General features: G+C 39.5%; 2 protein-coding genes and 2 pseudogenes across 2 annotated transcripts; 2 read left to right on the top strand and 2 right to left on the bottom strand.

Annotated features, from left to right (window-relative positions):
* The first annotated feature begins 233 nt into the window (after nt 1–233).
* On the top strand, nt 234–331 carry LOC132301861 (small nucleolar RNA R71; annotated as a pseudogene).
* A 23476-nt stretch (nt 332–23807) lies between these two features.
* On the top strand, nt 23808–26333 carry LOC132298731 (protein FLOURY 1-like). The gene has a single exon (XM_059795108.1). It carries the CDS (start codon nt 24367–24369, stop codon nt 25255–25257), a length of 891 nt encoding a protein of 296 aa, XP_059651091.1. The 5' UTR covers nt 23808–24366; the 3' UTR covers nt 25258–26333.
* Nucleotides 26334–28520: 2187 nt separating this feature from the next.
* LOC132301403 (L-type lectin-domain containing receptor kinase IX.1-like) lies at nt 28521–32685 on the bottom strand (annotated as a pseudogene).
* A 934-nt stretch (nt 32686–33619) lies between these two features.
* Nucleotides 33620–35668, bottom strand: LOC132301402 (L-type lectin-domain containing receptor kinase IX.1-like). The gene has a single exon (XM_059798655.1). It carries the CDS (start codon nt 35666–35668, stop codon nt 33620–33622), a length of 2049 nt encoding a protein of 682 aa, XP_059654638.1.
* Between the last annotated feature and the right edge of the window lie 36421 nt (nt 35669–72089).

Raw genomic sequence — 72089 nt, 5'->3', positions numbered from 1 at the left:
TTTCATTGGAGTTGTCGACTTGATGTAAGCCAACACTCTTCCTACCACTAGAATTTCTACCATTCTTCGAAGATAAAGTACGATGCAAAGAATTTTCACTCATGCTCTCATAAAGACGCCACACATCATCCTTATGCCTATCAATGTAAGGGCCACCCATGGAAGCATCAACCATGCCCTTGTAATTATTCGATAAGCTCTCAAAGAAAAATTGAACTAATTGTCATTTGGGCATGTCATGATGTGGACACTTCCTAAGTAATTTATTAAAGCGTTCCCATGCCTCATGAAATGTTTCCCCATCCCTATGTGAAAATTCCCTATTGAAGTTCTCATGGCATTGGTCTTAGAAACCGGATAGTACTTCTTCAAGAACTCTTGTTGCATTTCCGCTCAAGAAGTTATTGAAAAAGGCCTAAGATTGTTAAACCAATATTTTGCCTTGTCTTTAAGGGTGAATGAAAAAAGTTTAAGCCTTAAGACCTCTTCCGGCATGTCCGTATATTTTACGGTGGAACATACTTCAAGAAACTCATTCAAATGCTTGTAAGGTTCTTCACTTGGAAGTCCATGATAGTTAGGAAGCATTTGTATGGTTTGTGGTTTGATTTCATAGTGGTGTGCTCTAAATGGTGGAAATTGAATGCATGTGGGTGCATTATATTCATTAGGAACATAGTGATCTCTTAAAACAAGGGGAGGATTAGCAATTGGAGGTGCAACATAGGCACCTTGGTTGCCTTGAATGATGGGAGGTGGTGGAGCATAGATTGGCCTTGGCATTCCAATGAAACTTGGCTTTGTTGTTGTGGTGGATAAACTAATGGCCTTGGCATGCCTAATGGAACTTGCATGTTATCATGATGCACATTGGGGTGGAGGATACCTTGTTAATCTATGTGACCAAGGTCCTCCACATGGTCCTCATTGTGTCCTTCCATTGATGAAATGGATTGACTAGAACTACCTCTTCCCCTAGGGTTCGAATAATGCATTCAAGATGAAAATTTAAAAGGACAAGAGTGGGTCTCAATGATCTACGACCATGCATGCACAATGTAACACACTAAGTAATAACAACAAACACTTCACCTTCACAATAAATCAACAATCAACAAACTTCCTCCACATACAATGTTCACATACTCCCATGCTTTAACAATATGCAAGAAAAGTAAATTGCCTCCACGTGGGCTCACGATTTATCTAAGAATTGAAAAACAAGCCTCCACGCGGGACGACAATTTAACTAGAGATTGAGTAAGAAAAAGCTCACAAAGGTCTTTTAGCACTTCAACTCCAAATTTTTAGCTTTTAGCTTAGCAATTTTTTTTTATGATTTTAGCCTTTTTCCTTGCTTGCTTAGCTGTTTTGCTTCAATGCTCCTTTGCTTGCTTCCTAGCTCAATACTCCTAGTCAAACAAGAACAAACACAATAAGTAACAAAAATTGAAAACAAAGTAAAGACACAATCAAAAGAGTACTAATTTCAAATTGATTCCACAAATACGACGTTGCCAATCAATTAATCTCCGGCAACGGCACCAAAAAACTATGGTGGCTTCCCGAGGGTGCGCACAAAACAATGCACAACACTTTGAGTTTGGAAATTAGTGTCAAGTGGGCACCATAATTTAAATTTATAAACCGCTTAGCACCTATACTATGTAGTATGAGTGAGAAGGGATCGTCCCAAGGGATTGAGGTATCGTAGTAGGTTGAGGAATCAAAATTAGGGTTAGTAGGTCGAATGATCAAAATAGTGGTTGGTTGGTTGAATTAAACTAGATGCAAATTGAACTAAAGTAAACAATAATGCAACAAGGAGAATAAAAGAGTGAGAAAGAGATCTTGGGGTTTAGAGATCACCACTAAGCATAGCTTTTCTACACCCTTAATAAATGATTAGTGCGGGGAAGAATATGTATTGCAACAAAGTGTGTGTGTGTGTGTGGTTGTTCCAACAAGCATAGATGACAAATTAAGCATATATTGTCTAAACAACATGGTGGATAGCACAACATATCAAACTAAGCCATTAATCCTTTCTTTAAGCTCACAATCCAAACACATCATAAGATTAGAGAAATATGTTACTTGCTTTCTTAAGTATGGAACATCAACAACAAGCATGGATTGTCCTCCCATTTAACAATTACACTACAGCCGAGCTAATGATATGAAATTAAACTAATTAAACTAAGGGAGAGATACAATCCATTAAGAAATGAGTATGAACTATCAAATAAACCACAAGAACATACCATTAAGCACTATGTCTTGACAATCTCTAGATCTATAGCATCAATACACATAGACATGCATCAATAACACAAGAAATAGAGACAAATATATGAACATCTATGCTAGCATACATAGACATATGGATAGAATGAAATGATCAATTGGAATCATTAAACCACATAAATCATCAAATAAACAAGATCTATATATATAAAAGTGTCAAGACATGAATCACAATACAAATCCCCTCAAAAATACATAAATCAAGAAGTAGAAAGCATGCTTTGGGCTAACTCTAGCCCCAAGAGGATGTCTAGCCACTCATGGATGATGTCCTCTAACCCTCAAGGGCAAGCTCCATGGAAGAAATCTGCTCCTTGGTTCCTCACTAAGTACTATATTCTCTATGTATGTGTATATGTGTAAAAGTGGCTCATATTCCTTATATAGGTAGGTCAAAAATCACCCTAAATGAACTGGGCTCGTACACCAATAATCCTCTAATGATTGGATATGAGACAATTTTTAATGAGCTGGAATTCGGATTTTTTTCGAGATTTGGGAAGTTCAATCGATTGAACTTGAGGTGCGATCGATCGAACATGGCTGAGATCTATCGAATTAAAGCTGGATCGATCCTCAATGGCAGCGCCTTTTTGGTTAAAAACAAATCTGAGATATTTTGAAAATATTTTTGGGAAAAGCACAAAAGTGGTTAGTGGGGCGGTACAGCTGGATAAGATCTAGCATGTGGATAAGGATAAGAAAGTTCGATCGATAAGAGAATGATGTTGGATCGATCGAACTTTTGGGATCTCTGAAGATGACATCATAGCCTGGATCTATCTTGGAGTGCTGATATCGATGGAAGTTAGATCGATTGAACTTTTCTTGAGATCGATCGAAGTTGCTAAAATTCCACCTTTAGCTTCCTTTTGCTCTACTTTGCTCATTTCGTTGATTCATCCCAGAATTGTTTTATTTCTGCCCTTGTTTGGATGAGTTAGCTTATTTTGGGAATAAGTACCTGAAAGTAGAAATAACACGAAATCAATACAAAACAAGAAAATAAGATAGATAAAGGTTCTAGAATACTTAAGCTTAAGGGGTTTAAATATGCATTTTTCAGCGCTCATCACAAAGCTAAACATAGAAAGTAGTCCTACATAGTCGGAGGAATGAATGTCTGTATCTGCTCTGCACGACCAAGCTCTAACCCTGGAACTGTTGAGCACCTGAAAAATAAGAGAGTGGGTCAGGCCCACATGCAAGTCCTATCCTACTACGATCCATACAGAAACCCGATACGCAGATACATCCTAGATAGCTCAATAATATCTAGAGTAGTCTATATATGTATAAGTACACACTACAAGACGCTCATTAGTCCAATAGGTCTGTCTCAGCCTGTGTATAGATACCATGCAAATCACACATAATGTGGTCATGTGTACCTAGACCTACCAGGGAACAACACCTATGTCCAGTTATTCATCCTAGGCGATATACGCACCCTAACCATAGTACTGAGACTCAAGCTCATACCATGGCACCATAATAATAAATATATAAAGTCCATATACTCCTAATACAAAATATCATCCATCTGGTATAGTGGCCTAATATATGTATAACAATTCATCCAAAAAAAAAAAAAGCAAGTCATTCAATTCTTTATTGATATGACACAATTATGAGTAGGACTTAACCTTTATGGTTATCCTTTACCTCAATCCAGATTAGGTAGGACTAAATGTTTGAACTAATCCATACCTAGTATGCCACCGTTCCATACCGGTGCATACAATCCTCCAACTAACATAGCTGACAAAACAGCAATAAATACTCATCAATCATACTCCAGACTAAACATAAATATAGTCTAACATTTGTATGACAAATTATGCATCCAATATAAGATTTTGAAATCCTATTCCAGTCCTTCAAATTTATAAAGTAGGACTAAGCATTTAAATCCTCCAAACAGTACCATAATTGATGCAATATACAATAGGTTTAAACATCAGTTAATCCCATCTAAGCATACTTATTTTTCCAGATAAACAACTATATGCTTATAACACAGTTGAGACACGATTATCAACTTTAAATCAATGTAGAGAAACCAATTTACTAAAACTAGTAAGCAATTTAAATCAATTATCCAACCTTTCACATATAGGTTCATTGTTTAACCTTATTTTAATTCAGTCATCAATATCCTAATATAAATATGTTGTTTCCGAGACTTCACTAGGCAATGCTCGAGCACCATGTACAAGGCTCGAGCATCATAACTAATTGCTCGAGCTTTCTATCCCAATTGCTCGAGCATCACCACCAATTGCTCGAGCTTCACTACCAATTGCTCGAGCTTTTCGTCCCAATGCTCGAGCTTCACAACCAAGTGCTCGAGCACTGTAACATTGGTCCGACACTGTTACGTGAAACACAACCCAGAATTTCAATAAAAGATGTGTTTTAGCATTTATTTAATCCCTGGAGCCTATGTAGGCATGCACAGAACACAAGTTTAAGGGAAAGAGTAGAACAAAGACTTGCCTGTATGGTTTTGGAATCAAAACCTTGTCGCCATCTTCCTAACCTTTCTAACGACGTCCGTTTACTGTCAACTCAACCTTCCCTCCTCCTAGGTTCGACCTTTAAGCCACAGTCGAAACCCTCACCGAATATGCTTTGTATTTTCTCAAAAACTCTCTCTGCTTCTCTCTGTATCTCTGATACGTGAATAGGGGTTGTGTACTTTTAAAACCCTAAGCCGACATATAGTGTTCTATATAAAAAAGCTTTAGCCAAAACCTAATTCTACTACCTAAAGAGACAGTATCCTAAAATAACTAAAAACTAAACGGCTATCACTTGCATGAAAACCTAAAAGAATTAAAACCCTAATTTCACATTAAAATTAAAAAAAATATACTAAATTAATCCAATTAAAGAAAATACCAAAAATACAATTAAATCAACAATTCAATTAAATCAAATAAGTAATCAAATAATGCAACTTAAAATTCATAATTAAACAATTAAATTAAGTAAATAATTAAAACAATTAACCAATTAAGCAAATAATCAAATAAACACACAAAAATGCAATAAAACAATAATCAAAATGCCGAGACTATCCTTATAAAATTAGGGGTATTACATTCTTCCCCCCTAACAAAAGGAATTCTGTCATCGGAATTCGCTCTTACCTTCTTATAATATTTCAGGAAACTGCGAGAAAATGACATCCTCCCGTTCCTAAGTAGACTCAGCCTCATTGTGATGATTCCACTGAACACGAACTAAAGGAATAACTTTATTGTGAAGAATTTGATCTCGATGATCGACAATACGACACGGTGGCTCCAAATATGTCGCATCCGGCTGCAAGTCAATCTCCCCAATATCGATATGTTGATACCGATCTTCATTTCTCAGAAATTTCCGCAACATGGAAACATGGAACACATTGTGTACGCGAGCCAAATGATCCGGAAGTGCTAACCGATAAGAAATAGCTCCAACTCAATCCGTAATCATGAATGGACCGACAAATCGTGGTGACAACTTCCCTTTCTTCCCAAAGTGCATTACCCCTTTCATAGGGGACACTTTGAGTAGAACCTGATCCCCAACTTGAAACTCCAATGCACGAGTACGACGATCGACATAACTCTTCTGCCTACTCTGGGTAGTATGCATGTGATCCCTAATAAGAGCGATCTTTTCAGAGGTATCCTTATGAACTCAGGACCCAAAAATCTGCTCTCACCAACCTCCATCCAACAAATAGGAGATCAACACGGTTAGCTATACAATGCCTCAAACGGTGCCATTTCAATAGTCTTTTGGAAACTATTATTATATACGAACTCCACAAGTGGTAAATAATCCTCCCAGTGGCCCTTGAAGTCAAGGACACATGAACGCAGCATATCCTCCATGATCTGATTAACCCTCTCAGTCTGACCATCTGTCTGAGGATGATGAGCAGTACTAAGATGTAGTTCCGTACCCAAAGCCTGCTGAAAACTCTTTCAAAATCAGGACACAAAACTCGAATCCCTGTCTGATATAATAGACAACGGAATCCCATGCAACTTCACAATCTCTGAAATGTAAAGTCGCGCCAACTGCTCTGATGCGAAGTCAGTGCGAATAGGCAAAAAATGAGCTAATTTAGTCAACCTATCCACGATGACCCAAATGGAATTGTGATCCTTGAAAGAATTACGCAATCCCTCCACAAAATCCATAAAAATGCTCTCCTATTTCCACTCCGGTATCGGTAGTGGCTGTAGAACTCCTAGTGGCCGCTGATGATCAATCTTAACCATCTGACAAGTACTACATTGAGAAATAAAAAGAGCAATGTCCCTCTTCATACCTGCCCACCAAAACTGCCCCTTCATATCCTAATACATCTTGTTGCCTCCTGGATGAACAGAAAACTCAGAGTGATAAGTCTCTGTCATCACATTTTTCCTCAAATTATCAGTAGAAGGTACCATTAACCGTCCCTTGTACGTCAAACCTCCATGAGACCCAACATAGTAAAATGGAAACTCCCCGGAAGCTATCTCTGCAATTCTCTCAATGCACTGTTGATCCGTGAGTTGCGCTTTCAACACCTTGTGAATGATAGAAGGTGTAACTACCAAGCAAGCCATGAAAGCTTCCAACAACTCATCCACCATTTTTAAAGCATTCAACTCAGTGGTGAATAGAGCAGAAAGACTAGCAATAGGTTGGTGACTTAGTGCATCTGCCACCATATTCGCTTTTCCTGGATGGTACTGTACAGAGAAGTGATAGTCTTTTACAAATTCCAACCATCTACGTTATCTTATATTCAGCTCCCGCTGAGTGAACAAATATTGTAGACTCGTGTGATCGCTAAATAATCTGAAGGACTCACCTAACAGATAATGCCTCCAAATATGTAAGGCAAAGACCACAGCTGCTAATTCCAAATCATGTGTTGGATAATTAAGCTCATGAGACTTAAGCTTTCGAGATCCATAGGAAATCGGTCGCTCCTCCTGCATCAAAACACATCCAAGACCTTGCAAAGAAACATCTGTGTAGACAAGATACTCTATCCCGCTCTATGGAGTAAATAGAACCGGGGCAGAAGTTAACTTAGTCTTTAGTTCATCAAAAGCTCTCTAACAGTGCTCATCCCACATGAACCGTACACCTTTCTTAGTCAGATGAGTGAGTGGTCCCGCTATCTTCGGGAACCCCTGGATGAACCTATGGTAATATCCAGCCAATCCGAGGAAACTCTGAATCTCGGTAGGTGAGGTGGGCTGTCCCCACTCAACCACCGCTGAAACCTTGGCCGGATCTACTACTATTCCTCTTTCTAACACCACGTGACCCATAAACTTCACTTCCCTCTGCCAAAATTCACACTTCTCAAATTTGGCATATAACTAGTGCTCACGAAGCGTCTGCAAGACTATGTGAAGATGTCTATCATGATCATCCTCTGACTTTGAATAAATCAAAATGTCATCTATGAAGACAATGAAAAATTGATCTAAATAAGCCCCGAAGACTCTGTTCATTAAATCCATGAAAACTGCTGGTGCATTAGTCAGTCCGAACGGCATGACACGGAACTCATAAGAACCATATCTTGTGAGAAACGCTGTCCTAGGAACATCCTGCTCCCTAACCCGAAGTTAATGATATCCAGATTGTAGATTAATTCTTAGAAAAGTATGTAGCTCCCTTCAACTGATCAAAAAGATCATCAATCCTGGGCAAAGGGTACTTGTTACGTATAGTAACCTTGTTCAACTCCCTGTAATCTATACACAAGCGAAGTGAACTATCCTTCTTCTTCACAAACAGAACCGGTACTCCCCAGGGTGAAGTACTCCTACGAATAAAACCCTGGCTGAGTAATTGCTGAATCTGGTCCCTCAGCTCTCGCATCTCCACCGATGCCATCCTGTATGGTGCCCTAGCAATAGGCGTAATGCCTAGAGCTAAGTCAATCATAAAATCAATCTCTCAACTAGGTAGTAACCTTGGAATCTCCTGAAAAACATTCAGGAAGTCCTGCACAATTGGTATGCAATCCAATAACACAGTAACCTCCTCCTCCATTTCCTCCTCCATATAAAACAAATACGTGCTACTGCCCCTATTAGAATGTGGCATAGCGACTATGTACATATCCTGACCAGGTATGGTAAACATAACAGACCTATCATAACAATTAACTTGGGCATGGTAATGAGATAACCAATCCATCCCAAGTATCACGTCATAAGTGTGCATGTCCAGGACCAATAGATTGGCTAGATACCTAAGTCTACCAATATCTAGTGTCACGAGCCCATCACTCTCATGTAAATGGTTGTATTGCCCAACGGTATAGAAATCCCCTGAGGTCTATCACATACCCGCGTGGTCATCCTAGATAATGCAACAAAAGATCTAGCTATAAACGAGTGTGTAGCACCCGTATTAAACAAAACACGTCCTTGTAAACTATGAATAAGAAACTTACCCTCAACAGCCTGAGGTGCCTGCATATCCTGCAGCATGGGGTTATACACCCTTCTATAGTACAACTACTGCGGTGCCTGTCCCTGAGGCTGTGGCAATGCCGGTAAAGGTGGATATTCCTGTCCCTGAATCCGTGGAACCTGTGGAGTAGGTAAAAGTATTGGCGCCCTCTGCCCCTGCTACACATGCTGTCCCTGTCCCTATCCTACTTTAGGACACTGCCTAGAAGTATGACCATACTTTCCACAAGTGTAGCAACTATCCTAGAAAGTACCAAATGGCCTCCTCTGTTGGTTAGCCTGTGGCTAACCCTGTCCTGCCTGTGGTCCCCCATTCTGCTGCCTTCGAATAGGTGTCCCGTTCCTGTGAGCATCTAAACCACCCTTGTGCTTCTTCCAAGGTTGTTGTCCCTGGAATTTGCCCTTGTCATTCTATCGATGCCCATTGCCATTCCCTTTCTCAACTGACTAGTTAGTAGAGTCTCTGTCACCCCGCTTTTCACCTCTAGCCAGTCTTAAGTCCACTGTCAACTGATACTGCTGTAAAGCGGTGTCCACCACTTGTGCATAAGTAATGTAGGCTGGACTCCCCGTAATAGCTTATTTAATAGACCATATGAGTCCCTTAACGAAACTATTGCTCTTCTTTTCCTCTGTATCCACCCCTCCGGAGCAAAAAGAGATAAACGCGTGAACTGCTATTCATACTCTGCCACTGTCATGTTTCCCTAATCCAAATTGAGGAACTCTATCTTCATAGCTGCCTTGACTGCATAAGGAAAATATTTCTCATTAAATCGTGCACTGAACTGCTCATAAGTCAATGACATCCTCTCCTCTGTGGTGGTAACTGACTCCCACCACTGTAGTGCATCTCCAACTAGCTTGAAGGTAGCTAGCATCTGCTTCTGAACTTCCGTACACTGAACCAAGCGAAGATGTCCCTCGATGTCCTGTTTCTACTGGTAAGCTGTTTTCACATCGGTGGAGCCTGAGAACTCGGGTGGGCTCCCCTTTATGAAAGAACTCCTAGCCTTTTCCCAAGAATCAGTCTGAACCATTGGTGTTGGGAAAGGTACTGGCTGTACCTGAGGCTGATTCTGGAGTGCAGTTGTTACCCCTACTCCTATAGCCTGAGTAATAAGGTCATTGAGGTGAGGAAGATACTCTGGATCTCTGACCTGATCCTGAGCCTACTAAATGCCCTCCTGCTCTTCATGAAACTGACCATCATCATCCTGAAACTCATGCATTTGCTATTCTTCCTCCATTCGCTGATGCCATAGGAAATCTTGTTGCCTATGTGCCTCTTCCCTTCGTCGCTGATTGTTCCGTCTAGTTCTAGCGTTAACTATTCCGTTAACATAGAAGACAGACATCAGTACCATCAAAACAGACCGTATAGGAATACAATGAATCCTAAACTTAAGCTCTAATCAAAATAAAATGCTACGCGGAAGTCTTAATACGAAATACCCTAGAGACACTTGAACCTGGAGTGCTCTAATACCAACTACGATACCCCTCGACTCCGAGAAACGGGTTGATCAGGCCCAAGTCCAAACTCGAGGGAATATCAAACAATTAATATTTAAAATGAACATGGAATACAAAACTGAATTTAGAAATAAAAATTAAAGCTGAAAAGAATTCTAATTATAAAATCTTTAAAAGTTCTTGTTGTTAAAACCAATAATCCAAAACCTCTAATCATTTAACAACTCCGGAATCCATCTAGTGGACCCCTAATAAAATCCCAAACAATAAAGAAAATACTGAAATAGAAAACAAAGCTAAACATAGAAATTAGTCCTACGTAGTCAGAGGAACGAATGTCTGTATCTGCTCTGCATGACCAAGCTCTAACCCTGGAACTGTTGAGCACCTGAAAAATAAGAGAGTGGGTCAGACCCATATGCAAGTCCTATCCTACTTTGATCCATACAGAAACCCGATGCGCAGATACATCCTAGATAGCTCAACAATATCTAGAGTAGTCCATATATGTATAAGTACACACTACAGGACGCTCACTGGTCTAATAAGTCTGTCTCAGCCTGAGTAGAGATAACATACAAATCGCACATAATGTGGTCATGTGTACCTAGACCTACCAGGGAATAACACCTATGTCCAGTTATTCATCCTAGGCGATATACGCAACCTAACCATGGTCCTGAGACTCAAGCTCATACCATGCACCATAATAATAAATATATAAAGTCCGTATACTCCTAATACAAAATATCATCCATCTGGTATAGTGGCCTAATATATGTATAACAATCCATCCAAAAAAAAAAAAAAGTAGGTCTTCAATTCTTTATTGATATGACACAATTATGAGTAGGACTTAACCATTATGGTTAATCCTTTACCTTAATCCAGATTAGGTAGGACTAAATGTTTGAACTAATCCATACCTAGTATGTCACCGTCCCAAACCGGTGCATACAATCCTCCAACTAACATAGCTGACAAAACAGCAAAAAATACTTATCAACCATACTCCCGACTAAGCATAAATATAGTTTAACATGTGTATGACAAATTATGCATCCAATATAAGATTTAGAAATCCTATTCCTGTCCTTTAAATTTATAAAGTAGGACTAAGCATTTAACTCCTCCAAACAGTACCATAACTGATGCAATATACAATAGGTTTAAACATCAATTAATCCCATCTAAGCATACTTATTTTTCCAGATAAACACCTATATGCGTATAACACAGCTGAGACACGATTATCAACTTTAAATCAATGCAGAGAAACCAATTTACTAAAACCAGTAAGCAATTTAAATCAATTATCCAACCTTTCATATATAGGTTTATTGTTTAACCTTATGTTAATTCAGTCATCAATGTCATAATATAAACATGCTGTTTCTGAGACTTCACTAGGTAATGCTCGAGCACCGTGTACAAGGCTCGAGCATCACAACCAATTGCTCCAGCATCACAATAAATTGCTCGAGCTTTCCATCCCAATTGTTCGAGCATCACCACCAATTGCTCGAGCTTCACTACCAATTGCTCAAGCTTTTCGTCCCAATGCTCGAGCTTCACAACCAAGTGCTTGAGCATTGTAACATCGGTCCGACACTGTTATGTGAAACACAACCCAGAATTTCAACGGTTTAAACATGTATAAAAGATGTGTTTTAGCATTTATTTAATCCCTGGAGCCTACCTAAGCATGCACAGAACACAGGTTTAAGGGAAAGAGCAGAACAGAGACTTGCCTGTGTGGTTTTGGAATCAAAACCTTGTCGCCGTCTTCCTATGCTTTCCGATGATGTCCATTAACTGTCAACTCAACCTTCCCTCCTCCTAAGTTCGACCTTTAAGCCACAGCCGAAACCCTCACCGAACATGCTCTGTATTTTCTCAAAAACTCTCTCTGCTTCTCTCTGTATCTCTGATACGTGAATAGGGGTTGTGTATTTTTAAAACCCTAAGCTGACATATAGTGTTCTATATAAATAAGTTTAGCCAAAACCTAATTCTACTACCTTAAGAGACAGTATCGTAAAAGAACTAAAAACTAGACGGCTATCACTTACGTGAAAACCTAAAACAAGTAAAACCCTAATTTTAAAATTTTAAAAAAAATATACTAAATTAATCCAATTAAAGAAAATACCAAAAATACAATTAAATCAGCAATTCAATTAAATAAAACAAGTAATCAAATAATGCAACTTAAAATTCATAATTAAACAATTAAATCAAATAAATAATTAAAACAACTAACCAATTAAGCAAATAATCAAATAGTCACACCAAAATGCAATAAAACAATAATTAAAATACCGAGACTATCATTTTAAAATTAGGGGTATTACAGTGGCTCAACCTGTTAAATTTCCTTGTCGGAGCTTAGCTTTAACGTTGTAAACATGCTTTGGTGTTGATAATAGCTCAGGATTGCTGTGTCTCTGTCAGTCAGTCTTTCCAAAATTTGGCGTGGTTTTAAACTAGCATCTGTCATCTCTTTAATTAGCAGAACTTCTGTCTCTGTGTAGCGTCGAGCAAAAGGATGATCCCAAATGCCCCTCAAGGCTTAATGGTTTTGTGAACCATTTTTAACAGTAGTAAGCACACACAACCCATCCTCCTTTACTAGATTACAAAAATTTAAAAGAAAGAAAGAAAAAACATTTTTCTTATCAATTCATATTTAAATCTTTTAATGTTATGACTACATACCAATAGAAGGGCAAAAGAATAAAGAATGAAGAACTCAGCTTGAATCAAAGATGGGCTGTTGGCCATTTATAGATAACCCCATAGTTAAGTGAATGCTCAAATGAGGAATCACATTTTTGCTGTCTGCATAACCAAATGCAGAAACTGCGTGCAATATTTCAATTTTCTTTTACCTTCCGAAAAAAAAATATTTCAATTTTCTTTCTCTATTCTTCTCCTCCTTCATATCCCTGGAAATCAGTCCAGGATTTAAGTTTAAAATATGCAAAAAAGAAATTTAAAATTGTAATACAACCCATGGCTTTAAAGTTAAAGGTCAATACTTAGATTTTTTTTTCCTAGTTGCTACTCACACACACGTCTCCACTGAGACTTGAATCCTGGCCTCCCTTTAGGAAGTAAGAGACTGATACCGCTAGGCCACTAGCCTGTTGGTCGTCAATACTTAAATTAATAATGTAGAATTGATTTTTGCATATAAATGAGGTTTGTTTTTACAATTGCTGGTGAAGCACTTGACATTTTAGAATTTGTTTCTTCTAAAATCTACTCTTCTAGAAAAGAGGATGAAGAAATAAAAATGAATAACTTCATCTACTTGTGATACATGAACAATATAGAAAATCTAGTTTGAGTGATCAACACGGGATTGCAATTCTGGGTTGATAGATTAATGTGCCTAATATATTGTCAATTCCAATGGAGTGAAAAAAAATAGGTCGACTCAAAGTAGTGGGGGAAAAAGAGAACCAACAAATTAATATCAATATGAACATTAACCATGTTTACACCCTTATTTTCTCCCAATGGAAAAGCAGACACGTGGAAGGAATATTTGGTCAAGTCGGGTTCTGACACGTGGAAGGCATATGGGTCAAGCTGATTTTCTGATAGGTAAGAGTTTTGATCAAGGAAATTTCTTAGGAAAATTCAAATTAGAGGTAGTTTGGTTTTATTGAAACAAACTACTCTAATTTAGTTGAAGGCACGTGGGATAAGGTTGGAAGGATCTTTTATATAAAGTCAAATAATTAATTGAAAGAGGCCATGAAAATAGGGACTTTAGCAGTTGAATTAGTATGGAAGCCCACCATAGGAGAAGCCACGTTTAAAGGATATGGCTTGTTCAAAAGAACGTGTCAATTATTGGAGTTTTAGACATAGAGATTAGAGTTCCTAAAAATGTGGAGGTTAACTTTCTTCAAAAGCCACGATATAACAATACTCTAACCGTTTTAACATGGGCTACACTACTACCATACTGAAAAAATGAGTAATGGCCATTTGCTCAGATAAAGAGATATCGTGCAATTTGTTTGGGAGATAATGGCATCAAAGGCATGATTACATGATTGGAACGTGAAGTTCCAAAAGAATTAAAGCACGATTATATGTTTGGAATGTGGAAGTTCTAAGAAGATTTAAAGGCATGATTTCATGGCTTGGACACTTGGAAGTATTTGAAGGCATAAATGGAACTGCTCAGAACTGCTATTATAACTGATTATATTTTCATTCTATAAATAGGTCGTTATTTTGTAATGTAATAGGCGTGCTCAACGCCAAACACAACATTTCAATACAATATTACTTTTCATTGCAATGCACTTTCAATATGATTAGTCTTAGTCCTGCATTTTACTTTTCATTAGATAATTTTATAGTTAATTCCTTTACATTCATAAGTAATATAGTTCTTCCTAGCCAGTTAACTATCCCGAAGTCATTTATCAAAGGCAAAAAGAACCCTGAGGTGTTCATTCCAGACCTCATCACAGTCGCCTAGTCTCGCAATCTTCTTTTTGGAATATTGTTTGGATCTCTCCTTGGAACTACTGCAGTTCCTGGCACACCCATCCGGATCCTTCGGAACCAACCACTTTTACAAGCCAAACAAACCATAAAGAGGTAAATTTCAAATCCATAATCAGCAAACTTGTAAGAATATGTTCATTATATGAAAAATGAAAACAATAGAAGGGCAAATGATAAGACAAACGGTCAAGAAAGAAAATGAAAATGAATGCAGTGACAAAATTATAAAGAAAGCTGTGCATGGAGATGATAAAGCACAATATCCCTCTTGTAATTTAAGGATGAGGGAGCTGATTCTAACTTTTATATGTCATAATTGCAATGAGGGTGATGACTCTTTTGATCACTTGTTTTGATCTTGCACCTTAGCCAGAGGTTTGGTTTTAGGCCTTTAGCTCATTTCATTTTGCAGTTGTGGTGCTCTCCTTCAATTACAAACTTGCAATCTATGGCTGAGGTGATGCAGTGATTTATTGCTTATACTTCTCCCCAATTATACAATAACAATAACCAAGCCTTTTTTCCTATTATTTGGGGTCGTACATGAATCCTATAATATTATTAACTTTGGTCTTTTTTATGGTTTTGATTTCAGTTTGGTTGGTTACACTATTCCCTTCCCAATTTTTCTTTTAGTATTGAGGGGGAGTATTTGAATATGTTTACACCAGATTTTTCTACTTTCCAGAAGAAGATTGTTCTGGGCAATTCCAATGGAAAGGTACTACGACATTCCAGTGAAAAGTCTTGGGACACATGGCGGCCAAGGAAGCAAGCAGTTACAAGTGGTTACATGCAAAGTCATGGGACACATAGCAGCCTAGGAAGTGAGTGGTTATAAGTGGTTACATGTAAAATCATGGGACACATGGCAACCTAGGAAGTGAGTTGTTACAAGCGGTTACATGCAAAGTCATGGGACACATGGTAGCCTAGGAAGTTGGTCGATTCCAATGGAAAGGTATTACGATATTCCAGTGGATAGTCTTGGGACACATGGCAACCAAGGAAGCAAACGGTTACAAGTGGTTACATGCAAAGTCATGGGACACATGGCAACCTAAGAAGCTGGTCGATTCCAATGAAAAGGTACTACGACATTCCAGTGGAAAGTCTTGGGACACATGGCAACCAAAGAAGCAAGTGGTTACATACAAAGTCATGGGACACATGGCAGCTTAGGAAGCAAGCGGTTACATGCAAGCTACCACTACTAAATTCTATAAATAGGGCATGATATTGTAATTCAGAAAGTCTGCTCAATGCCAAACAACTACGCATTTCAATACAATCTTCATTTTCATTGCAATGCACTTTCATATGATTAGTCCTAATCCTGCACTTTACTTTTCATTAGATAATTCCTTTACTTTCATACGTAACATAGTTCTTCCTAGCCAGTTAACTATCCCGGAGTCCTTTATCAAAGGCAAAGTCATTCCAGACCTCTTCACAATCGCCTGGTCTCGCAATTTTTCTTCTGGAATATTGTTTGGATCTCTCTTTGGAACTACTGCACTTCCTGGCACGCCCATCCAGTTCCATCGGAACCGGCCGCTTTTTCAAGGCCAAATATAGTGGCACGCTTGGTGTGACCTTCTGAACGGAGTGTTTCCATGGCGGGAGGAAAACGACACGGCAAATCTGTTCAAGATTCTACAGAAATTGAAATTGAAAAGGCTATTGAACTTTTTAATGAAAGTTCACAAGTCGTTTCAGAAATTAAATTGCAAGATAATACGTTTCAGGCATGCATTAATGAATGCTGTGATGAAATCCACCAAGAGATGGCTAAAGAACATGAAGAGCGCCACCGAACGTACTGAAGGATGGCCGAAGAACGTGAGCAATTTTTTTGAGAATTCGATGGAAACCTCCGAGAATGTATTCGGAATGCAATAATAGAATGGAAGAGGTCCCAACAACATGTACAGACCCTTCCACGAGCTCAGCAACAACCACCACCCGTGGTGTCGATTCCGCCAATAGTGAAGTCGATTCCGCCAGTAGTGAAGTCGATTTCGCTACCACTTCCATCGCAAATGCAGGTTCCACCTAAGGTGCAGAACTCTTCAACAACAGTGAAGTTAATTCCAACAGTAGTAGCTCAACCACTTCCATCGCAGGTACAGGTTCCACTTGAGGTGCAGAACCCTCCACCACCAGCAGTCCAGAAAGTTCAATTTCAGGCCCAACAGAATGTTCCACTTTCGAACATTCAGCAGCCTACAAACACACCACCAAGGCCACTATTGGCATTTCCAATGGTATTCGAAATGCAACGTCCTCCAAGGAAACCTCCTGATCAAAGAGTAAATCCAATCCGCCGGAGGAGTATTCCTTTGGCAAACCCAAACCTAATTCCAGTGGTGTTTGGGGGGCATCCAATGGCCAACCTACCCAAAGGTTGGCCAGAAAATACAAGTCAACTTGCTAACTTCTCCCAGTAAGACTGTGGCTTAGCCATGAGGAACGTCGACAAACCTTTCCATAGGAAGCCATTATCACTTCTTCCATTGGAAGAGGATTTTCCATAGTTAGATTTTCCTTCGAAAACGGCACAAGCTTCTCAATCGTTGTATACTCTTCCGCATGAAGAATATAACGGTCATAGTATTTTTCTTCCAATTTTGGAAAAAAATGCTACTATTTTATTTGTCCCAAATTCACATCATGTGATTTTTGGGAGGCAAAACTTGGTCAATCAACTATGTATTTGGCCAGAAAATGTACAAATTCATCGTCCTCGTAAACCTCCAGACCCCGGGGGGACGTGAGGCTTCAAATCTTCGTCTTCGTTAAATAAGTAAGCCGCTTTAAAGTTTTCGGCCCAATGGCACATTCCGGTTGAAAAGTTTTACTTGTTCAATTCCTTAACAATAGGAATATGACATGGTAAATTCTCACTCACATCTAAAATTTGATATGCCTTATAATTCTTCAAAAAATATCAGTCACATCAAATTTGGGGGGCAATGTTTACACCCTATTTTTTCACTTTCCAAAGGAAGATTGCTTTGGTCAATTCCAATGGAAAGGTACTACGACATTCCAGTTGAAAATCTTAGGGCATATGGCAACCAAAGAAGTAAGTGGTTACATGCAAAGTCATGGGACACATGGCAGCCTAGGAAGTGAGTGATTACAGGTGGTTATGTGCAAAGTCATGGAACACATGGCAGCCTAGGAAGTGAGTGGTTACAGGTGGTTATATGCAAAGCCATGGGACACATGGCAACCTAGGAAGTGAGCGGTTATAAGCGGTTACATGCAAAGTCATGGGACACATGGCAGCCTAGGAAGTTAGTCGATTTCAATGTAAAAGTACTATGACATTCCAATGGAAAGTCTTGGGACACATGGCAGCCAAGGAAACAAGCGGTTACAAGTGGTTATATGCAAATTCATGGGACACATGGCAGCCTAGGAAGTGAGCGGTTACAAGTGGTTACATACAAAGTCATAGGACAAATCCTAGGAAGTGAGTGGTTACAAACAGTTACATGCAAAGTCATGGGACACATCTTAGGAAGTGAGCGGTTACAAACGGTTACATGTAAAGTCATGGGACACATGGCAGCCTAGGAAGTTGATCGATTCCAATTGAAAGGTACTACGACATTCTAATGGAAAGTCTTGAGACACATGGCAACCAAGGAAGCAAGCGGTTATAAGCGCTTACATGCAAAGTTATGGGACACATGGCGGCTTAGGAAGCAAGCGGTTACATGCAAGCTACCATTACTAAATTCTATAAATAGGGCATGATATTGTAACTTAGAAAGTCTGCTCAACGCCAAACAACTACGCATTTCAATACAATCTTCATTTTCATTGTAATGCACTTTCAATATGATTAGTCCTAGTTCTCACTTTACTTTTCATTAGATAATTCTTTTACTTTCATAAGTAATATAGTTCTTCCTAGCCAGTTAACTATCCCGAAGTCCTTTATCAAAGGCAAAAAGAACCTAGAGGTGTTCATTCCATACCTCTTCACAATCGCCTGGTCTCGCATTCTTCCTTCTGGAATATTGTTTGGATCTCTTTTTGGAATTACTACAATTCCTGGCACGCCCATCTGGTTCCATCAGAACCGGCTGCTTTTTCAAGGCCAAACAGAATGTATATATGTTTATTTTTGTATTTTCTTATTACTACAAATTGATCATTTTTTATAACACTATTTTTGTTATATATATACAAGATGAGAGGAGATCATAAAGCACTCTGAAATGTTTCCAAACATAGTCTTCTCGGTTTCTTCTCTTTCAACACTAATTTCAACGCTTAATATGAATGTTTAGGAAATTGCGAATTTGAGATGCTTTCAATATAGGGGTGGCAATTGGGTAGGTTTGGGCGAGTTTGGATTAGGTTGGGTATGAATGGGTCAGTAACAAAGGCTGATGTAGGAATAGGCTCCAAAAAAAAAAAATTATTTTTTAGTATAGGAAATTTTAGCCCCAAAAAAAAAAAAAAAAAAAAATTACTAGTGTTAGCTCATCCAAAAAAATATTAGCTTGCCCCATTAACAATTCCTGGATTCACCCTTGGTCAGTAACCCATTCTCAACCCATCAATAATGGGTCATAAATGGGTAAGGACTAAAATGGGAGGAGCAAAATGGGTTAACCCATTCCAACCCATTTTTTTTTTCAACTTTTGCAAAGTTTTTACTTTCCTACCATCCATGGCTAAAAAAAAATTAATAATTTGTTCTTACATTAATTTTTTGATTTCAAGCATTGCATATTTTTTCTTTTTTCCTTTGGGAAAAGTAACTATGCATCTTAATCAACAATATTAATTATTTTTTTGATTTCAAGAGCTGCAATTTATTTTTTTTAATTTATTTTGAGAAAAGTCACTGTACAACTTCTTCAACAGTATTAATTACATATATTTTAAAAAAAAAAAAAGTAATTTTGAGCAAGAGTTTTAATTAATTGTTGATCATTTATTTTATACAATAAAACAAAATTTGAAGGAAGAATGAAGAGAAAAGGAGAGAAAGTTATCTCGAAAAGAAAAAAAAAATGACAAAAGAAAAGAACCAAGAGGAGAGAGAATGCAAAAAAAAAAAAAAAAAGCAGCCAGGTGAGAGAACGCAGGAAAAAATAATAATCATAATAATAAAGAAAAGAAAAGAAGGAGGGAGGAGAGAGAAAAAAAAGGTGAAAAAAATGAAAAAGATAAAAGAGAAGGATGGAGGTAGAAAACGGAGAAAATGGAAGAGAGAGAAATTGAGGAGAGAGAAAATAGGGTTTTGTTTGAGTGGGTTAAGATGGGTACACACTCTTAACCTATCATTGACCATTGAATTGTATGGGTAACCATTTTTTACCCATTGTTACACAGTCACTTAAATTTGGATACCCAAATAATTTAATTTTAGTTAACAGATCTGGACAGTTTAATGGGTTTGAGCTTAAATTGCCACCCCTAATTTAAAGCAATAAAAATATAGTAGCTAAAATGTTTTACTTGCAGTACTTATAATATTAAGGGCAATATAATGGAAAGGCCTAAATTAACTGTTTGTGGTCACTGGATTGATATGAATTTACATTTTTGTCCTTAGAGTTAAATTATTCGTTTAATGAAGAAATGTAAAAAAATTTGTATATTGTTAAAGTTACGGTTTTGCCCCTAACCCATCACCAAGCATGGATTTTGGGTTTGTGGTCGCCGGCAAAGATGGATTTGCAACGACAGTCGTATCGAACCTCATTGGAGTGAGACGCCAACTGACCGTCGAGATAAACTGAACCACTAAACCTTCAAATCTGACCTTTCATCACCCATTTTCACGCCGGGTTTGAATCAAAACTTGTTATGGGTGGTGCTAGAGATTGCAACATCACTGCAACCACCGGTCTTGATTTGCAGGTAGCGGCCACGGGTTTACCAAATCGTCATCAATAAATTGATTTGCAGCAGTGGTGGCGACGAAATAATTTCATGCCTTCAACATGCACTGGTAACGGCAAATCGTGTGCTCTGCACGCCCCTTACGCCGCGGTAGTCGTCTTCTTCCTCAGATCGCCAATTTTTTCCTCCACATCTTTCCATCAAAACCCCCAATTTTTCAACCCAAGAAGGCCAAGGATGATTCTTGACTTCCATTCGCACCAAGATCAGAGTACAATCCCATCTTTTTCCATCAGCGGCGCGTTGTTGGTGGTGAGAGTTAGGGTTGGGTGATGGATGAGCAGAGGGGCATTGCAGCGTTAGAGAAGAGAGTTAGGGCTGCAACGTTGGTGAGGTGGGATTTGGGTGATGGATGAGCATGACTGATGGATGGAGTTGAGGAGGGGTGAACTGGGGATGATGATGATGATGGTCTGCCATCGTCAAAGCCGGATCCTTCTCGCCGTGCACTGCCGTAGTTCATCTACAACCGTAATTGCCGCGAGTCATCAACGGCGATTCAGTTCTACCGTCGTTCCGAGCCATCACTGCATTTCACTGTTGAAAGTCCTTTTGCTCAGCAGTGTTGTCGTTGTTTGTGGCCGTGTGGTCGACTTGCCTACCACCGCGTATACCTGATAGGGGCATTGAACATGCCAGGGCAACAGAAACACACTAGTCTGATAAGACCCACCTGAACAAGGGGCGAATTGTACCGGAACATGGATGATTTTTCGGCAACTTGGCTCGGTGTCATCCTAACTTCTTCGTCTCCTTGGAAATGCATAATTCGATTGATGTGTTTAGAGAGAGAAAAGAGGAGTGATGTGGTAGGGAAGCGATGATATGGTAGGGAAGCCATGGGGTGTACTCAGGGGCAAAAATGAAACTTCCCAATATACAATATCTTTTATTTTTTATTAAAAATAAATATTTTAATTTTAAGGTCAAAAGTGTAAATTTATATTGATTTTTTGTAGTCAAACGGTCAATATGCACCTTTTTGTAATATTACTATAACTTCTATCTATATGCATAATATAGAAACCTCGTGGGTGGTTTGTGTAATTTGCCCTAATATTAATTGCAGCTGTAACATCACCACCAGCACAAAATGCTTTTCTATTTCCCTGCATTTTGAAATTTGAGATGGAAAGACGCATTTTAGTGAATCAAATCACAATAAACTCAGAAAGCAACTTGAAAAAAAATAAATAAATAAAAAATAAGTTTAAGAGCAGATTGCAGGCATTCACATTTTAAGAAAGCTTCATTTTAAGAAAGCTGCATTGTAAGGCAGCAGGCTCACCAACAAAGCATTGCTTGATATTGCCACCATATTTCAGTTTATTGAAGGTGTAGTGTATTTAGAAAGAAACTTTTTATGTTTGTTTGTCACAGACTCAGTTGAAACCACAACTCCTTAATGCAAATAAATGAAAATTGAACTTCTAAATTCTCTCAATAATAAAAAGTCAAATGGAAATTTTGGAGAAATGCTCTTATTTCTGAAGTATATGCATGATCAGCACACTTGTAATCAATATTGGATAATTTAGATTAATCTAGAACAACCATTATTATTCGAAGGAGTAAAAAAAAAAAAAAAAAAAAAAAAAGGAACAGTCACTATTGTCCCGGACTGCAAGGATGTGCTTCGGAGAGATTTTCTCTAAGGCTTGCAACTTGCAAGCACTAAAATTACATAAAAATAAAATTAAAAAATTGGATGGAAAGGAAGGAAGAGTAGAAGGGATGAAAGACATCCTTAGAGTTTGATCGTGTCATTGTGAATTTCCTTGTTTTTATTCGGTTGGTTAGAAGAGTAAGGTCATAATTTATTGTGTTCATAAAAAGAGAAGGAAATAGAAAGTTTTATTGTTATTACAATTATATCGAATAATATTTATACTATTGCAATTTATAGCGGGTATTAGTGTAATTTAAAATTTGTATAATTTATGATAGTATTTACTTTAAAACTTTTATAATAATCTATTTCTCTTCTATGCTTTCTATAATAATTCATTCTTCTTTCTTTCCTTGTATATCTCTACTTTCTTTCCTAGTATATCTCTATCAAACAATGAAAGTTTATTCCTTCATTTCTATTTTTTCTCCACACATTTTCTTTCTTTCTTTCTTACCGAACATAACTCGATGACCATTGGAAGGGAGGGCGCATTTTGCCCAATTAATATATTAATAGTTTTAAGGAATTTTTTATTTTATTTTTGCAAGTTGTCATATGTATGATCAATTATTTGGTTGATCTCATTTTGAATGATCAATTATTTGTGTACCCCCACATGCAACCAAAGTGAAATCTCGGAGCCAACACAATCTTTCTCGGTGGAGAACAATTGCCTTTTAGGTTAATGACGTCATCACCTGTTAAACAAAAATTAAAAATGGAAGCTACTTGTTTCAAGCAATGCAAATCTTTTCTCTAAGGCCAGATTTAGGATCTAACCTAAAAAGAATCCCTTCTCGTGCTTTATATGGCACTGAATTTCTTGCTTTCTATATTCCAATTGGTCAATTGTTAATATATTCTCCAAAAATTAAAAATAAAAGTAATTAATTGTTGCTAACGCCTGACCATCAATTGGGCTCTCTCATATATAGTTTTGGCTTTGTATTTTCTTTTATTATTATTAAATTTTGTCCCAGGTTTTTTTTGGTAAGTAATGATTAATAACTTTATTTTAATTCATTCTCTTTATTCTTTGCTCTCAAAATTATAGAGAGAGAGTAAAATTTATGGGATATAGAAATTGGCATCGAAAAGAAACTGTACATGGGTAAGCACGTGCTAAATGGAGTTAATGTGTTTGTATGCATTGTGTGTAATTGGGTTGGGATAGGAAGATTGTGTAATTCTATTTATAGTTATTAATTATATTTTTGTATAAAAAAATTAAAATTTCTATTTTTAAAAATTTCTATTTAAGGGTGATTTGCAAATAAAATTACTTATATCTCTATGGTAATTAAGGGTGATTTGCAAATAAAATTACGTATTACCTTTTTAAATTTCAACAAATCATATTAGTATGGATTTTTTAAAACCAAATCTAGAAAAAAAAATCCTTTTTTTTGTCTGTAAATTTTAAAAATAAATCTCTATTATAATCTAATGTATTGTGAAATTGTTTTCTCAATCCAAATTATTACTAAAAAAATAAAAATAAAAAAATTTCCGCAATTAGGGATACAAGTGGCGGTTACTTGCCGCCAGTCCTCAATTCTTTGACACTTGTCCTTAGAGGGGGACATTAAAACGATACAAAATTGAAATTACCAAAATGCCCATGAGATTACATGTAAAAACGTGCCTATCTCAAACGGTATGTTCAGTCCATTTCTGGCTCTTTCGTGCTTACTTCCCTCGGACTCTACGCCTCTTTTTCGCCCCCAATACACCCAAAGTCACTCTCACTGTACTGCTCTCTCTCTCTCTCTCTCTCTCTCTCTCTCTCTCATGCTTGAACAATCGACGTGGTCATTCTCAGTTTTTCCATACTTGTGCGCAGTCCTATCCTTCTATCTCATCCCCGAGATAGTATTTGAGTTTTCGTAATTTTATATGGTATATACAATTACTTTTTGAGTCATTGGAAGGATCTAAATCCACTTGACCCACATGCAGATTTTGGGTAATTTTTGTTTATTATTGATTGCTTGCTCTGTTCATGATTTCTTTAAGAGATTTTTGGAAAATTTTCTGGGGTTCCTCTTGATGGAATATGCTCCTATTTTGAAGTTATTCAATGTGTTGGGTCTCTGTTTGTTGCTTGGTTTTGGGTTCAAGGTCTTGAAATATGGGTTTCACTGCAAGGCTTTGTTTCAGTTCCTATGTGATTTTAGAGGGAAATCAAGGGATCTGAGAAATGGGTTTAGTTCAGAAAATGGTAAGATTTTATGTTGCAAGTGTGGATTATTGAAATTTATAAAGAATTCCGACACACCCCTGATTGAAGAATTGGAGGAAACTAAAGAAATTGTGCACAGTAATAGAGATGTCAAAGCAAAGATTAGTTTGGATGAAAATTTTGATGATGATGAACAAGAGTGTAGTAATGATGAAGATGAAGTAGTTGATGTTATGTCACTGAGAAAATTGGTCAAGATGGAAAGAGGCAGAGCAAATGTTGCTTATTCCGAACTTGTGAAGGAAAGAATGGCAGCTGCCACTGCTGCTGAGGAGGCAATGGCAATGATTTTGCGCCTTCAAAAAGAGAAGAGTTTGATCGAAATGGAAGCTAATCAATACCGTAGATTGACAGAGGAGAAGCAATTCCATGATCAAGAAGTAATTGAGTCATTGAGATGGATTGTATTACAACACGAGTCAGAAAGGAGTCTTTTGGAAGATCAGTTGAGAATGTACAGTCAAAATTTTCAGTTATATATGAAGGGTGATGAAGTGGATGAATCTCATAGGGATGTTGACAATTCTATCTGTTACAACATTGAGGATGGTCTTGGCGATGGGCTAATTAGCTCTCTTGACATGGGTCTCTCACCACTGTAAGTTCTTGAGCATTTCTTGTTTCATAGATTGATATTAGTTGTCTTATCAAAGTGAAGATAGCATTTTGAAAATATACCTAGTGAATTAGAATTTTTGCATTATAATGTACGTATCTCCAAAATTGTGTATTCGTTTTATTATTGTAACATTTGAAATTTGAAACAGAATAATTAATGAGGCGATAGTAATGATGGAATCGAAATATTGCAATGCATTTATTCCCATTTAGAAATATACTATCTGTTTATTTGGCAATTGATTAACTCTTTGAATGGAGTCACTGTAATAAGTTTTTCCTACGTCAAGAACACTCCAAATTATGGCTCTATTTGTTTTCGTAGAAGTTGGAAGGGTGTAAATTGATTGGTTTTTGATAGAAACTGGAAAACTTGGAAATCTAATGTGCTTATAATTGTGATTTTCGGAGGACTGCCTCCCCAAAGAAAGGAAGTTTTTTTTCCCTTCATTTGAGAGCATTAGAGAATTTTGCATTGCTGAACCTCCATTTGGAATTTCAGAGATACCTTTGGAGAGAATTTTTGTTTAGAGACAACTATTGTATTTTAGGTGTGAAATTCCATTTCGGCCAAACTATCAAGTACTTGTGTTGCAAACTCAAGGGCAGAGCGAGGTAGCTGCAAACATCTCTTTGATCTACTTTCTCCCATAGTAGCAGGTTTTTAGATGGAGACATAAAGAAGGACACCCACAACCGATTAGACTATGCCAATAGTGGGGCTTTTAAGCCACGAGAAATCAGTCTATTTTAGAAAAACTTCTATGATCGGCAACAGGAAGGGCAATAAATGATTCGTAATCCTGCTTCGTTGTTACAGAAGATCTTGCTCACTCATCGTAAGACAGAGTCTTGACATGGATTAAGGACCAGTGATGAGATATTTATCCCTAACTACTGTGTAGATGAGTTCAAATATGGCAATTGGAATAACTTATAGCAGTCCTTTTTCATTTGGGTCTCTGAATTAAGAAATGAAAAACCATATTTTATACTTGGGAATGTAAATTATATGAGATACTCTTGCAACGAAGGGGTTTGCTATTTTTTATGCTCATAACTTGAGACGGTAACTCAATTTTTTTCCTTATCACCTCAAGTTATCTCCAAACTGATTGCTTGTTGAGCTGTTGTACGTTGCTGCATTACTCTGCCAAGAATTTGCCATAAGATATTAAAAAAACAATGGAAAACCTTCATTTTATATTTTGTTTGTTTGACAATCTCTTTTTGGCAGCCAAATTATTGCCTTCTTTCAGTTTTTTTCTTGGATTTTACAGTTTCTCGCTTTTCTTAGTACCGATTTCTTTGTCCATGAAGTCAAGCCTTCAATTGCCTGGTTTTCTTTTTACATTTTGGTCAGTAATCATTTATAGATTCTTGTAACATTGAAAAGATGACCTCAGTTCATGGTAGTTTGAGAAAGCTATTTGGTTTAGCATAAGTTTCTCAGTTCAATATGGACAGAGAGCATTTCTTTTTTTTTTTTCTTCTTTGTTATGGATAGAGAGAGCTTGTGTACAGGAAACAACTTAAACACCAATCTATCAAAATATTTTCTGTTAAAGTGGAATGCTTCCCGTTGTGGAGAGTGAAAATGAGTACATCTATTCATAGATGAGAAATGCAATCTACACAATGTTTAAACTTTCTCATAATGAAAAAAACTCTTTATGCTTCAATTGTCTTGGCACATTGTTTCACCCTACTACAGACTTCAAATTGTGCTGTAGTATTAAATTTGTCTGCAATCTATGTTAAATGGTTGGCGGTGCAAATGTGTACCATTCGTTGCCCATATTTGATTTTTCTGTTTTTAGAACTTCTGGAATGTATGTGACTGATCTTTCACCACTGAAAACATGTTCGAAAGAGATGCCTCATCACTAAAAGTTGAGCCTACAAGAATATGGTAGATGAATGAGATGAACAAAAGAAGAGTATTGCTATACATAGGGTTTAATTATACTTTCTTTTTGTTTATGATATTAAATTGTAGAATAATTTCGACCTAAGTCCCATAAATTTATATGAGTTTTGATGTGGGTCCTGATAAGGGCGCAAAAAACCATTATTTTATATACTCAATATATATGTATTATTATTATTTATAGTATATAATTACTATTATATATATGTTTTATATTTTACTTGTAATAATTAGAGAAGGAGAAGAAAGTAAGCAAAAATGAAGAAGTGGAAGATGGCTGCAAGGAAAAGGTTATATAGTTTTTCAGCCAATTACTTAACGCGCATTGGCAAACTCTCTTGTTATGGTGCAAGTGATCCCAAGTTCGAACCAAGTAGCATTACATGTTAATTTCCAAAAAAAAAAAAAATAATAATAATAATTAGAAGAAAGCTGGGAAAAAGAATAAAGAAGATGATGGGAAAATAGGAGAGAGAAAAGTAAAAAAAAAAGTAAAGAATGCAGAAAGGAGGAGAGAGAAAGAGAATAAAGAATAGAAAAGAATGGGAAGCATGCGGATGGGAAAGAGAGAAAGAAAGGCGTGGGAGACCATGCTGCAGAATTGATGGGCACAATGTGTGTGAGAGAGAACACTGAATGTGTGTGTGCTTTGCCAATATAGCGGATGCCATTTGGAGAAGAAAGGGAGCCTGGTTCGAGTGTTAACAGTAGGGATAGGTTGCTCCTCCAGAGAGCTGCTCTGAGGAGCAAGCTGCTCGATGCTTGTGTATTTATTTTTCGCATTCTCTTTCAATTAATGCATTATGTTTTGCCTATATAACGGCACATCGAGAATACGAAAAATAAATACACAATCATTAAGCTAGCTTGTCCCTCAAACACACACCTTCTTCTTTTCTTTTTCTTTTTTTTTTTTTTTCCTTTTTTTTTTTTTTTTTTACTGGTTTAAATATTTGTACTAATTATTTTTAAAATAATGAACTAAAGTTAATTGGCTGATATTGTGGATAGCTGTATCAAATGGAAGAAATTTGTTACTAGAACTTCTTTGGCTGGTAAAATTGTTTCAAATCTTGAATAGTTTTGATTAAGTTTCGTGGTATATTTGCTTGCAAAATGTCATTTCAATAGCTCATGGTAGCAGCGTTGTATTTTTCTTTCTAGTCTTCAGTTATTTGGCAGTCACTATTTACTTACAGAATCAAAGTTACATTTCTTGTGAAATAGGATGTGCAAAGCAAGATTTAATTTGCTTACATAATCAAAATCATTTGGCTGAGCCACAAACACACAATTTGCAAGCATATCCTTGCATAATTAAATTAAATCATCGTAAACACAACTCATTTGGCTGCTCTTAGAAACAATGGTGCCATAGGATAGAAATGGTGAAAATGTAGGAATAGTTCTTCCATATGTTGGCATAGGCATCTTTGATGGAAAAATGGGCAATGGTGCCTCAAAATTTAGGGCATGAATTGCTTGCTTAATTGAAGGCCTGAGATTGCTATCTGGTTGAGTACACCTCAGGCCAACAATCATCAAGCATTCCATTTCTCTCTCATCGAAATCTGAAGATAATTTGGGGTCGGCTGCTTCAAGAAGCTTTCCCATTCTGTAGAGTTCCCAGACCCACTCTATCAAACTTACCTGACTCTCTTCTCGAGCTCCGGGGTCAATGGGTTTTCTTCCACATGCTATTTCTAATGCTACAACTCCAAATCTATAGACATCTGATTCCTTACTGGCCCTGTAATAACACAATCAGGAGCCATGTAGCCAATGGTCCCTGCCAAAACTGTTGTTTGTGATCCTTTTTCGTGGTCAACAAGCTTAGCTAACCCGAAATCCCCAAGTTTGGCATTGAAGTTGGAATCCAACATAATATTGCTTGATTTTATGTCTCTGTGCACAACGCATTGTTCCCCTTCTTCACAAAGATGGAGAGGCCAAGCCTCTGAGTAATTTTGTACCTCACAGCCCAAGTTAACAGGGTTTTCTCTCTGAAGAGATGGGAATCTAAACTGCCACTAGGCATGAACTCATATACAAGGCAAGAGCTCTCTTCTTTCATGGCACCAACCAATGAGTTGCTCTAGGTTTCTATGCCTCAATCGACCAATGATCATCACTTCTGATGCATACTCCTTTAGACCCTGTCTAGAACTCCTTGACACCCTTTTCACAGCAACATAGGACTTCAAGTCCCGCAAGAATCTTTTGTAAACCCCACCCAATCCTCCCTCTCCAAGTTTCTCTTCCTGCACGAACTTATTGGTGGCACGAGTCAATTCCTTGTAAGAAATCTTCCCAGGTCCCGTACCTCTTTCAAATTTGTAATCCATGGACACATCAAAGAGATAGGGTCACCTTTGTTTTGATCCCCGCTCCTCTTTTTCCAAAATATGATTAAAACGAAACTCAATATACCAGCCAAAATGCCTCCACCAACAGCCAATACAACCACCAATTCTCTCTGGCTTTTACTTGGCTTGGAGTCAGGAATGGGGCCTGGTGCGATTATCCCCGGATCTGTTGGATTTGTTGTGTTTTAATCAATTCCTAATGTTGAACTGAAGTTCCATTAGTGTATACTATGTATAGCTGTTGCACTTCCTGTTGCAGCTGAAAAGCCAAATGTAATCCATTCCGGCAAGTAGTCCCTTAAATCAACTTTGTAGTGAAGCCTTTGTTTGAAAGTGTTATTCCTTCTAAAGCCAGTGAAGACAACACTCAGTGTTTTTTGAAACAGAATTGTAACTAATGCAAGCATCATTTACTTTCCCCTCTGAAATACTGTTATTAATCCACCATGACACAGTAGTGGCAGATTTCATAGAGTTGATGTCAATACCTACATGGCTGAATTCCGGGTCCCAGTAGTTCCGAAAAATATCGAACTCAACTGCAACAAATGGATTTTCTGTTGAGTTGAGTGGCTGGATATCATTTGTGAGGCCTATACTGCCACCGTTTGTTGCATTATCAGGGATTTTTGATCCTGCGGGCGTGAGGAAAAATGCAAACCCATCACCATACGGTGTTGTGTAATTCGATTTGATGACAAAACTGAAGTGGGTAGTGAAGCCTGCTAGATTTCTTGTGGCCTTGTCCCAAAGCTGCATCGGCTTGGAATATGTGGCTCGGCCAATGCTTGTACCCATACCTTCGTCACACTGGTTCAAGGTAAGATGGATTACATTGTTTGCTGGATAAGCAGCTCTTTCATAGGTTATGTTTAAATCATTGGGAGCGAAGCCATTGAAGTTAAACGACAATGGAGCTGCAAAGGGGTTGATTAAGAAAAAGAAAAAGTTTATGATCATGAGGAGAGAGTGATTTGGTGTTGGAGATAAGTCTCATAATTTGAAACAACCATGGCTACAAAGATGTTTTTTTTTTTTTTTTTTTTTTTTTTTTTTTTTTTTTTGTGCTATATATGCTTTCAAATTGTTATTTGAATAGCTTATGGTAGCTAGTTTTCACTTGTTATGGATTCATTGTTTACTTCGTCAACTAAAAATTGCTTTTTTTGTTCTCTATCTGTAACTCTCTTTTGCTTGTCATTTTAAAACTTATTTGTGAAGACACTTGATCACAGAAATCCAAACTGACATGTCAACATTATTTTGTACAAATCTACAAAATGGTCGAATTCATTACCGACCAGTTTTGGATCTCTCAATTACATTATTCAATATCAAACTGTCATGCTCTCTTGGCTGTGTTACAAACAATAGATTCCAATGACAATGACCTAATATCCCTCTCTCCATTTTCATCAAAAAACCAGAATTCAATAGAAAATTTGGTCTGGAGGGTTGGCGCCAATTTAGTTACTGACCATGCTATGGTTTTAAGACAAGCGTTTTTTACAAGGCAACTCTGTTCCAGCCTGTGGCGCCTAGTGTGTGTGTGATGATGAGATAGAGAGAGGGACTCTTTGGTATTGAAGAGAGAGTATTGGTTGGGCTACTTTGGGTGGTCTGCTTGGGTTGGAAAGATTAAGAATAGCCACCCAACTAGGTTTTAGTGTGTGATTTCACTGGAGCAAAGGTCCCCACTACAGTACTATTCATGTAAACACTTCACATTCTTATGCTCTTTTATTTATGTTCATATTTTAATGTATGTATGTTAACTATTGTGAATTCCTAAAACCACATCTTTTGCAGTTTTACTTTCACGAATGCAGAATATTGAAAGGACTGGACTATACCAGAGCAAAAAAATCACCAAGGCAATCACGTGTGATGGTAATTGCAAAATGAGGGGGATTTGAGCAGTGTTTTCGCACATTTTTACAATAAATAGAAAGAAAATAATACATTTTTAAAAATAAGTGGACAAAGTGCCATGCGTAGTATATTTTTACGCACCTTACCCTAACTTTCATAATTTTGACAATTTTGCATCTGGAAGTGCTTCTGTATGACTACTTTAGGGGTCATTATCATACTGAGATGGATTGATAGAAGACATATCTCAATTTTGACCTTACAACTGATCATCAATTGGCTAAAAGATGTGCTTATCTTCATGTTCTCCAATTAAAGCTCCTAAGTTCAGGCTTTAGACTCTGCCAAACTTGATTTTAATCGGTTGATGATGATTGAAAAGTGCTTATTATCATTTGAATTAATTCTTTTAGGCCAGGGAGATTTTTCATTTATTTATTTATTATTATTATTATTTTTTATCATTCTTGAATACATACTTGTTTATCAATCCTGTTATTTTCAACAAATCCAAGGTTATTGCACTTGTATTATTGTATTATTAGTAAACGTGTATTTACCTAAGTCTCATAAAGTAGGAGCAGTATAGCGAAAGCGGTAAAATTTAAGCCCGCACAAAATGAAATTGGAGTAAAAGTATAGGCAGAACATGAGATCCGGCATCCAAATTTAAGCCGCGTGAAATGAAATAGGTGCAAAAGCACAAGCTTAGCATTCGGGCTGCATCCGTTTAGAAGATTTCCAGTATGGTGAACAAAAGCGTCAACAAGTGAGATGGTAAAGAATGGGAAAGGCCCAAAGCTCACTTATTACAGGTGAAAATAAAAAGCCCAAAGAAGAAGGCAGCAACCCAAATTTTGTGATTTCGCAAGTCAAATTAACAAGCCCAAAAGAAGTTGCCCATTGTTGGCAGCTACAGTAGTCATTCAGAAAATTCAAATAGTTCAAGCTTAACGGTTATGTTATGAGCAATCCGGTGAAGCATGGTGATAGACAAAAATTGCCTCAGTTTCCACAGAGTCTCTCAGCTGTATGGAGAGTAATTTACCTCTGACTGCATCAAGAATCCAATGCAGGGAACCTGAGATTGAGAGGATACAGTTGCTTGGAAGTTGGAACAGTTGTGAATTATGCCTGTCTGACCAAATATGATATATTGACGCCCTGAGAGGTTTTTGATTTTCAGTGATAGGATGGTCAATTGATATAGGAATTCGTTCATTGGAGAACAATATGGCCCACATCTTGTTTGAATGAATGACCAAATGGGCTGTGAGAATTCACAGGAGAATTACAGAAAGGGCAGTTGTTGTCGTAATGAAGGAAAGCCATATTCTTTTGGTGTGGGTAGCCCGTTATGCACAGCTAGCAATCCGATAATTCTGTGTCTAGGAATAGATGGAGAACTCCATACAAGATGAGCCCAATTAACGGGAGGCGAGGATGCCATGAAGAATGGGATGGTGTGCTTGAGGGAAATTTTACCTGTTGGTGATGGGAACCAGAGTATGAGATCATCGGTAGAAGGATTTGGTGGGTGGCTGTTAGCTAGTGTTGGGATGCGGTTAAGAATGGAAGGAAAAGGATCAAAATGCTCCATCAATAAAAACTGGTCAAGAGTAGCAAATCTGTTAACTTGGGATGAATCAATGATTGCAGACCTAAAGGAATGGTGGTGTCGTCCTGTTTGGCACCAATTATCGTACCAAACGTAAGTTTTCTTGATGATTATGTTTTCTTTGGTAATTTGATGTCTGAAGAACATTCTAGTTTGTCTGATACTTCCTTTGATAGTGAATGTGACAGTGAATTGAACTTGCTAAAGCATGATAATTCTCCTTGTGATGCATCTTGTGATGAATTGGCTAACATATAATCTGATAATGCATGTAATGTTGAATATGATGATGATGATATATTTTTTGTTTGCTTTTGTTGAATTGCATAATGATTTCTTAAGTTTAAAAGCTGAATATTACGAATATTTGAATAAATTAAAAGCAATGGAACTTACAACCAAAAGTCAAATGTTAGTCCATGACTAAACTTAAGATAGAAAAATGGTACATGAAAGCAAAGTAAAGCTTTACAGTCTAAGGAAGATGAACAAAGAATAAGGAACTAGAATGTTAATTGTCGAAAGTAAGTAAAGCTGGGTTCTCCCGACCCTTTGTTTTGTCACCTACCTGCTAAGTAACTCATTTGGCTGCTCTCAGAAACAATGGTGCCATAGGATAGTGCCGCTGAAAACATAGGAATAGTTCCATATGTTGGCATAGGCATCTCCGATGGAAGATTTGGCAATGGAGCCTCAAAATTCAGGACATGAATTGCTTGCTTAATTGAAGGCCTAAGATTGCTATCTAGTTGAGCACACCAAAGGCCGACAATCATCAAGCATTCCATTTCTTTCTTATCAAAATCTGCAGACAGTTTTGGGTCCGCTGCTTCAAGAAGCCTTCCTATTCCATAGAGGTACCGGACCCACTCTATCATAGTTATCTGACACTCTTCTTGAGCACTACAGTCGATCGGTTTTCTTCCACATGCTATTTCTAATGCTACAACTCCGAAGCTATAGACATCTGATTCCTTACTGGCCTTGCCTGTAATGACACAATCGGGAGCCATGTAACCAATGGTCCCTGCCAAAATTGTTGTTCGCGATCCTTTTTCGTGGTCTACAAGCCTAGCTAATCCAAAATCCCCAAGCTTGGCATTGAAACTGGAATCCAACATAATGTTGCTTGATTTTATGTCCCTGTGCAAGACACATTGTTCCCATCCTTCGTGAAGATAGAGCAATGCCGAGGCCAAGCCTTTAGCGATTTTGTATCTCACAATCCAAGTTAAAAAGTTTTTTTCTCTAAAGAGATGAGAATCTAAACTTCCATTAGGCATGAACTCGTAAACAAGCAATAGTTCTCGTCTTTCATGGCACCAACCAATGAGTTGCACAAGGTTCCTATGCCTCAATCGACTAATAATCATAACTTCTGATGCATACTCCTTTAGACCTTGTCTAGAACCCCTTGACACCCTTTTCACAGCAACATAGGAGTTTAAGTCCCTCAAGAAACCTCTGTAAACCTCACCAAACCCTCCCTCTCCGAGTTTCTCTTCCAGCATGAAGTTATTGGTAGCACGAGCCAAGTCCTTGTAAGAAAACTTTCTAGGTCCTGTACCTCTTTCAAAATTGTCAACCACAGACATGACAAAGCCAGGACCAGCTTTGTTTTGACTCCCGTGCTTTTTCTTGCAAAAGAGGAACAAAACCAAACTCGATACACCAACCAAAATGCCTCCAACAACAGCCAATCCACCCACTAATCCTTTCTGGCTTTTACTTGATTTGGGGTCAGGATCAGAACTTGGTGTGATTACTCCTGGATTTGTTGGAGTCGTTATGTTTTCTTCAATTTCCAGTGTTGAACTGAAGTTCCATGAGTATATACTATGCATAGCTGATGCATTTGCTGTTGCAGCTGAAAAGCCAATTGTAACCCATTCTGGCAAGCAGTCCCTTAGATCAACGAAGTAATGAAGGCTTTGTTTGAAAGTGGTTCCCATTCTATTGGTATCAGTGAAGAAAACACTGAGAGTTTTTGAAACTGAATTATAACGAATCCAAACATCATTTATTTCCCCATTCAAAATATTAGTACTGCTCAACCATTTTACAACATTAACAGATGTCATAGAGTTGATGTCAATACCTACATGGTTAAATTCTGGGTCCCAGCTGTTCTGAAAAATATCAAACTCCACTGCAACAAATGATTTTTCTGTACTGAAATCACTTCGGAGGCCAAGATTGCCACCACTTGCTTCGACATCTGGGATTTTTGATCCTGCAGGCGCAAGGAAGAACGCAATCCCATCACCATAAGATTCTCTGTGATGCGAATTGATGACAAAACTGAAGTTGGTAGTGAAGTCTGCCAGATTTCTTGAGGCCCTGTCCCAAAGGTGCATCGGCTTGGAATATGTGGCTCGGCCAATGCTTACATTCATAGGTGAATCACACTTGTTCGGGGTGAGTTGGATAAAACCGTTTGCCGGATTAGCTCTTTCATAGGTTATGTTTAAATCATAGGGAGTGAAGCTGTTGAAGTTAAATGACAACGGAGCTGCAAAAGGGATGATTAAGAAAAAGAAAACGTTTATGATCATGGATAGAGGATGACTTTGTGATTGGAGATAAATCTCATAGTTCCAAACAACCATGGCTATAAAGGAGTTCTCGTGTTATATATGATTGCAAATTCTCATTTGAATAGCTTATGGTAGCATAAGTCTTGCAATGCAAGGTTATATATTTTTCTTTCTTAGTCTTAACTTCTTATGGATTCATTGTTTATTTCGTCAACCAAGTTGTTGGGGAAAAGGTTTTGTTCCTTATTTTTGTTGTTGTTTGTCTCTCTTTTATTGAAAGTATATGTAAAGACACTAGATCAGTAAAATCCAAGTGACATTTCAATATCATTAAAAGGTGTAAAAGAATGCGACCACACCTAGACTACATGATACGTCGATCGGTTTCTATCACTTATGTAATATGTGTTTAGTTTCCCAAAATTACACATTGGCATCCATTTGAAGTTGCACGTAATTATTTTATGACCTAATAAAATGGCATAATTATATTTTAACCCCCGAAAGGATTATATTGCCCCGAACCTTATTTTATCTGCTATGTGATATAAGTTAATGACCGTTGTACCCTTGAGTCTCAATTTATTGAATTGTGACAAATTATCATTTTGCCCTTTTTGGACCTTGTTATTTAAATTTAATGTGAAATTACCGTATTACCCTCAGATGATTTTGGGTCGGGAAAGGACCCGTTTAATGATCCGGATCCATGACGAGTTGGGTCGTTACAGAATGGTATCAAAGCAATGGTTTGAAAACCTTAGGACGACAGGTGGAGGCCTATGTGGGATTGCATGGGAAGTTGTTTGTAATTGCATGTGAGATTATTTGTTACGTGTTTTGATATTTGAAGGAGCATGCTAGATCGTTTACTTGTCTATGTGTTACATGCTAAAGTGTTTAAATGTTTGAACAGCATGTCTACTTGTTTATTTGTTTACCTGTTTAATTGCCCACGTGTAAATTTGCTTGCGTGATCACATGCTTGTATGTTATATGTGTGTAGCACAGATTTAAATGATCCACGTGTAGGTGTTATGTTTTTAGTAGGTAATTGTTTAGCATACGCACTTCTGTGTTGTATTAATTCTATGGGTTATCACATATGATTAGGGTGGGTATCAGCATTGTGAGCAAGGATGATGTGAATAACACAATCTTCTGAGTCCGGTTTGACCTGAATACGTTGTTCCATTGGGAGTCTTCTTCCTAGAGACTAGTAACGGTGAAATGGTTTGATCTTAGGTGTCTTCCTGGACGGAAGTCCTCATTTTCTTGCACGGGTGAGGGTTTGTGTTGTGCTTCTTTGGTGTAGCGAATGGACTCTTGGGATGGATTTTTTTTTAGAAGTTCATTAATGTTTAAGATTGTAAATTTGTCTCTTAGATTATCGTTTTGGGAGTAAAAGTTGAGGTTGATCTTGAGTTGGCGACGGGATGAGGAGGTTGTACCTTTTGTTATGATTCCCAGTGAAGGAGGCAGAAACTAAGTGTGATGTTATTTGGTGACCATAGAGTATTGGTCACAGATTGTGTTGAGCCAGGATGAGGAGTGACCTCTTGGGCTTGGTGGCCTATTCTATTTGATTTATTTGTTTTGTGGCCTTGTGGGCGGGTGTGTGTGAGCGTGTGCAGGTGGCACCAGAAGGCTACCACACTGAGTGAGCTACGGGCACATAAATCAGATGAAATCGACGTGGACATTCCATTGTGTTGGATAGTAATTGTACCGATCGGCTGGGTAATGATAGTGTCGGGGGTGTAACAGTTGTATACCCTTTTGTTTGGTTGGATGGATCAGTTGTAGGTATGACTTGAGTGTCCAGTTAGATACCAATTAGAGAGACCACTGGTTGTAGTTGTTGTAGACTGTAGCTTGTGTGGTTGATTGTTTGGCTTAGCGTTGTTGTCTCTCTTAGGGATTGTTCATATAGCGTTGCCACGTAGGATTTTTAATTTTCTTATTGTGGGTTGCTAACTATGGTGTTGAGTATCATAAGTGAGGTGTGTTTTCATGTCAGGTAATGTCACTTTCGAGGGAGCGGTTGGTAGTGGATGTTTGTTGTTTATAAGGGAGTGGAATTGTGAAGTTATTTTGGGAAGAATGATTATGAGGTATTAGTACTTGAAGTTCCTGTAATTGAAGAGTAAGTCAGTTTTGGAGTGAACCCAGTGTCCAGGAAAACAGTAGCGATTGATCGCATTATTGATGGTTTTAAGGAGATAGTTAGGTGTTGAGCATTTTGGATTCTTATGCTCATTTTTTTTTGAGGATTTGTTGGCATGGTATTGACGCGTGGATGTTCTTTTCTAATGGTAAATGGTGGTTGTTATGGGGAGCAGTAAGCGTTGTGCTTGTTCTTTGGTTACGATAATATTATCTTGAGGATGTCTGGAAAAAAAATCTTTTAGTAGTGACTTGATGGTCTGATGGAATAATAGGTTTGAACGGTTGTTGGAATGAGTGATAATGGAGGTGTTATGATGTCATGGTGTGATGTTTAGTGTTGATGAGCATGATGGTTTCAGGTATAATCTGAGGACGGACTAGGGATTGTGAGTTATTTGTTGTGTGTTGTCAGATAGGTGATGGGTTGTGTATTAGTTGAAAGTAATTGGGAATAGTTTAGTCTCTCGAGCTAGTGAGGGCGGTGTTACCAGGTAGGCACTTTTTCTTTGGTGAGTCGTGGGTTGATGTAATTGGCGTCATGAGTCTTGTTCCTTGTGTCCCTGTGACGTGAGCGTTGGTGCTCTTATTTGATTGGTTTTTGCAAGCATAGGTGTTGCGGGGTAGCGTATGCAAGGTTTCGATGTTGACTGCGTATGACGGTTTGTTTGTGGCGAGGTCGCCTAGAGTTGCGGACGTAGTTCTGTATGTGCTTCCTAGTTGGTCATTCTCCTTGTATATAAGGAGTTCAATTCATCTTAAGTGAGATTGGGTGTCCATGGTTGGACAATAGATGAATAGCGTATGACAGGTGGTTGGGTACATTTAGGTGTGAATCGTTGGTCTCTTGTGAGAGCAGGATTTGTTATCCTTTTCGTTTGTTTTAGTCCTGGTAAGGACGTCATTTGCTAGAAGTCTTGTTCTCCATTTAGAAATTGTGCACGTCCGTGGGCGGTCAGGCTTGTGAGTGAATTGTTGTGCTGTTGGGGTTCATCGGTAGAGGTACTTGTTGAATGGGTCGACTCACTCCTACAGAGGGAGGTGGAGTCTTTAAGTTTTGTAGTGCTTGTTCTGAGAGTGGTTCCGACTGGTGGAATGACAGGCACGGGTTGTCAAGTAAGAGTTGTGTTTTCGATATTTAGTACTATCGGTGATGGTTAGAGAATGTGTCGTGCATCGTGGTTTGAGGATGATTAGGCGATGTGATTTGAGTTGTGCATCTTGATGCTTTTATTGATGTCTGAATTGAACAGTGACTTGAGGACCAATGTGGGTATCGTTTGAATGCTAAGTAGCTAGAGGGAGAATGTGGGATCTTATCGAGGAATAATAGGAATGGTTGACTTTGGTCTTGAGGTTTTCAAAATGAAATGATCGTATTGAGTGTTTTGACGAGGTCAGAATCGAATCGAATAAGGTTATGATGTTAATTATGTGTTGTGGGTGATATGAGATAACTGAAAGGCTTTTAGGTTGATTGATGATTGTGGTATTGGCGATGGGTTACTTTAGCTTGTTATGATCGTGAGATCGAGGAATGATTATCGTGTTGCTTTTAGCATATTATTTTGTGACTATATGGTTATTGAGGTGATAGATTGATTAGGGAGTGAATCTTGTGGTTATTTTATGGACTGTAAAGGGTTGTATTTGAGGCTTAGACCTAAGGACAAGAACGATGTCTGTGTCAAGATCGGATTGAGGATGAGAATGGCCTGGCCAACTATTTCTCCTGAATCAATCTTTCTTTGACACGATGTCGGGTCAAAGGTCAATGATCATTCTGACTTGTTGGTGATAGTAAGAGTATGGTACCGTACGCTGTGTTGGTTTGACAATGTGAATTTGCATAAATTATTTTGGGTGACGAAAGGTGTTAAGTGGTATTGGGTGTTTGATAATGGGTTAGTGGTACAATCGTTGATTATTGAGAATCTCATTTTGAGGATTTGTGTTCAGAATACAAGGTGATACATTTTATTTTTTTGGTGACTCATGATTATATGATTGTTGAGAGATTCATCATTTAGTTATCTTAAGGTTGATTAGTATGATAATTGCCGGTAGGCGTGATTGGTGGTCGTTGTGTGATTATGTAGTTGCATAGCCGTATGTTAGATGATAGGTGTTGATTTGACAGAGATGTATTGATCTGAGTTTGAGTCTGATTCTCGGTGGGGTCTGGTTTGTCCTATCAAGGGACGGGTCGAGAAAGAATGTTGTCATGTTCAGGGGTCTTGTGACAATTTTTCTTTCAAGTTTTGTATAGCGGTGTAAAGAGGACCAGTGTTAGTTTTAAGTTAAAGTATAGAATTTAGAAGGTTTGGTGAACAGTGTTGCGAGTTGATCGGTTGGTCAATCATACATCAACCTTCGCAATAGCACGAATCATTGTAAAATAGGGCTATTGGTCGGGTAAGTCGAACCACTGGGACTGCGCTAGTCTTAAGACAACCTAAGTATCTAGAGTCATTTTAGAATGATAAGGTGTAATAAGGAGTTGTTGATTGGTTTGTCACTAAGCTAGTAATTGAAGTGTGCATAAAACAAGAATGCTAGTAAATGAGAGTTAGAGATAATAAAAGGGGAAACTAGGGAAGTGAATCCACCTACGCCCTAAATACATGCTAAATCAAGACTAAATTGGGGATAAACACTATATAAGTAATGATCAAGAATTATGTAGCAACACATAGTTGCTTCATAACCAATAAAAAGTTCATGAGATTAAAACAAGAATGGTCTATCAAAAGACAACACATTTGGACTACCTAGACTAGGGTGTAGTATCAAATACATTAACTTAAGCAAAAGACCATCAAGCATTCAATCAAATGATGAAGCACATGAAGGTAAGAATCAAGCATAGTCCATCAAAGGAGGTACCTAAGCAATGGAATATCAAGTTTCAAAATCAACATGCCTTGAAAACCATTCATAGTTAATATCTTCATTGTCACTATGAAAATAAAAGCAATAAGACTAATGTAAAAATCATCAAGACAAGCTAAAGAACTCACATCAATCATTTAAACATGAATATTCATTACAAGAAGTAATAAGCTCTTAAACTATGAAAAGACCAAAGTTTATACATTATAATCCCCAAAATAGAACCTAATCTAGAACATGAACAAAAAGGGAGGCTTCATCACCTCCCTAGATGGAGTTTAGTTACCCATGAGTGAGCTAGAAAAAGGAAGAAGCATGGATGGACAAGCCATTTTCGAGCTCCCTTCTTTAGGCTTCAAGAACACCTTTCTTGCTCTCTTCTCTCTCCTCTAATCTTGTAGAATGAAGGATAACATCTATGTGGTCCTCCCTCTCTCTTATCAAGCTCAAGTCAAGGCTCTCTCCCTCCAAGGAACACCTCCAACCACTTCATAAAGAAGGAAGATGGCATTGAGGAAACCAATGTGCAAGTGGCTGAAATTGAGCCATTTCTGAGTGCACTCTGCCAGAATTTCGAGCACTCGAAGGGTGGTCTCGAGCACTCGAAATTAGTGTAATGAGCAACATGCAATTCTTGTCCATCTCTAACCCACTGTGGAAGAATGACCATAACTTTGTGCTCCAAACTCCGAATGATGATCTGTTTGAAGATTTGGAGAGCTGATTCAGAGATTTAAAAACTTCATGTTTTGATGAAGACCCAATTCTCAAGTCTGGTTGGTCGAAAATGGGGAGAAAGGCAGCACTTCAGTGCTGCCAGGCAGTTCTGCGCACCTCTGGTAAGAAGATCATAACTCTCTGCTCCGAACTCCAAATGATGAACTGCTTGAAGATTTGGAAATCTGATTCAGAGTTCTAAATCTTTCATGTTATGATGGAAGTCCAGTTATTAAGTTTGCTAGGTCGAAAATGGCGACAAAAGTCAGGTTCTACTGCTGCCAGAATTTCAGAATTGGCACCCTTTTTGTTCAAAATTTCACAAGGCATCATTTTTGCTTCCTTTTTGCAATTTAACCTAAAAATGTACAAAAACATGCAAATGGAGATAATCTACATAAAATAATCAATTAATGGACTTTGTTAATGTAATTTAGGGCGCTTGAATATACAGTATTCGGCGCTTATCACACCCCCAAACTTACATTTTGCTAGTCCCTTAGCAAAACCAAAATGCAAAGCTCAATGGAATGAAAAACATGGGAATGCTATTACAAAAATATCCACCATGGCAAAAATAAACATAAACATAGCTCAAATACAACTTGAAACAAATAAAGAGCTGGAGACGGGATCATTGGGAAGACTACCTTGCATATATGAAGCATTGATACAAAAATTGGCAAAAACCATTTCAACATGCATGCATCAACATCATAGTCCATATAAATAATTCAATTGTCATCTCTTAAATGGAAATAACTCAAACTCCAGTGAAAGTGAATTGAATTCTCAACATGCGGCTTTTACTTTCTTTTCCAATTCCAAGGCACAAGTTTTCAAATCAATGAATTCCCCTTTACATGAAGTCCCTAAGGCATGATTTTATTTTCAAGACAACTTTTGTTGCCTGTTAACAATTTATTATAACTCAAAAGTGAAACATAAAATGGTTGTGCAGTGTTGAAATCCTTTAAGCTTTCTAACCAACCTATGTAGCGAGCGTTAGGCCAACAACTCCCAAACCAGACGGCTTTAGGGTGCTAAGTGTAAAGACACTCCTAGGGCTTAATAGCTCAAGTTGGAAAGGCTACGAATTCCAACAAACCATGTTTATTACACACATTTTTTTTGAATGACCGTGCAATGTTTAAGTCCTTTAAGCTTTCTAACCAACCCATGTAGCAAGCGTTAGGCCAACAACTCCCAAACCAGACGGCTTTAGGGCGTTAAGTGTAGAGACACTCCATAGGGCTTAATAGCTCGAGTTGGAAAGGCTACGAACTTCAACTGGTCATTATTTTCTTTCTTTCTCATCTTCATTTTTTATTTTTATTATTATTATTATTATTATTTTTTTTTATGATAAATTATATCATGCCAAAGATATTCATCTATCAGGTTCATCAAATCAGATTAACTAGGCCAAGGTCAAGGTCAATCAAGTTGCATGCCTCACAGTTAAGTTTCCAATGTGCATCTGTGCATTGTGAAGCTTATAAGAGTGTAAATCCAGCAAGAATCTAATTGAGGCATTTATACAGACTACATTGTATTTTGCATGATTACTTCAAATTCAAATTTCTTTATTTTCAAAAATTCTCAATTGCTTCTATACACAAGGTATTAAACATATGCTTTGTCTCCGATAAGTTTCAAGCTATACTATCATTGCTTTACAAAATAGTGATACCAAAACTATGCTAAAAATGCAATATTGCACCCCCAAACTTGAAATACACAGTGTCCTCAATGTGGGATATGGAGTAAAATTGATGACAAAAATGACAGAGAATAAAAAGGAACAAAAATACCCAGGGGAGGAAACGGCATGGTGAAACAAAACCCCCAAACTTGAAATGAACTGCGCCACCTGGATAGTATGACGAAGAACAAAAAGAAACAACCACAAAGGGCATTAATAGCACAAGCACATATACAGAAAAAAATAATGAACAAAAAGTTAACAGAAAAGAGGGAATTTGCATTCAAAAGGAAGTTTACATGATTACAAAAGAGCTGTACATAGATCATGTCTACTAGAGCAATCTATACATAGCAAATTCTTACAGTGCAAAAGTAAAACAACAGATACAAGAGAAATATGTACATATGAAACAAAAAGATAAGGTCCAACACTCGCAGCAGCTATGGTCCAGAGGGAAGACGGGCGAGGATGGAATGGAGGAGAGACTGAGTCTTACGCTGGTCGGCCTGAGCCAAACGATGTTCCTCAGCTATGACACGGCGGTCTTTAGCAGCAGGACGACGATCTTCTTCGGCACTGGAAGAAGTCGCACACATAGTCCGAGTGTACGCGGACAAAAAATTTTCAAAATGATCAATCCGCTCATGAATACCGGCAATGCTAGCCCGGATGAAAGCCTTGTCCTGTTGAGAGTCGACCGGAGGCTCTAACCTTGCAGCGGCTACGGCCGTGGAAGCATCCTCCGAAAGAGGATGAGGTGGAGCTTGGAGGGACAGAGGGGCAGCAGGCTGAGAGGTACTAGAATGGCTAAGAACATTGATCCACCGGTGCTTGGTAAAATTTTTAATCTTTTCGCCTTTTGGTTCATGGGGAGGAACAATGAAACCCTTGTGCTTAAGGAGCCGAGTGATGAAAAACGGCAAAGGCAATTTCTGATTTTCAACTCGCGGAACCCGTGCATTATGAGCGTCATGCCAAAACTTCATAAATGTTGTCCAAATGAGCTCCGGGATGGAGAACCATTGGCCTTGGTCCATGGCATATAAGGCTTGCAAAAGGAGGCCCCTACGCTCGGTGCTATGCACCAAAGGGCAGACATTGTGCTTGAAAATAGTGTCAATGAACCAGAGGCGTTCCGGAAGATTGGTTTTGCGGATAAAAGACCGGGGCCTATTAGGATCGTTAACATTGCCAATGACGGCCACTACCTGCTCGACAGTCATATCATCGACCTGCTCATACAACGTATGGCCAGTAGGGTCCAAAAGGTCAGCGGGGCACTCAATGGGGCAACCAGAAACCTGAATGATGTCAGTCATAGTGAAAGCATAGGTGGTGCCATTAATGGATGTAGTGAGATAAATGGGTGGCTCTTCAGGGCATTGGAGATTCTGGTAGAAGAGGCGCACTACACGGGGGTAGGCAACCTTGGCTAGGGGCACGTAAATGTGCTGCAGACGCCGGTTAGTCAATTCGGCTACAACCCACGAATTAGTGGGTAGAATGTCAAAGGTATCCGTGAGCGGAAAGGAAAGCTCGTAGTTGAGTTGTTTGCCAACCCAAGGATCACGTGGTCGCTCACGATTGACAGCACGGGCACCTGCAGAGGGTCTAGGAGGGCGGGAAGGACCGGCATGCGACATCTAGAGAGGTAGAGATGGTTTAATATTTTCAGCGAATACCTGGTGTGCACCACAAAAAGGAGAAGGTGAGAGTGAGTGGGATGGAGGAGCAAACCCAAAAATTTTGGCAAGAAAACAAGCTCTGGCATAGAGCTATCATCAACAACAAGCAACACAAGCATCAACAAAATCGCCAACATGCAATCCCATCCTCCTTATGATGAAAATAAAGACAAGGAAATGAGAATAATAGGAAGCTCACATACCTTGGGAAAGAATGGGAAATGGGGAAATGCAGACATGCATGGGTGGTGGCAATGTTGGTTGGCTGGTGGTGGATGAGAGAGGAAGGTTGGGTTGTGTGAGTGAAAGTTGGATTGGTTTTGTTTGGTTTGGATGGAGAGAAGGTGGGGATGGTGTAGTGCCGAGAGGGAAGTGGTGAGGTGAAGAGGTTGATGGATGGTGAAACTGAGAGGGAGTGAGGGTGATGTCGTTGATGGTGAGAGAAGGTGGTGGGGAATGGGAGAGGTGGTTTGTTGTGGTTGATAGTGAACCGAGAGTGTGAGGATGGTGTGGTTGAGAGAGAGAGAAGGTGGTTGATGAGTTTAAAAGAAAGAGAGGGAGGGAGCTTTGAGTGAGATGGTGTTTTAAAAGAGGGAGGAAGTGGGTGTGGTCGAGTGCTCGAAGTGAGTGTGGTCGAGTGCTCGAAGCTTCACTTCGAGCACTCGAAGTGAAGGCAGTGTGCTTGGCTGTTTGGTGTGTGAGAGCTCGAGTAGTTGCGAGCACTCGAAGCTTGGCTTCGAGTGCTCGAAAATTTGGCAGGGATGAGGGGGTGATGGTGATTTGAGGTTGATGCATGCAGGAAGTTGTTTGTTGGGATGGTGCATGGTTTGTGATATTGAAGAGAGAGATAGATACCGAGAGGCTATGTGTGTGTAATGGTGGGTGATGCTTGGTGGGTTTGGAAGTAGAGGGAAACCGAGAATGGGGTGGTGGTGGAGGAGTTGAGAGAAAGAGAAGGAAGGTTGGTGGATGGAGAGAATGTGCCGAGGGCTCGGCATGGTTGGCATGGTTTGGTGCAGCCGAGAGAGAGGGTGGGGATGATGGGTTGTGTATGTTGTAGGAGGCTCATGCAGGTCATGGAGTGGTAGTTGCGAGCACGCAACATGGAATTGAGATTGCTCGAAAGGGAACCAGTAGCCTCTGCAGCTTTGGGTTTCTGCTTCGAGCATTCGAAATCCAGTCTTTGAGTGCTCGAAATCATGGCAGTAGCTGCGAGATGTTGGGCTGAAAATTTTGAGCAATCCAAATGGGAAGCTAGAGTGCTCTAAATGAAGGCAGTAGGCTCATGGAATCTTGGTTAAAGCCTTGGAGCACTCGGCAGTGAGCATTGAGGTTGAGAGATGAATTTTTGCATGCATTGTAACATTATGTGCTCATTCTTATGCATTGTGAATGTGAACATGATCAACTGAGAGCTGAAGAATTGATAAAACCTTGCAACATGCTTCCAAATCAATGCATGGATAGAATAGTTTCACCTTGCATACATGGATAGAAAGTGAAACTTGGCATGGAAAATTATGAAACTTGGGACATTATTCTAATGCAATGCATGGATGGACTTGTGGAAAAAAAAAAATGTTTGCAAAAACTTTGCAATTGCATGGATGGAAAAATTGCCAAGCTCTAAGCTTCAATGCAATGCATGGAAAATTTTGAAAATTTTTCATGGAAAATTTTGAAAATTTTTCATGGAAAATTTTTTTTTTCATGGAATTTTTTTTTTTTTTTTTTTTTTTTTTATGGAAATTTTTTTTCTTTAAGGATGCATGCATGAATGTCAATTGCATGAAAAAATTTTCAACTGTTACAACATCACACAGAGCATGTAGGAATGAAATTTCTGGAGAAAAATTTTAAACTTTGCAAATTCATTCCATTCCAATGCATGGGAAATTTTGGGAAAATTTTTTAACTTGTTGCAAGAACTGTGCAACAATCACTCCAATGCATGAAAAATTTTCAAACCTTGCAACAATTTGGGAAAATTTCAAACCTTTCACATCACTTCAAGCTTTTGCAACCTCACACGATTCATTGAAAAAAATTTTGAGAAATTTTTATATTTTTATTTTATTTTATTTTATTTTTTTATTTTTTTATTTTTACGAATGCCATAACAATGAGAGTTTATGCACATGAGTAGTATTCCAAAGCCAATGAAATTGCCGGAAAGAGCTGAAAATTCCAGGAGTGAAAGCAAAAGTTTCAGAAAGTCTAAGAAAGCCTAATGTGAAGATTGGAACGCAATTAGAGACAGTTCCGGAGAAGGTCAAATTTTTGGCTTTCCTTAGCGAATTTCTAGAAAACTCAAGGCTCAGGCAATTTTGTTGGGAGAGGGAAACTTGAACATTGAAAGAATTTCTTCCCTTGCTTTGCTAAATTTAATGTCGATAGCTAGACGATGTTAGATTGGGCACTTATCCTCCAAAATCTCGATTGCTAGACGAAGTTAGAGTTGGCACTAATCCTCATAAATTGGGTCCGTCAAGAGGACTTCCTCAACTTTTTGGGTTGGGATTGTGCCATCAATGCAAGGCTTAAGCCGTTGGCCATTAACCTTGAAGAGTGATCCATTTGCAGGATCACGAAGTTCGATTGCTCCATGAGGAAAGACAGTAGTGACTATGTATGGACCATCCCATCTTGACCGGAGTTTACCGGGAAAGAGCTTCAAGTAGGAATTGAAAAGCCAAACCTTTTGGCCCGGGGCAAAAGACTTTTTGATGATGTGTTTGTCATGAAAAGCTTTAGTCTTTGCCTTATAAATTTTGGCACTTTCATACGCGTCATTACGCAATTCCTCAAGTTCATTTAATTGCAACGCACGATTAGAGCCGGCTTGTTTGAGATCAAAATTGAGCCTTTTTATGGCCCAATAAGCACGGTGCTCTAATTCTACCGGGAGATGACATGCTTTGCCAAAGACAAGTCGATATGGTGACATGCCAATGGGTGTCTTATAAGCTGTCTGGTAAGCCTAAAGCGCATCGTTTAGTCTTAATGACCAATCTTTGCGGTCCGGTCTAACTGTTTTTTCCAAAATGTGCTTAATCTCCCGGTTAGAAATCTCTACTTGACCACTCGTTTGAGGGTGGTAAGGTGTAGCAACCTTATGAATGACGGAATACTTAGCAAGGACGGATTTGAGATAACGATTTCGGAAATGAGATCTGCCATCACTAATGATTGCTCGGGGCGTACCAAAATGACTAAAGATGTGAGACTGAATGAAATGGATCACGACTTTATGATCATCGGTTTTGGTAGCCTCGGCTTCAACCCATTTAGACACATAATCCAACGCTACAAGGATGTAGTCATAGCCATAAGAAGATGGAAATGGTCCCATGAAGTCAATCCCCCACACATAAAAAATTTTAACAATTAAAATGTTGGTGAGGGGCATCATGTCTCTTCGGGACATGGATCCAAGTTTTTGACATCGTTCACACGATTTGCAAAAATTGTATGCATCCCGAAACAAGGTAGGCCAAAAGAATCCGCTTTAAAGAACTTTGTTAGCGGTCTTTTTGGCACTGAAATGGCCTCCACAAGCAAGAGTATGGCAAAAATTTAGAATGCTTGTGGCCTCTGTTTCAGGAATGCATCGCCGGATGATTTGGTCCGGGCAATACTTGAATAGTTCCGGATCTTCCCAAAAGAAATGCTTGACTTGGGGGAAAAACCGGTCCCTCTCTTGTTTGGACCAATGAGCTGGAATTTTGCCAACCGCAAGATAATTGACAATATCCACAAACCATGGAAGAGTTGAATGTGAAACTTGAAGAAGTTGCTCATCTGGAAAGGAATCACGGATGGCTGCGAATGCTGAAGATTTCTCAATAAGTAAGCGAGAGAGATGATCGGCGACAACATTGTCGGTCCCTTTTTTGTCCCGGATTTCAATGTCAAACTCTTGAAGTAAGAGGATCCATCTAATTAAACGGGGTTTTGTCTCTTTTTTCGCTAACAAATGCCTAAGAGCGGCATGATCCGAAAAGACGATGACCTTGGAGCCAAGAAGATAAGAGCGAAATTTATCCAAGGCGTACACCACAGCTAGCAATTCTTTTTCAGTGGTGGTGTAGTTCAATTGGGCATCGCAGAGAGTTTTTCTAGCATAATAAATGACATGCGGAAGTTTATCCACACGTTGGCCTAAAACCGCCCCTAATGCATAGTCGGATGCATCACACATGATCTCAAAGGGAAGAGACCAATTAGGGGGTTTCATGATTGGGGCGGATGAGAGGAGAGTGCGAAGTTTAATGAAAGCTTCCATGCAAGCATCATCAAAATTGAACGGAAAATCCTTGGCTATAAGATTACACAAGGACCGTGAGATTTTGCTAAAATCTTTGATGAAGCGACGATAGAATCCGGCATGGCCAAGAAAAGAACAAATTTGACGAACGGAATTCGGAGGAGGAAGATTAGAGATTAACTCAACTTTTGCCTTGTCTACCTCGATTCCCCGTTTAGAAATGACATGTCCTAAAACAATGCCTTCTTGGACCATGAAGTGGCTTTTCTCCCAACTTAGAATGAGATTCGTCTCTTTGCATCTTTGGAGCACCAGAGACAAATTTTTGAGACACGAGTCAAAGGAGGAGCCAAATACGGAAAATCGTCCATAAAAACTTCCAAGAACTTTTCAACCATATCCGAGAATATAGACATCATACACCTTTGGAACATTGCCGGCGCATTGCAAAGCCCAAAAGGCATGCGTCGATAGGCAAAAGTACTAAAGGGACATGTGAATGTTGTTTTCTCTTGATCTTGGGGGGCGATTGCCACTTGGTTATAGCCGGAATAACCATCAAGAAAACAATAGAAGCTTTGGCCGGCTAGCCTTTCTAGGATTTGATCAATAAATGGGAGTGGGAAATGATCCTTCTTAGTTGACGAATTGAGTTTCCGGTAGTCAATGCACACACGCCACCCGGTGGTAGTTCGTTGTGGCACGAGCTCACCCGCTGAATTTTCAACAACGGTGAGACCGGATTTCTTGGGAACAACTTGTGTGGGGCTCACCCACTTGCTATCAGAGATAGGGTAGATGATTCCTGCATCTAGCAATTTGATCACCTCTTTCATGACCACTTCCTTCATATTTGGATTTAACCGGCGCTGGACCTCTCTAGTAGGCTTTGCGTCATCCTTCATATGAATGCGATGCATACAAATGAAAGGGTTAATTCCTTTCAAATCTGCCACTGTCCAACCAATAGCTTCTTTATGCTCTTGGAGCACCGCTAAAAGGTTGGTCTCTTGGTCTTTTTGAAGGTCCGAGGCAATGATGACCGGAAGGGTTTGCTTTGGACCAAGGAACACATACTTGAGATGGGCCGGGAGCGGCTTAAGCTCAAGTTGTGGCGGAGATAGCAATGATGGGACCGGAGGAGTAGTGGAAAGTTGGGGAAGCAGTTCTTTTAGAATTTTCCAAGGAGGTACATCCATGATAGCATTAATATCAAGCAAGGAATTGACCTCTTGAATGGCTTGATCAACATCAAAGTTTGAGAAGTCAAAATGGGACATGCAAGTTTCAAGAGGATCTTTGCTCAGAATGAAGGGGAGAGATTCTTTGACCACTTCATCAATGATATCCACAAGAAAACAATCATCCTCATTGGAGGGATGTTGAGTTGCATGAAAAATGTGGAGTTTGACTTGCATGTTTCCAAAAGTAATGTCCATCACCCCGGTTCGGCAATTAATTGATGCATTAGCCGTGGCTAAAAATGGCCTACCAAGGATCACGGGAATGTGCTTTTTTGGGTCATGGACCGGTTCCATATCAAGAACCACAAAATCTACCGGGAAGTAGAATTTGTCCACTTTGATGATAACGTCCTCAAGAATACCTCGTGGATGCTTGACCGATCTATCGGCAAGTTGCAAAACCACGGAAGTCGGCTTAAGATCTCCCAAACCAAGTTGTAGGTAGACTGAATATGGAATTAAATTCACACTAGTGCCTAAGTCAAGGAGGGCCCTCTCGATTTTGCTGTCACCAATGACGCAAGAGATTGTGGGGGCACCCGGATCCTTATACTTCGGAGGAGTGCTGTGCTAAATGATAGCACTAACATTTTCAGTCAACCTCACCTTTTTTGGCAAATGATTGCTAGATGAGCGCTTTTGAGTGCATAAATCTTTGAGAAATTTTGCATAGGGAGGGATTTGCTTGATAGCATCCAAGAGGGGCAAGTTGATCTTCACTTGCTTGAAAACTTCCCACATGTCTTGAATTTTACAATTCTTGTTCCCAAAATGTATTGACTCTTGAAGACGTTGAGGAAACGGAGCTTTTGGCTCATAAGTAGTTTCCACATTTGGGGTGACATGCGTGGGATTTCCGTGAATGGTATTTGGACAAGAATTTGGATTAGAAGAGCTTGGATTTGGATTAGAATAGCTTGGATTTGGATTTTTCAAAGGAGGGTTTTTCTCACTTGTGTCTCCATCAACCTTGTTGTCAACTACTCTACCACTCCGAAGGGTGGTGATAGCTTGAACTTGTTCATGAGTCGGCCCACTCGGAGGAGGGGTTTCATCAATCACATGCATTCCTCTAGGATTTTCAAAAGGTTGAGAGGGAAGCTTGCCCTTGTCCTTTTGAAGTAATTGATTCACCGAGTTAGCTATTTGGCCCACTTGATTTTCGAGATTAGCTATGGATTGAGTATGAGAGTGAACCATTTGGAGAGTAGGCTGCAAGGATGTCAAGAGTTGCTTGTTGGAATCCATCATTTGCTTATTTAATGATTCTATCATTTGCTTGTTTGCAGCTACTATCTTGTCAGTTGGACACATAGAAGGTTGATTGGAAACATTTGGATTGTAAGGAGGACGGTAGCTTGAAGAGGCTTGGAAAGGCCTACCTTGATATTGAGAAGAGGGCTGATTTTGAGGCCCTTGATTTTGAAATTGGGAATTTTGTAGGGCTTGTTGCCTCCACGAAAAATTCGGATGGTCCCTCCACCCCGGATTATATGTATTGGAATACGGGTTATGCCCGGGCCTTGAGAATGGCATTAGCTTGCTCTTGGTTGGGATTGGGAAATTGCTCCGGTGTGGGGCAATCTTCCGAGAGATGGAATGGACTAGTACATGAAGCACAAACCGAACTTGCCGAATTTTGAGACAATGATGGAGGAAGATGTGGTGCCATCAATTGGTAGAATTTATGAGCTATGGCATCCACTTGAGATGATTCCTCCATTATAGATTTTGGTTGAGAAAGGTTGGTGTTCTTTGCATTGGTTGAGGCCGGAGCCCTACGAGAATTATGTTGAAGTGAATTTTCGCTTAAATTCTCAAGTAGGGTCCAAGCCTCATCCGCATTCTTGGACATGAACATCCCACCATAAGAAGAATCAACCATGAATCTATGGGTGTCGGTCAAGCCGGCATAGAAAGCTTGCACTAATTGCCATTTTGGGATCAAATGATGAGGACATTTCCGAAGAAGATCTTGTAGCCTTTCCCAAGTCTCATGGAGTTGTTCTCCATCAATTTGAGAAAAGCTTAGAATGGAACGCCTCATTTGGTTGGTTTTACTCACCGGATAATACTTAAGGAATTCTTGTTGCAATTGAGCCCAAGAAGTAATGGAATTGGGAGCGAGGGAGTTCAACCAATATTTTGCCCTATCCTTTAGGGAGAATGGGAAAAGATGGAGATGTAGTGCATTGTCCGGAAAACCTCTCAACCGGATGGTCGAACAGATTTCAAGGAACTCATCAAGATGCTTATATAGATCTTCATTATCAAAGCCATGAAATGATGGAAGCATTTGGATGGTTGATAAGCGCCGAATATTGTATATTCAAGCGCCCTAAATTACATTAACAAAGTCCAGTTATTAATTATTTTATGTAGATTAACTCCATTTGCATGTTTTTATGCATTTTCAGGTTAAAGTGCAAAAAGGAAGCAAAAATGATGCCTTGTGGAATTTTGAACAAAAAGGATGCCATTTCTGAATTTCTGGCAGCAGTGATCCTGACTTTTGTCGCCAATTTCGACCTAGCAAACTCAAGAACTAGACTTCCATCATAACATGAAAGATTTAGATCTCTGAATCAGCTTTCCAAATCTTCAAGTGGTTCATCATTCGGAGTTCGGAGCAGAGAGTTATGACCTTCGTAACAGAGGTACGCAGAACTGCCTGGCAGCACTGAAGTACTGCCTTTCTCCCCATTTTCGACCAACCAGACTTGAGAATTAGGTCTTCATCAAAACATGAAGTTTTTAAAGCACTGAATCAGCTCTCCAAATCTTCAAACAGATCATCATTCGGAGTTCGGGGCACAAAGTTATAGCAGTTTTACCAAAATAGGTCAGCGCTGAGCAAGAGGAGCATGTTGCACATTGCACTAAGTTAGAGTGCTCGAGATCACCAAGCGAGTGCTCGAAAATCAGGCAGATTGCACTCGGAAATGGCTCAATTTCAGCCACTTGCACATTGGTTTCCTCAATGCCATCTTCCTTCTTTATGAAGTGGTTGGAGGTGTTCCTTGGAGGAGAGAGAGGGTGTTGTTGGAGCATAAAAAGCTACCCAAGGGCCACACATTAGGAATCTTTGATTTTTGCAAGATAGAGGAGAGAGAAGAGAGCAAGAAAGGAAGGTGTTCTTGAAGCTAACAAGGGGGAGCTCGAAAATTGGAGATGGAGTCCAAGCTTCTTCTTCATTCTAAGGCTCCAATGGGTAACTAACTCTTCTTCTAGGGAGGTGATGAAACCCCTCCCTTGTAAGCATGTGTTAGTATAGTTTATTTTTGGGGATTACAATGTATTTTTGATAGTCTTTCCATGGTCAAGAGCCTCATTTTTGTTGTAATGAATGTTGAATGTTTATAAATGATTATTGTGAGTTATTCATCTTATCTTGGATGGTTGCTTTTCGTAATCATATTGCTTGTACTTCCATGGTGACAATGGAAGTTAGATCATGGAATGGTTTCAATGGCATGGAGTTGGAGAACCTAGATAGTTTATGGCTTAGGGTTTCCCTTTGATGGTCTATACTTGATTCTTTGCTTTATGTGCATTCACCATTTAAATTAGGGCTTGATAATCCTTGACTTAGTAAGCATGTTCTAAGCTACATTTTAGTTTAGGTAGTTGATCATGTGAACCTTTGATGGTTTATTCTTGCCTTCCTATTTAAATGAACTTCTTGAGGATCTTATAGCAACCTAGTATTGTTATGTATCATGACTATCATATATGTTGTTTTTCCCTTAAATTATTCTTAACCTAGCATGTGTATAGGGATGGAGGTGGATTCATTTCCCTAGCCTTCTTTACTTGTACTTCACTCCCTTGAATTCTTGCAATTTATTGTTTTATGCACTTTTAATTTCCTAGCCTAAGTGACATCCAACAAACCTCTATGAACCCCTTATCATTCTAAGAACAATTCTAGACACTTAGGTTGCCATAGACTAGCGCAGTCCCAGTGGTTCGACTCACCCGACCAATAGCCCTATTTTACAATGATTCGTGCTATTGCGAAGGTTGATGTATAGTTGATCAACCGATCAATTTTTGGCGCCGTTGCCGGGGACTGCAGACGGTTTAGCAACCAAAGTTTAGGGTTAATTTTAGTTTGATTGTGAATATTGTGTCTTGTGAATATTCCTTGTGTGTTTTGATCATCTTCGTGTTGTAAGATTCTAGGGACTCGAAGCTCGCCGTGGGATTGCTAGCAAATTGTAAGTCTAGAGGACCCCAGGTAAGTCTCGTGACTTCTAGTTTCAAATTGTGAATATCGTGCATGTGTTAAGCTTAGAAGTAGATAAATTGCAAGCCCTTGTCTAGGCTACTTCAATTGTGTATTTTCAATTCCAAGCATCGGTCTTTGTTGTGGCCATTTTTTTTCTGTCTTGATAATTGAGGAGAAAGGGAACATCGTATGTGGAGTATTGATGATGAATTGTGTTGTTGAATATATGCTTTGTTGTTGATGTTTGGCCGTAGGTCACTCTCTCTACCCACACTTGACTCGCCTATTGATATAAATTCACTTGAAAGAACTCTTAGACGGAACCTTAGGGAACCCACTCTTACAAGGGATCTTGAAACTGAATTCAATATAATGGGGGATAACGTAGGAAATCCGGGGAATGAAAGGGCTGAAATTCCTAATGTAGAACCAATGACTCTTAGAGATCATTTCATTCCTACCACCTATGCTTCTCCTTCTTGTATAGTGATGCCAAACATCGATGCAGCTCAATATGAGATCAAGTCTAGTACCATTCAAATGCTTCCATCATTTCATGGCTTTGATAATGAAGATCCATATAAGCATCTTGATGAGTTCCTTGAAATCTGTTCGACCATCCGGTTGAGAGGTTTTCTGGACAATGCACTTCATCTCCATCTTTTCCCATTCTCCCTAAAGGATAGGGCAAAATATTGGTTGAACTCCCTCGCTCCCAACTCTATTACTTCTTGGGCTCAATTGCAACAAGAATTTCTTAAGAAGTACTATCCGGTGAGTAAAACCAACCAAATGAGGCGTTCCATTCTAAGCTTTTCTCAAGTTGATGGAGAACAACTCCACGAGACTTGGGAAAGGCTACAAGATCTTCTTCGAAAATGTCCTCATCATTTGATCCCAAAATGGCAATTAGTGCAAGCTTTCTATGCTGGCTTGACCAAAACCCATAGATTCATGGTTGATTCTTCTTGTGGTGGGATGTTCATGTCTAAGAATGCGGATGAGGCTTGGACCTTACTTGAGAATTTGAGTGAAAATTCACTTCAACACAATTCTCGTAGGGCTCCGACCGCAACCACTCCAAACAACACCAACCCTTGTCAACCAAAGTCAATAAGGGAGGAATCATCTCAAGTGGATGCCATCGCTCATAAATTCTACCAATTGATGGCACCATATCTTCCTCCTTCATTGTCTCAAAATTCGGCAAGTTCAGTTTATGCTTCATGTACTAGTCCATTCCATCTCTCGGAAGATTGCCCCACACCGAAGCAATTTCCTAGTCCCAACCAAGAGCAAGCTAATGCCATGTTCTCACGGCCCGGGAACAATCCATTTTCCAACACCTACAATCCGGGTTGGCGAGATCATCCGAATTTCTCGTGGCAGCAACAAGCCCCACAGAATTCCCAATTCCAAAACCAAGGGCGGCAAAATCAGCCCTCTTCTCAATATCAAGGTAGACCTTTCCAAGCCTCTTCAAGCTACCGTCCTCCTTACAATCCAAATGTCTCCAATCAACCTCCTGTGTGTCCAACTGACGAGATAGTAGCTGCAAACAAGCAAATGATGGAATCATTAAATAAGCAAATAATGGATGCCAACAAGCAACTCTTGACATCCTTGCAGCTTACTCTCCAAATGGTTCACTCTCATACTCAATCCATAGCTAATCTCGAAAATCAAGTGGGCCAAATAGCTAACTCGGTGAATCAATTGCTTCAAAAGGACAAGGACAAGCTTCCCTCTCAACCTTTTGAAAATCCTAGAGGAATGCATGTGATTGACAAAACCCCTCCTCCGAGTGGGCCGACTCATGAACAAGTTCAAGCTATCACCACCCTTCGGAGTGGTAGAGTGGTTGACAACAAGGTCGATGGAGACAAAAGTGAGGAAGTTTCTCCTTTGAAAAATCCAAATTCAAGCTCTTCTAATCCAAATTCTTGTCCAAATACCATTCACGGAAATCCCACACATGTCTCCCCAAATGTGGAAACTACTTATGAGCCAAAAGCTCCATTTCCTCAACGTCTTCAAAAGTCGACACATTTTGGGAACAAGAATTGTAAAATTCAAGACATGTGGGAAGTTTTCAAGCAAGTGAAGATTAACTTGCCCCTCTTGGATGCTATCAAGCAAATCCCTCCCTATGCAAAATTTCTCAAAATTTGTGTACTCAAAAGCGCACTTCTAAAAATCATTTGCCAAAAAAAGTGAGGTTGACTGAAAATGTTAGTGCTATCATTCAGCAAAGCACTCCCCCGAAGTATAAGGATCCGGGTGCCCCCACAATCTCGTGCGTCATTGGTGACAGCAAAATCGAGAGGGCCCTCCTTGACTTAGGAGCTAGTGTGAATTTAATTCCATACTCGGTCTACCTACAACTTGGTTTGGGAGATCTTAAGCCGACTTCCGTGGTTTTGCAACTTGCCGATAGATCGGTCAAGCATCCACGAGGTATTCTCGAGGACGTTATCATCAAAGTGGACAAATTGTACTTCCCGGTAGATTTTGTGGTTCTTGATACGGAACCAGTCCATGACCCAAAAAAGCACATTCTCGTGATCCTTGGTAGGCCATTTTTAGCCACGGCTAATGCATCAATTAATTGCCGAACCGGGGTGATGGACATTGCTTTTGGAAACATGCAAGTCAAACTACACATCTTTCATGCAACTCAACATCCCTCCAATGAGGATGATTGTTTTCTTGTGGATGTCATCGATTAAGTGGTCAAAGAATCTCTCCCCTTCATCCTAAGCAAAGATCCCCTTGAAACTTGCATGTCCCATTTTGACTTCTCAAACTTTGATGTTGATCAAGCCATTCAAGAAGTCAATTCCTTGCTTGATATTAATGCTATCATGGATGTACCTCCTTGGAAAATTCCAAAAGAACCACTTCCCCAACTTGCCACCACTCCTCCGGTCCCATCGTTGTTATCTCCGCCACAACTTGAGCTTAAGCCGCTCCCGGCCCATCTCAAGTATGTGTTCCTTGGTCCAAAGCAAACCCTTCCGGTCATTATTGCCTCGGACCTTCGAAAAGACCAAGAGACCAACCTTTTAGCGGTGCTCCAAGAGTATAAAGAAGCTATTGGTTGGACAGTGGCAGATTTGAAAGGAATTGACCCCTCCATTTGTATGCACCGCATTCATATGGAGGATGACGCAAAGCCTACTAGAGAGGTCCAGCGCCGGTTAAATCCAAACATGAAGGAAGTGGTCATGAAAGAGGTGATCAAATTGCTAGATGCGGGAATCATCTATCCTATCTCTGATAGCAAGTGGGTGAGCCCCACACAAGTTGTCCCCAAGAAATCCGGGCTCACCGTTGTTGAAAATTCAGCGGGCGAGCTCGTGCCACAACGAACCACCACCGGGTGGCGTGTGTGCATTGACTATCGTAAACTCAACTCATCAACTAGGAAGGATCATTTCCCACTCCCATTTATTGATCAAATCCTAGAAAGGTTAGCCGGCCAAAGCTTCTATTGTTTTCTTGATGGTTATTCCGGCTATAACCAAGTGGCCATCGCCCCCCAAGATCAAGAGAAAACAACATTCACATGTCCCTTTGGTACTTTTGCCTATCGACGCATGCCTTTTGGTCTATGCAATGCACCGGCAACGTTCCAAAGGTACATGATGTCTATATTCTCCGATATGGTTGAAAAGTTCTTGGAAGTTTTCATGGATGATTTTTCCGTATTTGGCTCCTCCTTTGACTCGTGTCTCAAAAATTTTTCTCTTGTGCTCCAAAGATGCAAAGAGACGAATCTCATTCTAAGTTGGGAGAAAAGCCACTTTATGGTCCAAGAAGGCATTGTTTTAGGACATGTCATTTCTAAGCGGAGAATCGAGGTAGACAAGGCAAAAGTTGAGTTAATCTCTAATCTTCCTCCTCCGAATTCCGTCCGTCAAATCCGTTCTTTTCTTGGCCATGCCGGATTCTATCGTCGCTTCATCAAAGATTTTAGCAAAATCTCACGGCCCTTGTGTAATCTCTTAGCCAAGGATGTTCCGTTCAATTTTGATGACGCTTGCATGGAAGCTTTCATCAAACTTCGCATTCTCCTCTCCTCTGCCCCGATCATGAAACCCCCTAATTGGTCTCTTCCCTTTGAGATCATGTGTGATGCATCCGACTATGCATTAGGGGCGGTTTTGGGCCAACGTGTGGATAAACTTCCGCATGTCATTTATTATGCTAGCAAAACTCTCTGCGATGCCCAATTGAACTACACCACCACTGAAAAAGAATTGCTAGCTGTGGTGTACGCCTTGGATAAATTTCGCTCCTATCTTCTTGGCTCCAAGGTCATCGTCTTTTCAGATCATGCCGCTCTTCGGCATTTGTTAGCGAAAAAAGAGACAAAACCCCGCTTAATTCGATGGATCCTCTTACTTCAAGAGTTTGACATTGACATCCGGGACAAAAAAGGGACCGACAATGTTGTCGCCGATCATCTCTCTCGCTTACTTATTGAGAAATCTTCAGAATTTGCAGCCATCCGTGATTCCTTTCCGGATGAGCAACTTCTTCAAGTTTCACATTCTACTCTTCCATGGTTTGCGGATATTGTCAATTATCTTGCGGTTGGCAAAATTCCAGCTCATTGGTCCAAACAAGAGAGGGACCGGTTTTTCTCCCAAGTCAAGCATTTCTTTTGGGAAGATCCAGAACTATTCAAGTATTGCCCTGACCAAATCATCCGGCGATGTATTCCTGAAACCGAGGCCACAAGCATTTTAAATTTTTGCCATACTCTTGCTTGTGGAGGCCATTTCAGTGCCAAAAAGACTGCTAACAAAATCCTTCAAAGCGGATTCTTTTGGCCTACCTTGTTCCGGGATGCATACAATTTTTGCAAATCGTGTGAACGATGTCAAAAACTTGAATCCATGTCCCGAAGAGACATGATGCCCCTCACCAACATTTTAATTGTTGAAATTTTTGATGTGTGGGGGATTGACTTCGTGGGACCATTTCCATCTTCTTATGGCTATGAGTACATCCTTGTAGCGGTGGATTATGTGTCTAAATGGGTTAAAGCCGCGGCTACCAAAACCGATGATCATAAAGTCGTGATCCATTTCATTCAATCTCACATCTTTAGTCGTTTTGGTACGCCCCGAGCAATCATTAGTGATGGCGGATCTCATTTCCGAAATCGTTATCTCAAATCCGTCCTTGCTAAGTATTCAGTCATTCATAAGGTTGCTACACCTTACCACCCTCAAACGAGTGGTCAAGTAGAGATTTCTAACCGGGAGATTAAGCACATTTTAGAAAAAATGGTTAGACCGGACCGTAAAGATTGGTCATTAAGGCTAAACGATGCACTTTGGGCTTACCGAACAGCTTATAAGACACCCATTGGCATGTCACCATATCGACTTGTCTTTGGCAAAGCATGTCATCTCCCAGTAGAATTAGAGCACCGTGCTTATTGGGCCATAAAAAGGTTCAATTTTGATCTCAAACAAGCCGGCTCTAATCGTGCGTTGCAATTAAATGAACTTGAGGAATTGCGTAATGACGCGTATGAAAACGCAAAAATTTACAAGGCAAAGACTAAAGCTTTTCATGACAAACACATCGTCAAAAAGTCTTTTGCCCCGGGACAAAAGGTTTGGCTTTTCAATTCCCGCTTGAAACTCTTTCCCGGTAAACTCCGGTCAAGATGGGATGGTCCATACATTGTCACTACCGTCTTTCCTCATGGAGCAATCGAACTTCATGATCCTGCAAGTGGATCACTCTTCAAGGTAAATGGCCAAAGGCTTAAGCCTTGCATTGACGACACAATTCTAACCCGAAAAGTTGAGGAAGTCCTCTTGACGGATCCAATTTATGAGGATTAGTGCCTGCTCTAGCTTGGTCTAGCTATCGACATTAAATTTAGCAAAGCAAGGGAATAAATTCTTTCGATGTTCCAAGCTTCCTTCTCTTTGAAATTGCTCGTGCCTTAAAATTTTTTTCCTGGGAAACGGTTTAGAAAAGCCAAAAATTTGATTTTTCTTAGACCTTCTCAACTCTAATTTTCATTCCCGGAAGTCTCCATCGCTTTCTAGCAATTTCATTAGATTTTTCAAATGCGACTCATGTGCATATTTTCTCATTTTTACTAAAAAGTTTGAAAATTTTCTCAAAATTCTTCATGCATTTGAGATGTTTAAAAAGTTGAAAAATTGCAAGGTTTCAAAACAAAACTTTCAAAATTTCCCATGCATTGGAATGGAATGAATTTGCAAGTTTAAAAATTTTCTCCAGAAATTTCATTCATGCATTGTGTGATGTTGCAAAGGTTTGAAAATTTTCTTACATCCACCCATGCTTTGTGGGATGTTCTGAAAGTTGGCATTTTTTCCATGCATTAGATATTGCAAAGTTTGAAAAAAAAAAAAAAAAAAAAAAAAAAAAATTCCATGCATTAGAGAAAAGTTGCCAAGTTTAAACATTTTCTACATTCATCCAAGCATTGCCGCACAATTGCAAAGTTTGAAGAATTCTCAAAAATTAATCCATGCATTGGATTGACATTGCAAGTTTTTAAAAAAAAAATTCCATGAATTGTGATATGTTGCATTGAAGAGATATTCAAAATTTCCAAAATTTTCAAATTCATTCAAAGTCTGGAAATTTTCCAAAGATGATGCAATTTGAAAATTTTCTTCAGTTCATTCAAGCATTATGAGACAATTCGAAAATTTTCAGAAATTCTTCCATTCCATTCCATTGCATTTCCAAGTCGCCAACTTGCAAAATTCCTGGAATGATGTTGCAAATACATCAACATGCATGAAAATGCATGCAATAGTGCTCACTGTCTCCCATGGAATGAGATTGCAAATGCAAATGCATGGAATTTCCATGCATGGACTCCATTTTGAACAGCTTCCATTTCCATGTTGCTCACATTCCATATTCCTTTGCAACAATTTCAACTTCCATGGTGCTCACTGTCTTGCATGTTGTCCCCTTCACTCCTTGCTTCAGTCCTCCCAGTCGAGCTCACCCCCTAGCCTACTTAGCCATTTTCGAGCACTCTAAATTCTAGTTTGAGTGCTCGAATTTCATGCCCCAACCCACCCAACTCACTGCTCTCATTTCGAGCACTCGAGCTCCCTCTTCTGAGTGCTCGAACTCCCCATACAAACCACCCGAGCCTACTGTCTCCATGCAGAGCACTCGACCTCCCCCTTGCGAGTGCTCGAAGCACCTCAACCCAACACAGGCACCTCAATCCATGTAGAGCATTCGAATCTCCTTCCTCACCCCTCAAAAACTCCACCATCCACCACCCAACCATCTTCACCATTCATTGAACCACCAACCTTACCACCTTTCTTCCTCCTCTCAACCAACCCAACCCATCCCCAAGACATGCATGCATGCATGCAAGCTCCATGCATGCATGCTACCATCTCTCTCTCGCCATCACCATCTCCATCACCATCTCTCTCTCGCCAACACACCCAACACTCACCACCTCACCAACCTCACACAAACCATGCAGCCTTGTCTGCATCAAAACCACCCCACCCCAACCCATGCAAACCAACTTCCACCTCTTCACCAACCCAGCCTCAACCATGCCAACCAACCTCAACCCTCCTGCATGCATGCATGCACGCCCATGCATGCATGCCCCTCAACCAACCCCCCCCCCCCCAACCACTTCTCCACTCTCCACTCTCCACCAAACAACCCACCCCTCCCCACCCACACATGCAAACCATGCATGTTCCCCACCACTTATCCTTCACCTCCCACAACATCCATGCATGCATGCAAGCTCCATGCATGCATGCAAAACCAAACTCCCTCACCAACTCACCCTCAACCCCATCAACCATGCATGCATGCATGCCCACCACCCACAAACCAACTAACCAACCTACCAACCTCACCCCCTCAAGCCATCTCCACTCTCAGCCACCATGCAGCCATGCATGTCACAACCATGCACCCCACACCATGCCAACCATCTCCACAACAAACCCACCACACCAACCCAAACCCACCCCTCTCTGTCGATTTCTAGAGCACTCGAACCCAAGTTTCGAGTGCTCGCCACTGCCCGGGCTCTCTCATGCAAACCAGCCGAGGCCACTGCCCCCATTTCGAGCACTCGAAAGCACCCTTCGAGTGCTCGAACCAAGCCTCTCTCTCCCTCCCTTTTAAAACCCCAGCCTACCACTCTCACTCACCCTCATCTCCTCTCCTCGGCTGCCAACCCCTCTCCTCCACCAACTCCACACCCCAACCACCCTCAACCTCACCACCCCATGCAAACCCACCTTCACCTCCTCCACCTTTTTCCCCACTCTCCTCTAACCCAAGCACCATCATCACACTCCCACCCCTCCCCACCATTTATCCCACGCACACAGGGCCTTTGGTTCTCCATTGTGGGGTAAGTTTCTCCTTCTCTTTCTCTTTCACATTTTTGGTATCAATGGAGGATGGGCTTGCATGCAATGGAGATTTGTGATTGTTTGGGAGTCGTTCTTACAATTGCAGGGCCAAAATTTTTTGGGTTTCATCATCCTCCCCACTCATTTTCACCTTCTCATTTTTGTGGTGCACGCCAGGTGTTCGCTGAAATTCCTCAACCAAGTCCACCTCTCTAAATGTCTCGTGCCGGTCCTTCTCACCCTCCTAGACCCTCTTCAGGTGCCCGTGCTGTCACTCGTGAGCGACCACGTGATCCTTGGGATCGCAAACAACTCAACTACGAACTCTCATTTCCGCTCACGGATGCCTTTGACATTCTATCCACAACTTCGTGGGCTGTAGCCGAATTGACTAACCGGCGTCTGCAACACATTTGCGCACCCCTTGCCAGGGTTGCCTACCCCCGTGTAGTGCGCCTCTTCAACCAGAATCTCCAATGCCCTGAAGAGCCACCCATTTCTCTCACTACATCCATTGATGGCACCGCCTATGCTTTCACTATGACCGACATCATTCAGGTTTCTGGTTGCCCCATTGAGTGCCCCGATGACATTGTCAATCGTGAGAATCTCCCTTTATATGAGGAGCCGGATACATTAACTGTGGCGCAGATTGCCACTGCCATTTGCACTATTGACGATCCTACTAGGCCCCGGTCTTTTATCCGCAAAACCAATCTTCCGGAATGCCTATGGTTCATTGACACTGTCTTCAAGCACAATGTCTGCCCTTTGGTGCATAGCACCGAGCGTCGGGGCCTCATTCTGCAAGCCTTATATGCCATGGACCAAGGCCAATGGTTCTCCATCCCAGAGCTCATTTGGACCACATTTATGAAGTTTTGGCATGATGCTCATAATACACGGGCTCCGCGAGTTGAAAATCGGAAATTGCCTTTGTCGTTTTTCATCACTCGGCTCCTTCAGCACAAGGGTTTCGTTGTTCCTCCCCATGAACCAAAAGGAGACAAAATTAAAATTTTTACCCAGCGCCGGTGGATCAATGTTCTGAGCCATTCTAGTATCCCTCCGCCTCCTGCCCCCCTGTTCATCCACGCTCCACCTCCTCCTCCTTCTGAGGCGGTTTCCACCGCCGCAGCCGCTGCAAGGGTAGAGCCTCCGGTCGACTCTCACCAGGACCAGGCTTTCATCCGGGCTTCCATTGCCGGTATTCATGAGCGACTAGATCGTTTTGAGAATTCTTTGTCCGCGTGCACTCAGACTCTGTGTGAGACTTCTTCACGTGCTGAAGAAGATCGTCGTCTTGCTGCTGAAGACCGCCGTGTCGCTACTGAGGACCGTCGTTTGGCTTCCGCTGAACGGCGTAAGACTCAATCTCTCCTCCATTCCATCCTCGCCCGTTTACCTTCTGGACAGTAGCTTGTTGCGAGTGTGGACCTTCTCTTTTTGTTTCATCTGTAACTATTTCTCTTGTATCTTTTGTTTTCCTTTTAAACTGTAAGAATTTGCTATGTATAAGTTGCTCTAGTCGACATGATCCCTGTACAACTCTTTTTGTCATCATGTAAACTCTTTTTGCAATGCAAATTCTTTCTGTTCTGTTAACTTTCGCTACATTCTTTTTCTGTATTTATGCTTGTGCTATTAATGCTGTTTGTGGTTGTTTCTTTTTGTTCTTCATGTTGCTCTCCAGGTTGCGCAGTCCAATTCAAGTTTGGGGGTTTTTTTTTTGTCTCAAAAAGCCGTTTCCTCCCCCTGGGTATTGTTGTTCCTTTTGTACCCTTTGTCATTTTTGTCTCTAACTTGCATCCATGTCCCACATTGAGGACACTGTGTAGTTTAAGTTTGGGGGTGTTTCAAAGCATTCTTGGCACATGTTTGGTTTCATAATTTTTGCTAAGCAATGATAGTATAACTTGACACTTGTCGGAGATGAAACATATGTTTAATACCTTGTGTATAGAAGCAATTGAAATTTTTGAAAATAAAGAAAAATTTGAGTTGAAATGATCATGTAGATTCAAATTAGTCTGTATAAATGTTTCAATTAAATTCTTGCTGGATTTACACTCTTATAAGCTTCACAATACACAGATGCACATTGGAAACTTAACTGTGAGGCATGCAGCTTGATCAACCTTGACCTTGGCCTAGTTAATCTGATTTGATGAACCTGATAGATAAATATCTTTGGCATGATTTAAGTTAAAAAAAAAAAAAAAAAAAAAAAAAAGGGAAGGAAAAATGACCAGTTGACGTTCGTAGCCTTTCCAACTCGAGCTATTAAGCCCTTTGGAGTGTCTCTACACTTAACACCCTAAAGCCGTCTGGTTTGGGAGTTGTTGGCCTAACGCTTGCTACAAGGGTTGGTTAGAAAGCTTAAAGGACTTAAACATTGCACGGTCATTCAAAAAAAATTGTAATAAACATGGTTAGCTAGAGTTCGTAGCCTTTCCAACTTGAGCTATTAAGTCCTTTGGAGTGTCTCTACACTTAACACCCTAAAGCCGTCTGGTTTGGGAGTTGTTGGCCCAACGCTTGCTACATAGGTTGGTTAGAAAGCTTAAAGGACTTTAGCATTGCACAACCATTCTATGTTTCGCTTATGAGTTGAAATAAATTGTTAACAAGCAACAAAAGTTGTCTTGAAAATAAAATCATGCCTTAGGGACTTCATGTAAAAGGGAATTCATTGATTTGAAAACTTGTGCCTTGGAATTGGAAAAGAAAGTAAAAGCCGCATGTTGAGAATCCAATTCACTTTCACTGGAGTTTGAGTTATTTCCATTTAAGAGATGACAATTGAATTATTTATATGGACTATGATGTTGATGCATGCATGTTGAAATGGTTTTTCCCAGTTTTTGTATCAATACTTCATATATGCAAGGTAGTTTTCCCAATGACCCCATCTCCAGTTTTTGTCTGTTTCAAGTTGTATTTGAGCTATGTATCTATCTCATTTTACCATAGATGATATTTTTGTAGTAGCATGCCCATGGTTGTCTTTTCATTATGTTTTTCATTGTAGTTTTGCTAAGGGACTAGCAAAATGTAAGTTTGGGGGTGTGATAAGCGCCGAATATTGTATATTCAAGCGCCCTAAATTACATTAACAAAATCCAGTTATTAATTATTTTATGTAGATTAACTCCATTTACATGTTTTTATGCATTTTCAGGTTAAAGTGCAAAAAGGAAGCAAAAATGATGCCTTGTGGAATTTTGAACAAAAAGGATGCCATTTCTGAATTTCTGGCAGCAGTGATCCTGACTTTTGTCGCCAATTTCGACCTAGCAAACTCAAGAACTAGACTTCCATCATAACATGAAAGATTTAGATCTCTGAATCAGCTTTCCAAATCTTCAAGTGGTTCATCATTCGGAGTTCGGAGCAGAGAGTTATGACCTTCGTAACAGAGGTGCGCAGAACTGCCTGGCAGCACTGAAGTACTGCCTTTCTCCCCATTTTCGACCAACCAGACTTGAGAATTGGGTCTTCATCAAAACATGAAGTTTTTAAAGAACTGAATCAGCTCTCCAAATCTTCAAACAGATCATCATTCGGAGTTCGGGGCACAAAGTTATAGCAGTTTTACCAAAATAGGTCAGCGCTGAGCAAGAGGAGCATGTTGCACATTGCACTAAGTTAGAGTGCTCGAGATCACCAAGCGAGTGCTCGAAAATCAGGCAGATTGCACTCGGAAATGGCTCAATTTCAGCCACTTGCACATTGGTTTCCTCAATGCCATCTTCCTTCTTTATGAAGTGGTTGGAGGTGTTCCTTGGAGGAGAGAGAGGGTGTTGTTGGAGCATAAAAAGCTACCCAAGGGCCACACATTAGGAATCTTTGATTTTTGCAAGATAGAGGAGAGAGAAGAGAGCAAGAAAGGAAGGTGTTCTTGAAGCTAACAAGGGGGAGCTCGAAAATTGGAGATGGAGTCCAAGCTTCTTCTTCATTCTAAGGCTCCAATGGGTAACTAACTCTTCTTCTAGGGAGGTGATGAAACCCCTCCCTTGTAAGCATGTGTTAGTATAGTTTATTTTTGGGGATTACAATGTATTTTTGATAGTCTTTCCATGGTCAAGAGCCTCATTTTTGTTGTAATGAATGTTGAATGTTTATAAATGATTATTGTGAGTTATTCATCTTGTCTTGGATGGTTGCTTTTCGTAATCATATTGCTTGCACTTCCATGGTGACAATGGAAGTTAGATCATGGAATGGTTTCAATGGCATGGAGTTGGAGAACCTAGATAGTTCATGGCTTAGGGTTTCCCTTTGATGGTCTATACTTGATTCTTTGCTTTATGTGCATTCACCATTTAAATTAGGGCTTGATAATCCTTGACTTAGTAAGCATGTTCTAAGCTACATTTTAGTTTAGGTAGTTGATCATGTGAACCTTTGATGGTTTATTCTTGCCTTCCTATTTAAATGAACTTCTTGAGGATCTTATAGCAACCTAGTATTGTTATGTATCATGACTATCATATATGTTGTTTTTCCCTTAAATTATTCTTAACCTAGCATGTGTATAGGGATGGAGGTGGATTCATTTCCCTAGCCTTCTTTACTTGTACTTCACTCCCTTGAATTCTTGCAATTTATTGTTTTATGCACTTTTAATTTCCTAGCTTAAGTGACATCCAATAAACCTCTATAAACCCCTTATCATTCTAAGAACAATTCTAGACACTTAGGTTGCCATAGACTAGCGCAGTCCCAGTGGTTCGACTCACCCGACCAATAGCCCTATTTTACAATGATTCGTGCTATTGCGAAGGTTGATGTATAGTTGATCAACCGATCAATGGTGCTTGATTTGATCTCATATTGAGCTGCATCGATGTTTGGCATTACTATGCAAGAAGGAGAAGCATAGGTGGTAGGGATGAAATGATCTCTAAGAGTCATTGGTTCTACATTAGGAATTTCAGCCCTTTCATTCCCCGGATTTCCTACGTTATCTCCCATTGTATTAAATTCAGTTTTAAGATCCCTTGTAAGAGTGGGTTCCCTAAGGTTCCGTCTAAGAGTTCTTTCAAGTGAATTTATATCAATAGGCGAGTCAAGTGTGGGTAGAGAGAGTGACCTACGACCGAACATCAGTAGCACAGCATATAATCAACAAAGCAATTCATTATCCACAACTCCACATACGATGTTCCCGTTCTCCTCAATTATCAAGACAGAAAGTAAATAGCCACGACAAGGACCGATGCTTGAACACGAAATTAAAACAATAACATAGCCTCAACAAGGGCTTGCAAATAAATTAACTACTTCTAAGCTTAACACATGCACAATATATAACAATGCGAAACTAAAAGGTCAAGAAACTTACCTGGGGTCCTCTAGACTTACGCTTTGCTAGCGTTCTCACGGCGAGATTCGAGTCCCTAGAATCTTACAACACGAAAATGGTTAAACCACACGAAAAATATGCACAAAACACAATATGCACAATCAAACTAAATTTAACCCTAAACTTTGGTTGCTAAACCGTTTGCAAGTCCCGGCAACGGCGCCAAAAATTGATCGGTTGGTCAATCATACATCAACCTTCGCAATAGCACGAATCATTGTAAAATAGGGCTATTGGTCGGGTAAGTCGAACCACTAGGACTGCGCTAGTCTTAAGACAACCTAAGTATCTAGAGTCATTTTAGAATGATAAGGTGTAATAAGGAGTTGTTGATTGGTTTGTCACTAAGCTAGTAATTGAAGTGTGCATAAAACAAGAATGCAAGTAAATGAGAGTTAGAGATAATAAAAGGGGAAACTAGGGAAGTGAATCCACCTACGCCCTAAATACATGCTAAATCAAGACTAAATTGGGGATAAACACTATATAAGTAATGATCAAGAATTATGTAGCAACACATAGTTGCTTCATAACCAATAAAAAGTTCATGAGATTAAAACAAGAATGGTCTATCAAAAGACAACACATTTGGACTACCTAGACTAGGGTGTAGTATCAAATACATTAACTTAAGCAAAAGACCATCAAGCATTCAATCAAATAATGAAGCATATGAAGGTAAGAATCATGCATAGTCCATCAAAGGAGGTACCTAAGCAATGGAATATCAAGTTTCAAAATCAACATGCCTTGAAAACCATTCATAGTTAATATCTTCATTGTCACTATGAAAATAAAAGCAATAAGACTAATGTAAGAATCATCAAGACAAGCTAAAGAACTCACATCAATCATTTAAACATGAATATTCATTACAAGAAGTAATAAGCTCTTAAACTATGAAAAGACCAAAGTTTATACATTATAATCCCCAAAATAGAACCTAATCTAGAACATGAACAAAAGGGGAGGCTTCATCACCTCCCTAGATGGAGTTTAGTTACCCATGAGTGAGCTAGAAGAAGGAAGAAGCATGGATGGACAAGCCATTTTTGAGCTCCCTTCTTTAGGCTTCAAGAACACCTTTCTTGCTCTCTTCACTCTCCTCTAATCTTGTAGAATGAAGGATAACATCTATGTGGTCCTCCCTCGCTCTTATCAAGCTCAAGTCAAGGCTCTCTCCCTCCAAGGAACACCTCCAACCACTTCATAAAGAAGGAAGATGGCATTGAGGAAACCAATGTGCAAATGGCTGAAATTAAGCCATTTTCGAGTGCACTCTGCCAGAATTTCGAGCACTCGAAGGGTGGTCTCGAGCACTCGAAATTAGTGTAATGAGCAACATGCAATTCTTGTCCATCTCTGACCCACTGTGGAAGAATGACCATAACTTTGTACTCCAAACTCCGAATGATGATCTATTTGAAGATTTGGAGAGCTAATTCAGAGATTTAAAAACTTCATGTTTTGATGAAGACCCAATTCTCAAGTCTGGTTGGTTGAAAATGGGGAGAAAGGCAGCACTTCAGTGCTGCCAGGCAGTTCTGCGCACCTCTGGTAAGAAGATCATAACTCTCTGCTCCAAACTCCGAATGATGAACCGCTTGAAGATTTGGAAAACTGATTCAGATCTCTAAATCTTTCATGTTATGATGGAAGTCCAGTTCTTGAGTTTTCTAGGTCGAAAATGGCGTCAAAAGTCAGATTCTACTGCTGCCAGAATTTCAGAATTGACACCCTTTTTGTTCAAAATTCCACAAGGCATCATTTTTGCTTCCTTTTTGCAATTTAACCTGAAAATGTACAAAAACATGCAAATGGAGATAATCTACATAAAATAATCAATTAATGGACTTTGTTAATGTAATTTAGGGCGCTTGAATATACAGTATTCGGCGCTTATCACGAGTAATGCGTACCCTCATAGGGTGGTGATCATTGGGTTTTTTTTTAGTGGCGGAGTGTGGTTGCCTGTTGACGCTGGTGTCGATGGCAATAAGGATGTCGAGTCCCTTGTCTTAGGGTTTTGTGAAGTGTTTCTGAGGAAGATGTGTGGTCGTGCCTTCTCTTTTAAGGAGGGTAGATTTTGAGGACGAAATCTCTTTAAGGAGGGTAGATTGTGACGTTTCTGATTTTCGTCGTTTTTCTTTTTTTTCGAAAAAAATTGTCGCCGCAAGGGCATTTTCGTCTTATCACATTTTACGTACGGGATTGTGGTTGGGTCCAATTGCATATTGTACATTTTTATTTATGTGGATCAAGTGGTATTTGTATGTGGTGCATTAATGTGTATGAGGTGTAAAATGGAGACATAAAGAAAAAAAAGATAATAAATAAAAATTTTGTGGGGCTCACCACTAATCCCACATGTGGCTAGAGACCATTTTTTTTTAGTCTCTCATTTCTCTCCTCCCGTCCATTTTCTCTCTTTTTCTCATTTCCTTTTCATTTTCTTCTCTTTTGGCTTCAAATTTTAATCTTTGATTTCTCACTCCACACTTAGTGATTTTGAGTGCCGTTTGAGGCAAAACGGAGAGCACGGCGAGCTCTACGCATTGATATCAACAATTTCAGCTTTGAGGCTCCCTTTGGCCTTTGAAAATTTGAACCCATTTTAAGGGTTTTGCTCTAAATCAAGGTAGGGGCTCTTAATCCACAATTTTCTTGCTCCTATGTGAAATACATCTTCTAAATTGTTGCAAGACATGCTTATTTGTCTAGTTGTAGTTTAAAAATAGTTAGAACATGTATATGTGGTTATGTGAGAGCTTGTATTAAATGTTTTATGTGGAAAACGTGCCTACGTGATGATTTGTATATGTTTGTTATGCTAGATGTATTGTTGTATAAGAGCATGTTGAAATTTCTTGGGAAATTCTTGCAAAATTATGCATTGCTTACTTAAATTGAGTTGGTTGTGGAATGATGAGTATTAGCATGACATAAATGCATCAATGCATTTACATTGGACAAGAAATGGGAAAAATTGACTTTGAAATGAAAAAGGGGAGTTTTGGGAAAGAATGTATTGATGAAAGTGTTTTGATAAAACCAGGTCACTGCGGAGTCACCAACGGGCCGGTAGGTTAATGTAACCTAAAGGGAACTAGGGAAATTGCCCTAGCGTGGTTGAGTTATCTGGGCCCCATAATGACGCTGCGGAGTCACCAAAGGTCAGGGACAGTAGCTAATCCTTCTCTCGGCGCTGCGGAGTCACCAAAGGGGGTTATATTAACGGTTTGAAAATGATGGTTTCGAAAATGGGGAGCGACATTGGCATGCATTGCATCCCATAGCATTCTATTATTTATAATAAGACTTCTTGTTATGTTGCGTTATTCCGACAATGTATGATCCCCATTCCTATTATCCTATTCTTTGGTTGGATTCACAGGGACACAAGAGACGTGTCTTAAGTGTTACCTACTGAGCAATTTGCTCACCCCACATAATTAATATTTTTCAAGTCATGGCAAGGAATTGGCGGATGATAATCCACCACAGAGCTAAGGGAACTTAAGACATTTTTGAATGTATTTTGTGGGACTTAAACTATTCTTGTAAAGTGCATGACACAAAATGTTTTATTTTTGCAATATGTAAAACATTTGGATTTATCATGTATATGGCCATTTGGGTAATGTAATTAAATTTGTATCATGTTAATTCCCGTATATCATATAACGTGTTGCAAATTACGTTATCAACGTGGTGGTTATTATTGCAATTAAATGTTGAAGTGTATCTTAGTTTATGTACGTGAGTGTAGTGGCACAGTGTTTGGACAGTAGG

Source organism: Cornus florida, unplaced genomic scaffold (genome assembly GCF_030987335.1).
Source record: "Cornus florida cultivar Cherokee Brave unplaced genomic scaffold, ASM3098733v1 CherokeeBrave_3.0.0_Hap2_Chr03, whole genome shotgun sequence".
NCBI lineage: Eukaryota > Viridiplantae > Streptophyta > Magnoliopsida > Cornales > Cornaceae > Cornus > Cornus florida.
Note: the sequence above shows the minus strand (reverse complement) of the source record. Positions and strands in the feature narration are given on the sequence as shown.

What these genes read in the sequence shown, in the direction of transcription:
- LOC132301402 (XM_059798655.1), bottom strand. Translation starts at nt 35,668, where the DNA reads ATGGTTGTTTGGAACTATGAGATTTATCTCCAATCACAAAGTCATCCT.
- LOC132298731 (XM_059795108.1), top strand. Translation starts at nt 24,367, where the DNA reads ATGCAGATTTTGGGTAATTTTTGTTTATTATTGATTGCTTGCTCTGTT.